This window comes from Polypterus senegalus, chromosome 1 (assembly GCF_016835505.1).
Source record: "Polypterus senegalus isolate Bchr_013 chromosome 1, ASM1683550v1, whole genome shotgun sequence".
Taxonomy (NCBI): domain Eukaryota; kingdom Metazoa; phylum Chordata; class Cladistia; order Polypteriformes; family Polypteridae; genus Polypterus; species Polypterus senegalus.
Window position 1 is genome coordinate 47,004,416 of NC_053154.1, and position 72,089 is coordinate 47,076,504.

Sequence of the window (72,089 nt, forward strand, 5' to 3'; positions counted from 1 at the left end):
GTCATGTTTTAGTGGCCTGGATCAACCTGTGATTCATTTATTTTGAGTCAAAGTGGCTTTGGGAGACACGTGCTTTAAGTGGTTCCTGGCTTGTTGGTAAGGTAACTGGCCAAACCCTCAGTGTTTCATATGGCCTATGCTACCTATTGTAACACCAATCACATCATTATTGCCAGGAAATAGTAGCTACTCACTCAGATTATGATGCCTTACACCTTTTCCAGATCCCCAGAGTTCAGAAAAGAGACACTAAAATGCTGTGTATGATCTTACACTCTCAGTTGTGGAGCACAGCCAGATACTCTTGAATGCAAGTGGCAGGGATTTGACACGTCAGAAGGGATAGGTTGCTCTACCAACCAAAGAAGTTCTGCAGCATGATGATTGCATATGCATGAGGTTGATTAGCATACTCCATATATGGATGTTTCAGAGTGGCATTGTGACTTATAAATGGTGGATTGCATAGAATTGTGAATATTCCAGGTTTTATAAATCTAATTTTTTGCTGTCTTTCTGGAGTGTGCATATTTTCATGTTCAAAGTTTTATAATTCAGGTCACTGGGGAATTCTTCCTCCCATAGAACCTCAACCCCAGTCAAGAATCTGCTGGTGTGGTATCCTAGTTAGATATGGCTTTCCTATCCTTGATATACACAGCCTGTAGTTCTCTTTGTCCACCTGTCCTCTACTACAATATCATTAATGGTAATAGTAACTACACAAAATGGGTTTGCAGATTAAATGACTTTAATTCAAAGAAAAATTCATGACTTCTATCGTTTGCAAACCACCTGGTATCCCTTTGGTTAGTGCTGTTCCCTCCCAACTCAGGGAGTGTGGCTTCAAATCCTACACTGGTCAGCTTGGAGTTTACATGTTTATTATGTCATTTGGCTTTTCTATAACACTACCATTGACTGGTGACTCTAAATTTTCCTAGTATGGGGGAATGAGTCTTGCTATGGAGAGACATTGCTTCTACCTGGAACCCAGTGCTTCCAGAATAGGCTCCATTTCCTTGCAATCCTGGACTAGAGAAAGGAGGTTCAAAAATAAACATCTATCTGTGATGTAAAAGCTTTTCTGTTGTTAACTAGAATTATTACTTTTTAGCATCACTTGATTTAAGGTGGAAATTCTTGAAGTTTTTATTATACATTTATTTATGAGTACATAAGTATCACCAGCTTACTAAATTATTTGAATAAATGTATTCTATATTTTAATCTACTGTAGCATCTGGTTCTGCTCTCTATTTCACATAACAGCTTTCTCTGTTATTGTGAAGTTGACCCATTTTTAATGTAATTGTATTTTGCTCTCCATGAATGCAGCTTTTCTTCCTTGTTTTTATTTTTATTATTATTGCAATTATTTTGTATGCTGCACTTAAGCAGGCATCTTTCAGTACAAGGGTTTGAAGCAAATCTGTTTAATGGCCGTGATATTAAAAAGCACAAGACATTGAGTGGGAGCAAATCCTGGTGGGTGTTGTTGACATTGAAATTTGGCAGGGGCCCAGGGCAGGCGAGGTCAGGCTTTAATGAACCTGAACCTCTAGGTCAGATTCTTGACCCCCACTCTCTTTCATGTTGGCCAGCCCCAAGTCTGGCGAACACAGAGAGTGTTGCTGAAAGCTACCTCCTCTTTAATGGTGGCATGAAGCTTTTCGAGTTCCTGAGAGGTTACAAACCTGTCAGCACTTCACAGTGAGAATGTTACACAGTGGAATCCGAAGAAGAAGAAGAAGAAAAAAAAAAACAGAAGGCAAAGTTGTGAAAAGGGTGAAAGAGAAGGCAGTAACAAATACAAATGAATAACTGCAAATAAACAAAGCACGGTAGACCCAGCAGGTCCCTTCAGTCTGTGCTGGCAAATAAAAGAATTCTGAAAGAAACAGATGCAGTTTTTAATGAACTTTACCAAGGAGCCTGGGAATTAGGAAAGGATGGAAGGCTCCCACTGTTATTAATGACATTGCGGAAGGCTAAATGATATTTTAAGAAGCAAACAAATAAATGATCTTGAAACATGACTTTTGCAGTGCTTTCTTAGCATAAAACTCTCTGGGAAAACTGGAATAAAATTTATGCCTTCAAACTTAGAGATATTCCCGGTATGAGAAACACATTTCAATAGAATCCAGGAAAATCCAAAGTCACTGTGGTAGGATGAGAAAGCAAAAAACAAACTAAACAGTACCTATATTCAAAAAAAGTATACTAATTAACAGCCAACATGGGTTTATGAGAGGAAGATCTTGCAAAACCAATCTTTCAGAATTTTTTGAAAAGCTGAAAAAAGCAAAGTATACAAAACAATGTACTTAGACTTTAAGAAAGCCTTTGATACAGATTAATTCTGAAACTAGAAGATGTAGGCATCAGAGGCAATCGACAAAACTGTATCTCAAGTTGGTTAAGGAGACAAAGAGTACATGTGAGATGAGACTGCTCCACGTGGAGTGAGGTCATCAGTGGGATCCCTTAAAGGTCTGTCCTGGAATTGAATATTGTAAGAACAAGCCAGAAACAGTGTGAAGGGATGGGTCACCGTAGGAAAACTGACATTGAAAAAAGAAAGATAACGCAATTACCAAGCATTCCAGATACAGTGATACCTCAGTATACGTCTGCTTTGGAATAAGTCCACCTTGGTATATGTCCTGTTTGGACTTGAAAAATTTTGCTTTGTTTGGAATACGACTCACATGCTACCCTTGTTTACCTCTCTCGAGAGACAAAGCCATGACTGCCTACGAGAGTCAGTATGACAGTTACGAGCATTCAGTGAACAACCCGCGCTATAACTGTGAATTTTCAGGTGATTTTGTATTTTTCTGCGTAAATTTGAATTGATTGTCAAAAAGTATGAAGGTGGCATGCGTATCCGGGACATGGCTGCTGCATACTGTTTGCCGAGAACGACGGTATCTACAATTGTGAAAAACAAAGACGTTATTAAAAAGTAAATTGAGGTTCAATTATCATTTATTTCATCTAATTGCTTTTGTATTTATGTATTTTAGTATTAAGCAGTGTTTAAATTATTTTATACAACCCCATCAATGTATAATATTCCAATGACAATAGGAGTTTTTTTTATAGGAACAAATTAATCATTTTCCCTTTATTTCTTATGGAAAAAATTTGTTTGGTATACGTCCTGTTTGGTATAAGTCCAAGGATCTGGAACGGATTAAGGATGTATACCGAGGTACCACTGTACGTCTTTTCAGACTGAAGTCTACTTCTCTCTGGCTAAGATGGTGGTTCTTCCGGTTATGACTGTTTCTGACAGGAAGAGGTGGGTCCATGTGGATGGACACCAGAAGTGACATCAGGAGTAAATAAACCTGCCAATTTTACAGTTTGTAGAGGGAAGCCGCAGACACTTTTCAGAGTGCTAACCCCTGGAGCTGCGGAGAATTACCATCACCAAGGTCCATAAAGTGTTCTCTATGCGCATAGGTGTGATAATATTAATGACATTGATTTCAGAATAATTAGTAAACTTGTCAAATTTGCAGATGATACTAAAATTAGAGGAATGCAGGCATTAACATGGCAGAAATAACAATTCAATAAGACAATAAGGGAGGAAAAGAAAAGGCGTCTTTTCAGAGTGCTAACCCCTGGAGCTGCGGAGAATTACCATCACCAAGGTCCATAAAGTGTTCTCTATGCGCATAGGTGTGATAATATTAATGACATTGATTTCAGAATAATTAGTAAACTTGTCAAATTTGCAGATGATACTAAAATTAGAGGAATGCAGGCATTAACATGGCAGAAATAACAATTCAATAAGACTCGGACAAGCATCAGAATTCGGCGAACTCCTTTGAAGTGTAGTTTAACTTAGAATAGTGCACACTGCTACATGTGGGCAAAAGGATAATCAATTATAAATACAAGATAAAAACACAGCCCTACAAGACGCAACCCCTGAAAAGGATTTGGGGTTTATTTTGACACAGCATTGTCATCATCTAAGCAATGTACAGAAGCAATTAAAAAGGCAAATAAAATGTTAGGTTATATTGTAAAAATTGAGGGATGCTTGCTCAGACTGTATAATGTCCTAGCAAGAGCACATCTGGAGCACTGTGTGCAGTTCTGGTCACCACATTATGAGACAGACATAGCTTTTGAGCAGTGCATTTTTTGAGCTAATTTTGAGCAGTGCATGCTACATGTGGACCTAATCCAGGTCTTCAGAATTCTCAAAGCATTCATAAAGTAGATCTAGCAGAATTCTTTCACTTAACATTGAATTACATACTTGAGGACACCAGTGGAAAGTAAGGGGATGTGCATTTAGGACTAAAGCCAGGAAAGAGTTGTGCAAATCTCAAACGAACGATTAAGAAGCTGAGTTGGAGCTGAAACTTTGAAAACCTTTAGGAAGTACCTGGATAAATGATTGGGACAGCTTAGGTAAACGAAAGAGACTTTTGGACATTTCTAAAATTTCTTATGTCAAGAATCTTAAAAGTCAATTATAACAAAAATCAAAAAGGTCTGATTAGATGGCAAAATAATCACAGACCTTAGATTGCATAATCATTTACTGTAAAAATCAAGGATTCTGCAGAAAGAAAGGATAATCTCTATACTGAAGGAAAGTTTGCAAAGAGTTGGCTGCATTCTTCAATCAAGGTAAGTGCAGTTGTGAAGTGTGAAGGAAGAAAACCAGGCAGGACAGCTGCAAGTTGTTATGTTGCCATAAGTTTAATAATAGGTGTGGCTTGTAGGTGCGTCACACACTCAAAGGCGTATTATAGAAGTAAAAACAGAAGTGCATTAAACCATGCAAGGAAGCACACCTTTTCACAGAAAGAGTCATGGAAGTCTTTAGTTGAGGGAAATAGTTTTAAGAATTTCTAGATAAGATATTACGACTACTTAGCTATTAGCTAACCAAACAGGTTTGATGGACTAAATGATCTCCTGTTTTTTGTCAGATGTTTCATGCTCTTATGTTCTGTTTATCTTTAGCACACAGCACTAAGTGATAGGTCAGTGTGGTCATGCTTAAGAAAACTGAACATTGTCTTTTACCATATTAGTTCTGATTTGAAAGATAATGTACAGCAGGCACAAGAACATGGTGCCCACATTCTCGCACCACCATATGCAATAGTGAGCAAAACAGCTGTGAGATATGGCCGGCCATTCATTCCAGCCAACACCCCCAGGCCGCCAGATGGAGCCCTCCTTGCAGCATGGAGATGCCCCGAATGCCAGCAGGGAATTATGGACAGTGGGCTTTTAATGCACAGCCCTGCTGGATACCATGGTGGCTGCCAGGAGTTACTGCAGGGAGGCCCAGGGACTTTTTTACCTACACCCCAGAAGTACGTCCCAGTCACATGGACAGAAGAAATGATGTGCTTCCGGGATGAAGAAAAGGAGTTTTTACCTGACCCGGAAGTGATAGAAAGTCACATGGACTGAGGGACAAACACTTCCGGGTCAAGGACTATAAAGGACTCTGGGAAATCCCAGACGGACAAGCTGAGTTGGGAGGCAGGGTGGCTAAGCGTCTGGGAGAGTGGAGGACTGGTTATTGTTTATTTGATTATTGGTTATTGTTATTGGAGTATTGTGGAGAGGAGGGTGCTTTGTGCACTTTATTATTATAATAAATATTCATCTTTGGACATTTACCTGGTGTCTGATGTGTGGTCTGAGGGTTAAAGGGAGCGAGAGCGTCCCTAATCTGTCACACAGCTTAACAGTACAGAGAAGAGGTTATCTTATAGTGATGAGTGAAACAGGCAAGTATTAATTCACAAACAGTTTAATGAAACTCACACTAAAATTTATTTCACAGGAGATTTTGCAATTGTGAATTAGGCAGAGTGGTGGCTCTGAGGCTAGGGATCTGCACTGGCAATCAGAAGGCTGCTGGTTCAAATCCCGTAAATGCCCAAAGGGACACTGCTCTGTTGGGCCCTTGAGCAAGTCCCATAACCTGCAATTGCTGAGCACTTTGAGTAGTGAGAAAAGTGCTATATAAATGCAAAGAATTATTATTATTATTACAGTACAATCCCTCTTAACTGGCCTTGCATTAACCGGCCTGTTAAAATAAAATAATTTTTTTTTTCTTTAATCCTGAGTTCTTCTTTATATTATATGTAAGGTGAGTGGTATTTTAAAACCAGCAAACAACAAAACAGTGTTCAAATTAAATAAAGGGCAGTGTATCAAAAATCCATTAAAACAAGCGAGTTAGTGGAGGTTAAAATCCATTAGTAAAAAAACAAGTCCTTTAAAAACAACGCAAACAAGGTTAAAACAATGGCTGGAAGCGGTCTCTTAAAATCCAAAGCACAGTGCCTTCTTCTTTCTACCTGCTGGCTCCCCTGCTTCTCCCATTGGGCTTCGCAACAGGGGAGTCACCCTACCTGCAGGTGCAGCTGCCTTCCACACTAGTCCGGTAGCCCTCCAATCCCTGGCTACGTTGGGCTCCATCCAGACTGAGATTTGGGTTCTTTCCCCAGTGGCCAGAGCGTTCATGCTGGGGCTAAACCAGCCCAAAGCCTCCACGACGGCCGCTGCCTTTTGACGGCCAGTTGTCTTCAATACCAGACACTCTTGCTAATTTTGGTTTGTATCAAACAGTCAAGTCCAATTTTTATGATCTGTGTGAAGAAAACACAATATTTAACATCCTTTCATCATTCATCCATCCACCCATCAATAAATGTACTAATCCAGTGCAGGGTCAAGGTGTTATTGTAGTAGCACTGCATGCAACTGTGGACAGAGTCATGAACACCTACAGTATTTTGGCTTATACTAAGCCAAACTAGATTCAATAATTAGCCAAACATGTATGCTTTTTAAATGGTGGAAAACAGCCAGAACGCCTGAAGAACCAGCTATGGAGAACAGGCAACCTGTATGTGACGCTGCAAGTTCTCTTCAGGCTCCTAACGTGCTTATGGGGGCCCTGAAGCCAACACCATCGGTAATGTCAAAGAGATGAGTTGACAAATAAGGACAATTCCCAAATGAAGCCAGGGGATATTTCCAAAAGTGCTTTTATTAAAACAATAATCAAAACAAAAAGTGCAGTGCATCAGTTTCAATAAATATTCCATCAAACCAAGTGTCCAGTGGGGATAAAAATGATCAATGAATAAATCCTTTAAAATCCGAGATTAAAATGTGCAGAAATCAAAATACAGTTTCTCTCTCTCTTTACTCTCTGGTCCACCTCTGTCTCTATTTCTCCCCGGCTCATGTATTTCTCTCTCAGCCGGCGGAGACTCAACAGCAACGAGCACCTTCAGCCACCCTCCGTCTTGGCTTCCCTATGGACATCACTGCCATACCATCGAGGGCGGCTCTCCTCCCTTCATTCTTTGTGCTCCTGTAGTTTCTCTTTGGATCCCTCTAAAGGACACCTGCCTTGCTCACCCCACTCACTCAAACATTCAATGGGGAGAACTAGCCCCCAGAGCGCAACTGACTAAACCAGGGGTGGGCAAAGTCATTCTTGGAGGGCCGCAGTAGCTGGAGGTTTTTGTTCTAACCCAATTGCTTAATAAGAATCACTTATTGCTCTAGAAACACTTCTGCTTCATCTTAGTTATCTCCCTCATTAAGATTTTGAACCCTTATTGCTTATTTAAGTCTTAAACAGCTGCATTCTCGGTTTTTAGTTGCTCCTTATTAGCAATAAGATGCAAATGACAAAACAAACTAGCAGTTATCCATTTTGCTTGTTCCCATTTACACCTGTGTGTATTTATCGTGCACTACTTGGTTTAATTAAATACTTGGAAGGAAAGAGAAGAGAAAAAAGTGAAGAGCTGAGAATTACCCATCCATTTCAAACTTTCAAACAAAGTATTTGGATGATATCCTTAGAATGGAAAAAAATCTAGGATATGAGAATGACTTGACATAGTAGAGTTAAAGCACTAACAAGCTATGAAATGTAATTATTGGCAAGGATTGTTTTCTAATTAAGCAACTGAGTTGGAACAAAAACCCGCAGCCACTGCCACCAGGAATGACTTTGTCCACCCCTGGACTAAATGCTCCTTCATGGGGCCCCAGCTTGTTCTGTCTCCTGCTATAGGTGGCCAGCTCATCCTGCTATGACTGCCCTTTCCTGTCCATTAACCTCCTTTCTCTTCACCGCCATCCTCGATGCATCTATTCATCTCTCTTTTCCTTCCATCTCTATCACCCCTTTTCTCTGGTGTCGACCCGTATATATACACATACCTCCGCATGCCTCCATGGGCGCAGTGCCTTAACCACACACCGCAGGAAGCCAATGAGGCAATCAAGAATGACCGCGCACACACATGCAGGTGTGACTCGCTCTAATTACCTCACTAACTCCCCGTGGTCATGCAATCGTGCCCACAGAGACTGACACGGCTATACAGATTTAAAACCTGGCCCCCTCTTTTTAATTTTTTTTGAAGCCGCAGACACTCTATACCACACTGTACACGGTAAATAACCAGGTAAAGGATTCAAATCCAAGGCAAATTGGAATAATGAAAGGTTTCAGAAATGGAGTTCATGTCTGTACATTTCTGGGTAATGTACTGTACATACATATATCATTTAAAAGCCATTTTACTCCGGAAAAACTAAAGTGCAGCTAATTACCATAATATGGCTGCTAATCTAAAATTCACAAGGAGTTCCCTTTTGTCTAAGAAGGATATTTAGCATTAAAGATTACCCAAAAAGTTTACTTTTTAGTATTACCGTTATGGCACAAAATGTATAGAGATATAAATGCCTAAACTGCCAGGATAAAAGAGTGAAATACCAGATAACACCAACCTCTTAAATGTTTTATATTGTAACACATAAAGTTCTTCTGACATACAGTATATTACCTTCCCAATTTAACCATCTGGGTTTGCTTTCCAAAGAAAAAAAAGACTGTACAGTGGTTGTGGGAATGTGTTAACCTGAGACAAGTAGACATGGATTGGGTCTTATGGTCCATGTAGTGTTTCATTGTTATGATTTGCACACTCAATGAAATACAACATTCGGATGACTCACAAACATCTTGACAGCTTGCAGGAATACTCCAACCAAAACTTATATTTTTTATATGTTACTTAACCCCTGTGTTTTGCCGAGCTGAACAAAAACATTTTGTTATCTCATGTTTTCATAGAAAAAGGAGATAAAAAATATAACACAAGCCAATGGTGGCCAATGTTCAAATGATATTAAAAAAAAATGAACATGTGGAGTATGTGACACGCGTACTGTGATATTTTTAAGGGCCCCAGCCCTTATCCTATCCTTTCCCTTTATCCATGGTCTTCTCTTGACCTTATCAATTTTTCATGTCTTTATTTAACATTAGCCAGGAGAATTAATATTACTGAATGAATGTACACCTGCCATTCCAACATTTATCAGCAAATTGTGTTAAAATAGTTCATGCAATTGTAATCTTTTCGTAAAAATATGCTTTATACAATCAAACAAAAAGCCTTGGCTGGTATTACAATGAAAGGAATAATTCTACAACTGAATATAAGTACTATGAGATTATGAAAGGAATGAGACAGACATGAACTTGTACCTGCTTGATGATCCATGGAGAGGAAATCCTGTACTAAATCCTCCCTGTATGTTTTACTCTATGCACCGATTACCATTAATTACTGCCAAGTAAGTAGAAATCCGGTGGTTCAGTACTCTGAATATTATACTAATTCAGGAGACGTTTGCAGGTTGAGATATTACATCAATTACACTTTTACAAGACAACCACATAGCTCCTCTATTTCTGTAGTATGCAATTTTTAACATATAGAGTACAATAAAAATCTCTCACAAATTAGTGACAGTAGCACAAAACAAATAACGGTCAGTGTGAACAACACACAAGATGAAGGCAAAACCATAAATTAAGTGCAACATCATATGCTATATGCATAAACACAGCAGATATTATCACCAGTCATTCAGTTAAGTTACAACCTAAGAATGAAAACAGTCGCTAATTCTAGTGCTTTCGGTTCTAATGATTCTCTACTTTCCATCAAAATGTAGAAGGGGGAAAAGTGATTGTGAAAGACAGCTGAGGTCTTTAGTAACACTTCTTGCTGTCTAAGGTAAGAGTGTATTATACTTGTACTGAACAGAAGGCAGCTCTGGTAATGCATCGACTTCACTTCCCTCTAATGTGCTTTATGGACATGAGCTGGAAGTTGTCAAACTAGGATGTAATGAGGCCAATGAGGGAAGACTCCATCAAGTGTTTATAGAAGAGGCTGAGCACAGATGGAAATATCTAAGCTTTCTTCAAGTAAGCACTTTCATAAGTCCTTTTGATGTTATCCAAGATGTGCTGTTCCTGCTTCACGCAAGCAACGATGGTGACTACAAGAGGAAAGCGATCCTAGCCAATGTAGGTGGCCATGTGGTCTATCAATTGCTTCAGAAATCCATGAAATCTCTTTAGTTTTGCTGACATTAAGGGACATGTTAGAGTCCTGGTATGCTTTGTCAGAAGACAGGTCTCATTTCTGTAAGTTGCCTTATCAGTGATGGAGAAAAAGCTCTGTTTGGCCTCCCAGCCATAGGCATGAAAAATCAAAAGCACTAAACGAAGCTGCAGATAGATGAAAAAGGTGGAAGAAGGATTGTGAAAGTAAGCCTGAAAATTTTGGAAAGATTCAAGGCCAGCATCTCCAAATAAGGTCACCAATGACACTGATACCACACTATATTCATGCAGATAGAAAACGTGGGTGACCACCTAGTAAAAGCTTATGACTATTAAAGCTGGGCTAGTGTATATACCACTAGGGTATGTTGCCTAACTTGCTTGCAGTTTTACAGCAGATCTGAATAGCATATCCCCTAATTGTAGTCCTAAAATACAATTGGCATACCTATGCACATTTAATTTATAATGAAGAGCAAGTTTTGACTTGATTAGAAACTGACCAAGGAGGATTCCAGGGATTGACACATTCCAAGATGGATGTAACACATGCCCAATGGTACAATTCTAAATCTGGAAGTGTTGCACCTGCATCAGAATGCAACATAGACAGTATGTTGCATTCTGGATCTCCTACCATACCAAATAAAACCGGAGAGCAGAGAATGAACCTTTGACTAAGAAACAAAATGGATGGCATAGAGGAAACATGGAGCTCATAAAGCTAAGTCTGGGAACAACTTCATAGTAGCAAGACAGTACTGAAAAGCTATTGGGATATTTGACCCTAACTAGACCAAGGATTTCATGTCAGCAAAGACATGATGAAATAGAAGACATGATGACACAGCTGAGAATATTACATACCCTTCTTAACTGTATTATAAGAAAGCTTAATTCAGAGCATGGTTGTGGGGTGCCGTAGACGATCTTAGCAAGCAAAAAGCACATGCAACCGAGTGGATGATACGTCAATACCCAAATCCTTGAATGGTCAGTAATGGGAATAGACATAGGAAAATTACCCAAAACTCCACGAAAATGTGTTTTCTGAAACACATCATGTTAGGACAATAGTCCGCACTAATTCTGGCACATGCAAGACTGTTCACTCTGACTGATTGAAGCCCATTCTGGTCGTTTCTAATGGTTATAGGATCTGGAATGGCAATTTTCGCAAGTTTAGGAAATGGGTGATTGATATGTTATACAAAATGTTAGAGAAAGATGAACAATGTTCTCATAATAAGTAAAGAAATAGCCAAGTGAATAAAGCATTTAAAAATTCCCTTAATAGAACACATATGCCTTCATAAGGTTCCAGAGAAATCTAGTCATACGTATTGCTGGAAGTGTTTTATTAGGAAAGCTCATTCTTTCAAAACCACAAGGCTTTAAAAGCAAACCACAAGGAGCAGGATGTGAATTTTCAGTCTTGTGAGAGCATTCACAATGTTAGTGGTCAGCAGGAAAGTGATGCACCATCATTGGGATTTAAGTTATTACATGGTGAAATAATGAACACTAACATAGATGGAGTGACCTTTGCTTTAATCAAGCCACTCCTTTTTCCTTACTTGTATGATGTATTACGTAGCCAGCATTGTGCTAACTTAATTTCTTTTCAAAAAGGTGTCTGAGTCTTGCTGGACTGATCAGGATGGAATATGTAGTGCCACAAGAGTTACAAAAGTATTGCTAACAGTATTTTAGTGTATAGTTCCTTCTGTTCCAATAATTTGGCGTGATTGGATCATTGAAATAAGATGAGCAATAACATACCACTCTCAATCCAGTTCTGTATCTAAAATAAGACTGTGCCATTGGTCAGCCATCAGAAAGGTTTCAATGTTTGCAAGAAAGCAGAACTCTCTTGGTTTTATCTGAACCAATTACAAGCTTGATATTGAATCTTAGACAAACTATACTTGCGTCCTAAGAACTCAGACTATATATTCAAGCATACATGGTATATGACTTAATTTCTTATTAAAACATGTCAGTAATGTCTAGTAGAAGATGTAAGGAACTAGAGGGCCATATCTGACCGCTTCAATGTCTTTATGTTACTGGTCTTTGATCAAAAACTAGCATAATAAATTGGAAGTTGTGTTATCTAAATAGATTGAAACAAGTTAATTTAATATTACCCACAACAAGGAAAGAAATCCACAGATGCATGTCCTGGTGGTGGAAATCACCAAGGTAAGTCTTTATTCACATGTTAGTCTCATTGTTTTGGCCTTGAGAGACGTCTTGTGCAGAACCAGGGTGGGGGTCCAACCCACCAAACATGCTATTGCTGTCTGACAAACCCAAGTTAAGCCTGTGAAGGATGACCTTTCTCAGTTGCCTCCCTACTTAACTCATTTTCCTGTATGTCGTTATTGCACTCCAGCAAATGGTCATTTTCACAATCAAATGCTTTCCAATTCTTCCATGCAGGTTACTCTCCAGTGATCACCTTCTACTGAAAGACCACCATCTCCCATGCTTCTTCCATGAAACCAATCAGCGCCCCCTTATTCTTCACCCTGAAGAACTCACTGAGATGCTTCACTTGCATAACTAGCAGCTGTCCTGCCACATGGTCCTCTGAATTGCCATCCTAGTCATTGCAATATGTTCAAAATCATTAATTACAACGAATCAACAATTGACAATGTTCACTGTTGTACACAGATGTTTTTTTCCTTTGTACTAAGGACCTGAGATCACAGGATTGAACATGGTCCTCAAGTTAGACAGAATATTTGAGAAAAAACACTTATCTCATTTCAGGGGGGAAAGGCCAAGAGTGGTTAAGAATGAGCGCCTTTCAACTAGGAGCGTGAGTGAGTGTGGAGAGCAACAATTTTGACATTTATTGTGGTCCCTGTTTTTTTTTTTTTTTTGAGTCCCCTTGCTTTACGGGTTTACTGATTTTGACATTTTTAGATATGAAGTAAGATTTTGTGTTTTAGAGTCATCACTTCAACTCTGTTATTCAGTTACTATGTAATGCGTTTAATGATTTTTTTAATCAAAGTCATAAAACTTATACAGTGGTCAACTATGGTCATGTGCTTTGTTTTGTGATAGTGCAGAAAATTCCTCTGCTAAAATGGTGGAAATTGAGTAGATACAGAAGAGTGGGCAGAACATCTTCATCACCACCCTGTGGGGATTCCAATAAAACAAGCTCTGATTTCTTTTTAAGCTTTTTCTTAATTACCGGTAGTGATTTTTTAGTTTGCCCTGATTGTAGTTCACTTTGGATTGTTATTACTGTTGTGACAGATAGGGGCCGCTGTCGTCCCCTTGAACCCTCGGATCAGACACCAGATAAAAGTCCAAATCTTAAATTTATTTGAACAATAAAGTGCACAAAGCACCCTCCACTCCACAATACTCATATAACAATACACCAATAATAACTACAATACAAATCCTCCACTCTCCTAGATGCATTGTCACCCTGCCATCCGACTCAGCTCGCCCATCTGGGATCTTATACAGTCTCTTATAGTCCTTGACCTGGAAGTGCTTCTGAACCCTCAGTTCATGTGACTTCCTAGCACTTCCGGGTCAGATCAAACTCTTCTTTTTCATCCCGGAAGTACGTCATTTCCTCTGTCGCTGTACCTAAGATGTACGTCCGGGTTATAGGGAAAATAAACATCACTGAGCCTTCCTGCAGTGTGTCCTGGTGGCCCTGACGTTATCCAGCAGGGTTGTGTATTAAAACTACATAGTCCATGATACCCTGCTGGAATTTGGGGCAACTCCATGTCACAGGGAGGGCTCCCTCTTGTGGCTTGGGGGTATTGGCCGGGATGAATGGCCGGCCATAGTCCACACTGTAAATTTTGTTGTTATAAATTGTTATTATATTCCTGACATATCACAACACTATTTTGCATAGGGTTCTCCCAATAGGTGCTGGCTTTCTGTACATTAGTTTTATGGGCACTACCATTTGGTTTATGGTAACTGGCAATTATGCAGGTCAACGGCAACATTGTTCTGCCAAGAGAAAAAGAAAGGGCTGAAGAAATGGCCATGGAGGTAAACAAAGAACAGAGAAAGATCGTAACTGAAAAGCCTGAGGATTTATCATCAATCCCAAGATTTTAAACAGAAATCCTACCCAAAAGTCCAAATACCAGAAATTCTATGAACACAGTCTTAGATATTGCATTGAATGTGGCATCGGCTTTTGAAGTGTTATGCTATTGATGTCACAGGCACAACTTCTGAAGCTGTGCCTCCAGCCACTGACTGCTACTTCAAAGCAACAAGCCCAGAATAGATAGGAGTGACAACAAAGAAGCAGAACAAAACATATTGATAATAACATCTAACGAAGCTTCAAAACAAAATATACAATCCCAATACCATTTAAATTGTTTAATGTTGAAAACATTAAAACACATGCTCTAAACCATTCATCCATCCATCCATCTTTGAAATCCATGTATTCATAGCAGTGTTATGGGGAAGCTGCAGCCTATCTGCACTAAAGGTTTAGAAAAAAATTATGAAGATCAGAAAACTTAATATGGTAAAACATGGTTGCACAAACAAAATCAAGTCCAAAGTCAGGATTAGCTTTAACAATGAAATTAGTGTTAAATATTTAAAGGAATGAAAAGGTAAAGATTTCATTTGCTAATGGCTCTTATTGGAAAAGACAACAACTTAAGAACATATTTTTGTTTTTGCCATTCTTACGAATCACAGTATGTTATTGGTGTCTATGTACTTTCTTAATTTTTTTACATGTTGCTAGGCCTTTTTATCGCTGTTTATTATTTACTTGGTAATACCTGCATGTAATAAAAGGTTAGCATGTTAAAATGGCTATTCATGTCACTGCAAAATCATGCATTTTTCTTTCAGAAAAAGGTTATTTAAAAACCATGTCAAAGCTAGGCAGCACTTTAAGGCTGTAAAGGAGAAGAAAGAGAAAGTTTGAAGTGTAATCAACAAGTCACATGTGTAAGAAAACAAAGGGAACAAGGTAAAGGTTTGGGGGGATCCGCCCCGTATATTGTCAGGATTGCTGTAAGGCAAAATATCTTTTGGTTAGAAAAGAGAATAATCTCTCTGCACTGAGTCATATAACAGACTCCAGACCAGGAGGATTGTCAGGTTTATATGGTGGAGAGGGAGGAAGAGGCGGGTCGTCAAGGGGAAGTGATGTCATCCCAGGGACGGTCTTATGCTGAAACAGGAAGTGAAGTTCTTATGTGTTCCTGCCAAGAATGAGAGAAAGTATTAGTGTACATAATCAGCCCCATAACTAGATCCTGCTGCTGTCTCCCATGCGCACGTGTGTGACACCTGATAAGGTTGTTAGCACTTTGAGTTTCTGGAAGGATAGCACAACAGAATACCAGTCAAAAAGGCCATGGTCACTCGTGAACCAGTAAGTAAAACGACTCAAGATCATTTTGTCCTTTTTCTTGACTCTATTCTTCTATTTCCAGTCACTACTCAGAGAGTGGATGTCAAGGTTGTCCATTCCTACAAGTACATGGGGGTCTACATCAATTACCGGTTGAACTGGTCTCAGAAAACAGAGAAACTCTATCAGAATATGACAGGGCAAGTTCTTTCTCTTTAGGAGGCTGCATTCCTTTAATGTGGAAAGTGACATCCTTCACATCTTCTACAACTCTGTGATGGTCAGTGACATTTTCTGTGCTATGTTGTGCAGGGCATCACTTCAAGGGAGGTCCAATGAATTGACAAGCTAATTGAAAGGGCAGACACAGTTATGGGACACACTTTGGACCCCCTGGAGGTATTATCAAAGGAGAGAATGAGTAGCACTTTAGTTTGGGCACTGCAAAAGTTCCTTTGTTACTCATTTACTATTATGTAACAGGACCTTAGGAAACATGTCTTTGGGTCTTCATAACACTTAAAATCTTCAGTAAAATATTTATTCATCTCTGCAATGTGATCTACTAACAAAACTTCACTTTGGAGTGGTCTGAGGTGCCTTAACTAAAGGAGACACAGCAAACCTTCTTATGACAGCACGTGTGGATGTACCATACTGGAAGAACTGAACTTCTTGTGCAATTGAATTGGCTGCAAGCTACCAGAAGTGACAAGGACATTAGCAAAAACACAAAACTAGAGAAGACCCAGACAGGAAGGATAAAGAGAGCAATTGTTTGTGGTCACTACCTGCAAAATTCCCTTTTTGTGGCGGCCGTCACTTTCATTTGTGCCAAAGCAGCAGACGTTGATTCACAATTGCTTCTGCTTCCTAACTGGACAGATTGATATCCCTGAAGCTTCATTGACTTGGTGTTAGACTGTGATGGTAAAGTGTTCCCTTAATTGTTTGGCTCAATTAGATAGATAGATAGATAGATAGATAGATAGATAGATAGATAGATAGATAGATAGATAGATAGATAGATAGATAGATATGAGAAGAGTTGCATAACATAACCTCAGAGATACATCATATATATCTATAAAAGTCTCTGTATGTGTGTGTGTATACATGTATGTTCCAGCATCACTTCTGAACGGCTGGAGCGATTTTCATGAAACTTGGTGCACATGTTTCTCATTGGCCGACTAAAAATACTGTAGGGTGAAATCAACCACCCTAACCCACCCCCTTCTGAGTAGGGTGGCGGGTGCACGTATGGTCTTGTATGCATGCTATCATCCAGTTCACACTTGGAACGACCACCAGAGGGCGAACTGGAGGTGACTGCCAGCATTTTTTATGTTTGAGGACCACCACACCCCTGTTGCTTTTGACATTAAATAGAGTTGGCCGGTTCTGAGCATCAACTGGATGATAACATACATACAAGACTGCAAGACAAGCACCTTAGTGCGTCTTCATTGTTTGTTAATTTATTTATTTTGTTAATTTATTTTTAAAGTTGTGTTTTTTTTTTTTAATTATATTGTTCTCAAACAATAAAAAAAAACCTTTATTTTCCTCCCTGGCAACGCTGGGTATTTCGGCTAGTGAATTGTAATATATCAGTATTTCACTTTTCATTGGTGTGCAATGGCTTGGCCAAAGTAAACCTGAGTGATCCACTTACTTTTCAATACTATCTTTGATTTTTTTTAAACATTGGACTGATTTAAAAGACAGTTTACCTTACCAAATATATTTTCTGTGTGCTTAGTATTTCTTTTATTAGATTATATTGTTTTTAAAAGGCTCGTACAATAAGTCGTTCTAAGAGGTAAGGAATTAGAAGTACATTAATATTTAGGCATGGATCCAATTCATATCATCAATTTAAGCGGAAAATCACTAAAAGCAATGCTTTTAAAATCATTTCTGGCAGCTCCCTGACTCAGCTTGCTACTATCCTTTTTGAATGGTGTTCATTTTTCAACAAAGGCACTTTGCATTTTATGATGTATATAGCACCTTACGTCTTGAGTCTGCTGCTCAACATTGAGACCTGTGAGTCATGACACGATGTTGCTATGTTGTAGGAAAATAATTCTTGGGAACTCTGAATGACGATTTTAGATATTAGGCAATAATTCAAAAATAAGCATATTTGTTATCATTCAATAAATTGAATGACCCAAGACACTTCTAAAATAAAAAAAACAGTATTGAAGCCCACTCCATTAAAGCTATATATTTCTAGGTGTAGCCACCACGTCGTAATGTTTTTTTCCACTCTATAACTCATAGACTAATCAGGCCAACTGTCCTTGAATTCAATGGGCTTCCAGTTCACAATTGCAGTTGCTCCATTGGGTGGTGATTTTTTTTTTATGTTCTTCGTTCATATAGGCTGCTTCTCATGTATATCTTTATCATTTCAGACCCCTAATGGGGATTGGATGAGCCCATTGATGTTTTGGGCCTGGAGGCCTACCAGTGGCATTCCTTGTGCTTGAGTTTCCTAGCAACAGCCATCCATGTTATGTGGTCTTTCTTCCTAGGGCTTTGCCACCCCTGAAAGTGACTTACTTCAGGCATCTCTCTCTTTTTTCATTCCCCCATTGCCTGTTTCTGCATGAATAGCTGCTTGTGGCCTTCTGCCAAAGCACCCCGTCCCCTGCTTTAAAGCATAACCCCCCTCCCACAAAGGAAAGGCCCCCCTTTCATGTAGGAGGCCTCCGAGTGGCATGAAGGCTTTTTAGGGCATTCTTGTGAAGATGAGGCCTTACTCTGTAGAGTGGGCTTGGAAGAGGAGGCATAATAGGCAATGATTGAGGCCTCATGCAGTCCCCAAGATGCTGGTATGTATATTAATTTACAAAACCCATGGTCACTGCTCACAGAGATAGGACACATTGAGAGAAAAGGCTTAAGGGGAGGAGGCACAGCTCCTTGCCGAATGCGCGCCGTCTCCCAGGACGGCAACTTTTCCTGAGTGGTAACTTTATTGATGCCAACTCGCACTGTTTAGAAAAGTGAGCCTTTTGTTTTATTTTTCCGTACGCTGTTGCTGTTTTCCTTTCTACTTTCTATTTTCCTATAGATTTCATTGAGGGGGCCTTGGGTCCAACTTCACCACATCATTTGTGCCATAGATCAGACGAGCTTGGCATATTCCTTCCCTTGTAAAGTGCAAAAAAAGAGAATTCTGTTGCCTTTTGTGTCAGAGCCTGCTGAAGTCCGTTTCTGGAAATTACTTTCACAATTGGCATTAATTACTTACCTAATTTGTCTGTTTAAGCCCAGCAAGGTGTAAAAGTAAGACCCCCATGAGTAATTAATGGAGTCTGCCAACTAGCTGAAAAATGGGTGGAAACTTTAAACTAAGTTAAGTAAACTTTCCACAAAAATTTTGAAAAGAAGAGCTAATTAATCAGTTAATTATATGATGTTTTACATGTTACCTATTCTGCCTTCTCTTACTTTTTCGCATTTGAATATTAGTTTAAAAAGCATTGTTTCCCCTGTACATTCACTGGAGTGTGCAACTAAAATGAACTGTGCCATCGTCTGTTCCTCATTCAGGATGATGCAGATAGAGAGATATGAAAGTGCTATATTATAAAAGGCACTGTAGATAGATAGATAGATAGATAGATAGATAGATAGATAGATAGATAGATAGATAGATAGATAGATAGATAGATAGATAGATAGATAGATACTTTATTACCACTGAGAAGCTGCAGCTATTAAATGCATAATAATTATACAGAATATAAGTTAAAACAGCAAACTAAAAAAGGAAAATAAGGTATCAGTAAGCTATTTAAAATGGCAAATTAAAATGGTGGAAAGCATTATGATTAAAATGATTAAAAACAACTAATTGCCATCCATGAAGCACCATAGTAAAATCAGCATTGTTGTAAAGGTGTTCCACTGCTTGACCGAGGTGTCACACATACGATTTCAGATATTGCACATGAATAACTAGCAGCTAAACTGTTGCCTTCCTGGTTAAGTGATAACTACTCTCTCTACCATAATTTGTGCAGAACACAAATGTACACTTGCAACTACAGACTGATAAAAAATGCAGAAAAGTTCTCTTCTTGTCGAAAAATCTGAACCTTCCAAGAAATATAATCAGCTCTGGCCCTTTCTAGATTTGACTTTCTCCGTAATCTAAATCTCTTCCCAGGTACACCCCTGGGCCACATCAACTTCTATTCCCTGAAAAGACATCTCAGTGAGGGAAATCTTGCTTTTCCTGAAGTTCATCCCCAAATGTAAGGTGTTAAAAAGCTAAACAAGAAAATAATGATTTTGTTATATTTTTCCTTAAGTCAGAAAATGCTTTTTTGAAGACAGTAATAAAGTGTTTTTTTGGCATGTATAAATTGTCTACCAGAGGATGAAAAGTAGGAGTCCCAATGAGAAACTTTTCTGCCAGTGCCCAAAAGGAGTTCTAAAAGGACCTGCCATTAATGCTACCTTATCCCTGTATAATCGTATGGTTAGAAAACGGGCTACAGATATTCCAAATAAACTTGTCAAGCCATGGCAACAGACTGAGAGGCTTATTATTATATAAATGTGGAGTTCCATTGGATCAGCACAATAGACTTTTGTGGCAGGTTAAAACTTTCGCAAATTGTGTCCTGCTGTATAATTTTATTATCATGTATCACTGCTGTAAATTTCACCTGAACAGTAAGATATGGCAGATTCTTGATCATTCTTGATAGATAGATAGATAGATAGATAGATAGATAGATAGATAGATAGATAGATAGATAGATAGATAGATAGATAGATAGATAGATAGATAGATAGATACTTTATTAATCCCAAGGGGAAATTCACATACTTCAGCAGCAGCATACTGATAAAAAACAATATTAAATTAAAGAGTGATAACAATGAAGGTATAACAGACAGACAGTAACTTTGTATAATGTTAGCGTTTACCCCCCTGGGTGGAACTGAAGAGTCGCATAGTGTGGGGGAGGAACGATCTCCTCAGTCTGTCAGTGGAGCAGGACAGTGACAGCAGTCTGTCGCTATATAGATATGTTATAAGGATAGATTTTTCATGTCCACAACTTCATCTGTTACTTTTATGTTGAAAACCTTTTGTGTTCTGCTGTGAGGGACACAGGAGTGCTGATGACATTCAAAAGACTCTTATATGTCTCTCATACTCTTCTTTTTATGGTTTTAATTTACTCGGCTTTTTTCTTTGTAATAAGTTGCTCACCCTTTCTCTCTTTTTGACTTCATATTTCCCTGTCCACATGCTACCTGTTAAAATTGTAAGACAGAATCCACCAACATATTATATAGACTGTCAGGTGAAACTGTGAGATGCTTCCTATCCTAGACCTATCATATGTCTTATTGTATAACTAGGACCAGCTTAACTGAACTGAATCCACATTACATTAGTAATAAGTGAAACATCAGAGCTGTATTTCACATACAGTTTTGAGAAATTGCCCCAAAAATTAATTTTGCTTGTGCTATATGAATATCACTAAAATTCATTTTTTTTTTGGCATTGAAGGCAAGGAATTTTGCTTCTCTAAGGATTATTCCAGAACTAAAACTGCTGTCTCATTCCTCAGCTGCCATTCAAAGGTGACCAATTTACACATCTTTTGCCATGCAGCTCCCTGTCCTCTCATTTGCCTCCGGCCCTGCCAGCCTGCACATTCACGTCGCTGGCTCCACCTCACACCATCATTCAAGGTCATTGGTAAGAACATCTGTGATCCTAGGTCACGAAGGCAGTCACATAACCAAGCTAATAGATTTCAGCAACAGAGAAGCATCTCCAAAGTTCTTGCAGGTTAAGTGCTTACTAGTTGTGTCCCTTTTTTTCCATGCACAGCACCAGAATAAATTGTTCCTATCATGATTCTTATTCCTGCGTCATCTTTTCTTTTGTTTGTTATTTTTTATTCATATACCTATTTTGAAATGCTTCTTATCATTTGGTTATTTCTGGTTGCTGCCATTTTGGGTCACAGCTGCCATGTCATATCTTCAATTGCCACAGAGTGTGGTCCTGGAAATTGCATAAATTACATCCATACAAAGATGGCTGTGTATTTTTACAAGTTCGTTAGATCTCTATAAAAAACCTTAGAGCTATTTGTTTTTTATTATCTTCTAAGATCTGTCAGTTATTGCTTTTAGCGTTAGTATTTTGACTGTGGTTCTTTGGGATTTGACATTTTTAATTAGATGTGGCATCGACTCCTCCTGGCTTGTTTTTATGACTCTTCTCCTTTTGTTTGCATTCTTGTACTAATCATAACTGGTGCCATGATTTTGCAAATGGATACAATGCTGGCAGATATATGTGCTAATGGTGCCAGTTTCATTTGTGGTGAAACAAAATTTGCTTCATATTTATTTTTTTAATAGAGAATCTATGTTTCACTGCAAGCTTCGTTTTGATTAAATTGTCTCACTCATTGCTACATACTGTGTCACACACACGTGAATAGGGGGCAGCCAACGGGTCCGATGCAGCATGAATACAACAACCAGGGGGATTTGACGTTTAGTGCTAATCCCTCTCTCTCCTATCCTTCAGGAAAACAGACGATTAGAAGACTTCCCTTCCGAAACTCCGTTCAAAATCCATTTAAGAAACAGTCTTCTTCCAGGTACTGAAGATACAACTCCAACAGAGTTCACTTCCAGATCATCCCAGATGACCTCACTTCCGGCTTCAATTCATCTTATCACTTCCAGCTCACCATTTCAACATCACTGTCATTTCCTGCGCACCGCATTTAAAACTGCCTTGTATCATTCAGTCATTGTTTCATGGACGACTCTTGTTTATTTACAAGACTGTTATCCACAAGACCTTCAGTATAAGGGACTGGGTCTCAAACCTTTATGTGCTACTCTTGGGTTTTCTCTGTCTTCCAAATTCTAGATTCTAAATTGCAATTCTGGAGGAATCTAAAAAAAACAAGAAAAATAGAAAATAATAAACAGAAAGAATCTGATCCCATCCCCTACCAAATTTCCAACCAATTATTTCTATAGCATCAGTTTAAGACTTCAAACATTTTAAAATTCTAATATAAAATTCTAAAACGTTCTACGAAACCATCACAGTGTGTGTGTTAAACATGTTCCATCATTCACTCCCCGTTCCTTCATTATTCAACTACAAGGTTGTGAGCAGCTAAAATCAGAGCCTGTCCTCAAGACAGAGATTAGCCCTGAATTACATAGCAAGCCTTTGCAGGCCCCTCTCTAAATTTTTAATAGCAAATCATTTTTGAAAATTAATTAGATATAAATGGATATTCTCCAGAATATTATTTTATATTGTAAACCTCCCTCTCAGTTGCTAGGCCATTTGCAGCACCGAGTAAGATCATATCAGATGTCACAAAAACTTCAGCGAGAATGTACCATGCTGACATCTTAAATGGTACTTTAATGTACGTGACGTTCTGTTCAAGTGGATTGTTCTCCACTAACAGCTGTGTAGGCTGTGCTCATTTGTGTTAAATGATACAGGTGTTTGTTAAAAAAAATCATGCAGCAAAAGCAGAGCACTGGAAGTGAGTTAACGGACATATGCACTGTTAGCCTCTTTTTGAGAACTGGCACACTAAGTTAAAAACCCTTCACGTAGGCCATCACACTCTATAATTAACCACCAGCCACCATTGTGCAAACCTCACTCATAAGTCAATAAAACGGAACTGAATTGTAATGTTTGACTTTCAAAATGCAGCTTCAAATTCCCTGGCCCTCACTGCCCTGCATGACTTCTTGCTGCAAATCCCTAAATGCCTGTGTAATAAAATGTCCATTGATCCTCTTAGCTTTCCTGCATTCCTTCCCATAGGCTTGAGGCCTCTAACAAAAAACTACTGATAGAACTTGAACTGGTGGTATCGTAATTACTTTTGAGCTGTACTAGAAATTTAAAGGAGCTGTAAAATAAGCATAAAACACCCTGAAATTATCTTTTTTTGCTATATGAAGCGAGGTTGAAACATTTGGTTCACTTTAAATTTATATTGCAGAATATCTGCTTCATTGACAGATACTAAAACAAGAACTGCAAACAACAGTGAAACAATAAAACAAGCACCCTGAGGAACACACTACGGTTTTGGAAGCACAAAGTTCAGTGGACAAGCCATCTATGTTTTCTTTACTTGGAAACTCTTTATTTTGTGCAGACGCCAAGTGAACTAAATTCTTAGTATGAAATCTTCGTATATGTTGAAATTTCTAAATGATTTTCTTGTTTATTATTTTGAGTTGACATTTACTCAAATGTTGTTCCCACCATTAATTATAAAGTATTTTGAAATTAAATAATATCCACAAACTATATTAATGCAAAGTGATGCAGGAACACATCTAGGACAGGGCGCCAGTCCATCATAGAGCCCATTTACAGGTATAATCACTCAGCGAACAGCTTACTAAAAAAGTAACAAAAGTCAGAATTAGTGTTCGTTGTCCTAATTTGAGATGTTTGTAAGAAATGCAATGATTTGCCTCATGAGGGAGAAGTACATAATAAACAATAATAGATGCATCAGATATTTGAAATATTAAAATGTTTAATATCTAAATATTCTTGATTGTAATAGAAATTTGTCATTTATGCCCTCTGGTAGGGCTCCATAGAGCTAGATCCCTGTAAAGGATTAAAAAATCAAAAATAGATTATTTGTAATCACTGACCTTGAAATATTCGCTTCCCGGGTCCTCCCTGCGTGGAGTTTGCATGTTCTCCCCGTGTCTGCGTGGGTTTCCTCGGTTTCCTCCCACAGTCCAAAGACATGCAGGTTAGGTGCATTGGTGATCCTAAATTGTCCCTAGTGTGTGGATGTGTGTGTGGGTGTGTGTGCACCCTGCAGTGGGCTGGCACCCTGCCTGGGGTTTATTTCCTGCCTTGTGCCCTGTGTTGGCTAGGATTGGCTCCGGCAGACCCCCGTGACCCTGTAGTTGGGATGTAGCGGGTTGGATAATGGAAGGATAGATGACCTTGAAATAATCTAAAATGGTACCCCACATGCTTATGTGTGAAATTTGTCATTTGTAACCTTCTGGGATCAGCTCTTAGATGGCTAAGACCACCAGTAAACAATCAAATATCACAAATATTATCATATCCATGATCAGCAAACTCAAAATACCATAAAATATTTATAATATTAATACTTATCCTCAAGTTCTTAAAGAGGTTAGCGAGTGCATATATAAACCTTTGACGCACATTTTATTAAGTCGCTGTACACTGGGGAGATTCTGAAGGACTGGAAATTGGCAAATCTTATCCTGTTATATAAAAAGGTTGATTGGGTAGGTCCAAGCAACTACAGGCCAGAAAGTTTAATGGCCATCACAGGTAAATTAATGGAAGCAATTATTAAGGACTAGACATTAAGCCCGTTACAATAACAGCCGCTAGAACAGTAGTGCATAAACATTAGTAGGAACAGTCTATATTAAATGGCAAGGGACCTTGTATGTGGATGTAATATGTATCACTGTATTGTGTGCCTTTAATTTTGTCTGTCAGTAATACTGGTTTGTATTTCTGTAAAATGCCTGTAATTGTGTGTGACAGTAATACAGTGGAACCTCGGGTCACGACCATAATTCGTTCCAAAACTCTGGTTGTAACCCGATTTGGCCGTGAACCGAAGTAATTTCCCCAATAGGATAGTATGTAAATACAATTAATCCGTTCCAGACCATATGAACTGTATGTAAATATATATTTTTTAAATTTTTAAGCACAAATATAGTTAATTATACCATTGAATGCACAGCGTAATTGTAAACTGAATGTAAAAACTTTAATTAACACTAAGAAAACCTTGAATAACAGAGAAAAATAACACTGCAAGAGTTTGCACTATAGCCTTACGACCCGCTTGCTAAAAACAGTTTTAAGCACAGGGAAAAAAATGAACATTTGAAAAATCCGTAATTTAATAAACAACCAAGAAAAGTAACATTGCAACAATGTGTCTCTATCGCGGGCCTGTGTGTGTGTGTGTCTCTCTTAAGCCCGCGCCTCTGTGTCTGTGTGTCTGTCTCGGCTGTGTGTGTGTGTGTGTCTGTCTCGCCTGTGTGTGTGTGTCTGTCACACGTGCCTGTGTGTGAGTGTATGTTGCGCATCGCCCCTGTGTGTGTGTTTGTGTCTGTCTCGCGCGCCTGTGTGTGTGTGTGTGTCTGTCTCGCGCGCACCTGTGTGTCTGTCTTTGTGTGTGTGTCTGTCTCTCGCGCGCACGCACCTGTGTTTCTCTCTCTCTCTCTCTGCACACACAGGGAATGCACAGCAAGAAACTGAACATATGGCGTTTGGCCTCACGCATGAGCACTTCACCAGAAGACACACACACACACGGACACCTGGATGCACACAGGGGTTTTATGAAAGAGGATACGATTGAGCAGCACATGGCAAGAACAGGAGTTTTACTGAACAGTCAGCATGGGTTCAGAAGATAGAGGTCGTGTTTTACTAACATGCTGGAATTCTATGAGGAAGCAACAAAAGGATAAAATCTAAATAATGTATATGATATTATTTATTTCAGAAAGCATTTAATAAGGTGCCACATGAGAGGTTGGGCATCAAATTAAAAGAAGTGGGAGTTCAGGGTGATGTTTTTAGATGGGTGCAGAATTGGCTCAGACACAGGAAGCAGAGGGTGATGATGCGAGGAACCACATCAGAACTGGCCGATGTTAAGAGTGGTGTTCAACAGGGGTCAGTGCTACTAGAACTCCCACTTCTTTTAGTTTGATGCCTAACCTCTCATGTGGCACCTTATCAAATGCTTTCTATTTTTTTGGGCATCAAAATAAATAGGTAAAATGCATGCGCTGTTTGCTAAAATATTGTTAAATACTTCTGCCTCTTCTCCTCATTCATTGGTCAAGAGTCCTGTCTTCAGTTCAAAAGCTCATTTCCATGTGAATGCTTTTTCCTCTCTTTTTACTACTCTATTTTCCCAGAAGTATGTATTTACCAATATTTTAGTAAAAATGTGCATGTTTTCTGCAGTGAACTGGCTCCCTGCCCGGGGTTTATTCCTTCCTTGTGCCCTGTGCTGGCTGGGATTGGCTCCAGCAGACCCCTGTGACCCTGTGTTAGGATATAGTGGGTTGGAAAATGACTGACAGACTGTGCATGCTTTGCATATTGTAAACATACAACTGAATGATGTGAAATGCAGGTTAAGCAATAATGTTTTCTGTTGTCCAGCATTGCTGATTTTTTTTTAGTTCTTCCTGATGATTTACGCTTTTATTATTCTTATCTACTGTAACTAACAGGTTAGGATTCTTCTAGTGAAGGGGAGTGATATAACATAAGGGTGGAGTTGTGCACATCATCATAGTGGCATAGGCATTGTAGTATTACCCAAAATGAGCTTAGACCTAGCTCAGATGGCACATGTTCTGTCTAAAAGACAGTTAAGGGATTTTCTTTTGTAAAGAATGGGGAGAAATTCATGAGCTAGAGGTGTGCAAGGATCGAACCAGGAAACAAACTGATCTTTCATTGGAATATTGGTGAAACAAGAACCGTAGGTGATAATTCAGTAAAATAAGTCTTAAACTAGAAAGGAGCTAAGTAACAATCACAAGAAATTTTCACAAGTTTTTCCAATCTTGGATACGATGTAAAGGATGCACCGATATTTATATGGATGTAGAATTCTGCGACTCATTGCCCTGGCATCCATGAATATTGTTACCAGAACATGGTGATGTTCACAAGTGACTTTGCAGAATAATGGTAGAAATAAAAACTTCACAAAATAAGTATGGAAAATGAATTTCTTGGGTATTAAAACCCCATAAATTATATATAAATTTACTCAATTATTAACAAGGTGGTGCTGAATGAATTAAAGACAGAAATCAATCATAACACTCAGAGCATAGACTGAAGAGGCCTTAGCTATCCAAGCATTAAATGAGGGGGTATTGGGAGTTCCTGGTAGATCTTTGGTACTTCCTTTTACTGTCATTTAATCTACATCCCATCCTATCTTAGTGACCACAAAAAGGGCTTTGCATGGCTGAAATCAGGTACCTCTGCAAGATTGATAGACTTACTTTCATGAGTAGAGTTGTAATCCTTTTAGTTAGCCAATAAAATGTCATTCTGCTTGGCTTTTCTCTACATGAGTAGAGTTAAAAGTTTAACAATATAGTAGAACTTTAGAGTAGAACTGCTCCTTCACCAGATAGACTAACAAAGAGATGTTTATGTGGTATCCATAATTCATGAGTCGCTTAAAACTGGTAAAGGAAAATGGAGGGAGGAAGGGAGTGAGTGAGTGAGTCTTATAGAGCACAAGGTGTGATAGAGTGCTATTCACTCCAGGGTTTCTTCCTGCCTTTCACCTGATACTGTCTGAGCAGCCACTCACCTACATTGGAATAAACATCTTGGAAAGTAAGTGAGATTGAATTACAGGAGCTATGATTTTACTTCTGCACAACTGAAAGTTTAATCTAGAGTAGATTTACAATTAGATTGTATGTACAAGATGATGTGCAATATAATATCTCAATCAAGTGTCAATTAACACGACATGAATAATATGTTGATTGAAAACGTTCAACTCTATGCCCTCAACCTCCCAAACTTTCACTTTCCTAAAGACAGGAACTTGTAATTTCCCTCCGAGTTTCCCTACCACCAGAAAGGTAATTGAATCAGGCACTTGGTAATGAATGGTATATTTTAAGACTCTTGAAGGGAGCATTACAGCTATCAGTGTTTCCAAACCAACCCTTGACCTCTATGATTACGGCTTGCTGGAATGTACATCCTTCACATAATTTTCCCCAGCTGTCACACATTCTGCTATAAATTGCGGTCTGATCAACTGACCACTTCCCAGGAATCACAAATTGAAAGACTTCATTCTTGGACCTCAACAGCATCAACTTCTCTCCCCCACCCAATCTTTACAAATCAAGCACCCATGCCTCTTTTATCCTCCACACTGATGTTACACTATTATATCTCTTTCTCTTTTTATTTATTTTTTTTTAAACATTTAGTCTGTAATGTTAAAGTGTTTGGTTTTCTTTCTGTCATTTTTTAACTCACCCTCCCCACCACCACTGTTAAAACAGAGGGAACCCTAAGCAGTCCACACTGTGAGCAGCGGATGCCAGACGTTATTCTTGCTTGATTTATAATGAACAGCTGCATGGAAGGAAAGAGCTTTTGATCCAAATGTGAACCCCCAGCAGGGTTTGGTAATGGAGCTAAATAGACTTTATTTATAACTGGCTTGGAGATTCATGGGGATACTTTACAACCATACAGAACACTTTCACCCCAAGACCAGCATGGACATACTTACCTGTCTACTTCTTTGGAATTTAAACTACATAAAAATACAGCCTTGAAGGATATATGCAACATTCTCAGTGGGCTAAGCAGACAGTGAATAAGTTCTGACCCCCCACCCCAACTCCACTTTATGCATTTTGGTTTGTCAGGCTTCTACAATTACTGTCTTCATGCAGTCGACAGGAACCTGCTTGCTAAAGGAAAAGATCTGACTGAAAGAAGGCTCTGCACAGTGGGGGAAACGTTTAGTTTTGAAGTTGTGTTTTTACACCCAATCACCTTTTTAAATAGAATCATCTTCTGCCAAATTCTCTGTCAACATGAGTGCTACTTGTAGACATAACTTTAAAATTTATGTGGAAATGGCCACCATCAGCAAAACTTTGAGAATCTCTAAAAATTTCTTATATTTTGAAAAAAACATACCCATGTATTGGCCCAGACGCATTGGAATGGAGTCCAAGGTGGAGTTAAGCTCAACACCAGGGCTGTAAAGTTGGTCCACAAAACCTTTGACTCCTCAATATGAAACCACCAACTCCAACTCCTGTGTACAAAGACTAATACATTTACTATGTTGATTGAAAGCCCACAACATAGAAGATACAAGGCATTTCATCACTGTCAACGTGAATCATCAGGCTGCTTTTCTGCACCCTGACCTGTTAAAATTTGGGTTTAAAGGCTGTAGTGATGCAATTGTGAAGTTACAAGTATTGAGCAGCATGAAACATCAGACACCACTTACAAGATTAAAAACAATGTTGTATTTTTATTGAAAGGCTGGAAGAAAAAAGTTCAATAACAGATTACGTTACAGTTTACATTTTTACTGACTCCAGTAACTTTACTCACTCCATGACTCCAACTGAACAGCCCTCCTCAATGCCAAAAGCCCCTGAATTGGCTTTTGAAGGCTTAGTAATAGTAGATAGATAGATAGATAGATAGATAGATAGATAGATAGATAGATAGATAGATAGATAGATAGATAGATAGATAGATAGATAGATAGATAGGCTATGGTTTGAAAACACACCAGAATGACTAAAATGCAAGACAATTAAAAAGAAAAAAAATCTGACTTGGCTGTCATAGTTGGTAAAAAGGAGCCCCAGTAGCATTTCGTCACACACACCTACTAAATGCTTTATTCCCTGAAAGTGTGTTAGTGTCTCAGAAAAAAGATGTTCAACATTGTTAATAACTGCACTCCGTTTTGTTTTCATTTTCTCCTTCACTACAACCTCCTTGGGGTCCAGAGTGCATCCCATAACTGAGCTTTCCCTATTAATTAGCTCATTGATTTTGGGGGACCTATCTTGAAGTGAGCCCTGCGGTGGGCTGGCGCCCTGCCCGGGGTTTGTTTCCTGCTTTGTGCCCTGTGTTGGCTGGGATTGGCTCCAGCAGACCCCCATGACCCTGTAGTTGGGATATAGCGGGTTGGATAATGGATGGATCTTAAAGTGATATTACCAACCTAGCACAGTGTAAAAAACTGCACAGACCATCACAAAGATGTAGAAGAAACACAAAGAAACACAATCTCCTAAAGAAGAAGAGCCTGTCCTGCTCCTTTTTTTATAATTCATCTGTGTTCAGAGACCAATCCAATCTATCATTAATGTACTGTAGACCCCAGAGTAACTGTAGGAGTGGACCACCTCTACATGCACTCCTTGAATAGTAACAAGGCATAAAGGCTCTTTGGTTGCGGCAAAAGTCGATAACCAGGTCCTTGGTTTTGTTGATGTTAAGATGTAGAGAATTCCATTTGCACCAAGAAACAAAGTTCTCCACCTGACTTCACTTCTGTACTCATGCCCCTTACTAACATACCAACAATTTCTGCAAGTGACCTGGCCTGGTGTTATATTTGTAGTCTGAGGTGTACGGAGTGAAGAGAACCGGAGACAGGCCTGTTCTTTGTGTCGCTCCACTCTTGCTCACACAGTCCTTGAGTATCATAAACCACAGTCTGCCTGACAGATAGTCCATTATCCAGGACACCACAGGCTTGTCCACCTGCATATCTCTGCATTTACCTCAGGGATGGCTGGATGGTATAAAAGGTGATGGAGAAATAAAAAAGCATAATGCCCCCTGTGCTGCCAGCTTTGTCCAGGTGAGAACAAGCCTCATGGAGCAGACAGATAATTACATTTTCTACTCCAGTCTTTGTCCAATAGGCAAACTGCAGTGGGTCCAGGAAGTCTACCACAACAGGACTCATGTACTTGTAGTCCAGGACCAGCCTCTCAAAGGTCTTCACTATGTGACGTGTGTTATAATGTAATCAAGCATTGTCAGAATTTAAGACATACCATTTTCTTTCATGCTAGTTTTGTTTTTACTTTGTTTTAATTTTTTTCATGGTTGCCCTTAACATGTAGGTTAGTGAGTCACATGGTAGTCCAGGTAGTTGACTATTGAACCATTTGCGCCCAGGTAATGACTGGCATGTCCAAAAGGACAAGTAAAAGTTAAGATATGCTTACCATTTATGTATGTTATGACATGTGTGCTATTTCTGTTATGTTACTGTTATGATATGGTTACTATTTAATTTTATCCTGCTTTCCTATTATGTTTTGGTGAACCTTTTTTGACTCTGATTGAGTTTTGGAGTATGCACATTTTGGTTTTCTCAATGTATTTCTTAGTTAAATTAGCTGAAATATTCTTGCAGCATTTTCATTGGCATTTTGGATATAGAAGGTACCGTCATTCTGTAGAGTGAATGTTTACTGCTTTGCCCGCCGGAAGTGCGTGGCTAGTGACATCATCGTCCTGTAGGTATAAAGGTGACAACGTGCACTTTCTATTTATCCAAGTTTATGCAGAAAATTCTAATATAATTAGTGCATTTTTTTAGTTAGTTGTTCCCAAATGTCTTTTGTGCAATGAATATTGGAGTACGAACTAGGGTTTGATTTAATGACAGTAATTATTTTACTTCCTGGTTGCAAATCCTTGTTTGTCTTTGGGTTCACTTCTCCTGTTTTGGTCTGCTCTACCTTTGGCAGTACAGTACTGGGATGTACTGTAAAGGGTCTTTTAGAGGCTACAGAGGAATAGTCATATTTTGAAGCATTGTTCTGGAGCTACAAAGACAAAAGAAGCAGTGGCGTTTAAACCAATATTCATACATGCATCCATCTTCCAAACCTGCTTTATCCTGAGCAGGATCGAGAAGAAGCAAGAGGCTATCCCAGCAGGGCAGGAATAATTATTTGAAAGGGTGCCAGTCCATCATAGAGAGCCAAACCAATGTGATAAGCAAAATTCAGAGTCGAAAGAACAGATAAAACAAGGTTATATCTGTAACTAGAATTTCTTTATCTAGCAAACAGTTATCAAGAAGAGTTCTACTTAGTTGTGATTTTATCCAAAAGAGACACCAGTAGATGCAGACCACCATCCTCTGTTGGGATGATGTGAAGACATCAAAATGCCACAAACCATGTGACTAGCAATAAGATCATTATAGTAGACTATGAAGGTACGACTGAAAATACAAAACATAGAAAAGCATCAAACATATCAAAATGATATCAAACGGCCAAGTGTTGTGGAGGGTGTTAAAGAATAACATACAGGATTAAACTAAATTAGATTCCTTTACACCTTTTACATAATCTACAAAAACTAGAACACAAATAATCGTAATAATTAATTTTCATTAGTCCTTTGTTTTAGTAGTTACGTGTCAAGCCAGCAGTCTCCAAAAGACATGCTTTGGTTGAAGTAGCAATTTATGTTTTCCTGACCCTGAAAATGCTTTTTAAAATGGAGTTTTTAAAGCCATTATAATAATAAAGATAAAATGATATATATGGCAGCTGTTTTACATAATGATAATAATAATTATAATTATAACACATTTTATTTATATAGCACCCTTCCCATGCTCAAAATACTTCACAGATATTGAAAATGAACAACAGGACATAAACAACATTGGATACAAATGCTATCCATGTTAAACACTAAATAAAGATACATGTTTTGTGAGAAAAGGAACAATGCTTAACTGTTTTAATAAAAAATAACAGCAACTAAGGGAATCTTAGTTTTTAGTGAAACGAAAAATGATCAGGATCTGGAAGTGATGTGCAAAACACATGCAGAATGCAAAAGTATTGCAGCATAGCGTGTATGGAGTAACACAATGCTGAAACTAGTGGAAGATAAAATAAAGAGCCATTCTTTTCCAATGAAACGTATGTGTTTGCCTTTAAGTAAGATTTTTTTGATATAGATTTCAATTATATTGGAATAGTGATATTCGATCTCACAGCCCTACCATACTCTATATATTCTCAGTGGATTTTTTCTCCTATCTAATTTCCTGAGGTCTGTTTACATCTGATGGAAATGTCTGTGTAAAAGCATTCCAAATTTGTTCTAGTTCAGGAGATAGAGCGATTGGATTAACTTAGTAGTAAGCATTTCCTTAAATTATTATCTTATTAAAGTAAAATAAAATCTTCAGATAATAACACTTGCTAACTGAAATCTGATCAGAATTACACCCTATTTGAACCCTGGGATTCAATTTTTCAGTTGTTGCAGTTTTTTGCATTCCCCCCCTTTAAATGTGTCTTTCATTACTACTTTTACATTTGCTACTTGGTCTTAGCCACATTGTTTTGTTAAAGAGATCAGGTGAATCTTCACAAAATCTTTTCTTTTCCACCAAATGGCTTTCCTTATTTTAATTATAAAGTTAAAGATGGTAATAGATACATTTATAAAATATCTATGGTCCAAAACTTTTCAAACAGTATTATAATTTAAGTGTTTTAATTCTATAGTAAATTATATTGCAGAGTTTCACAGGAATTTGGAGTAGTTGGCAGGACCATGTTTTCAGGTTTGAAGATTCATGCTAATTGACTTGTGCCGTGAACTTTTTAAGAAATGCTTTCTATGTTTTGGTCCTCGGATGAAGAATGTATTCTGTCTTCCAAACCAAGATACTGCTAAAGTAGTTAGTGGAATTGTTTTCTTTAAGACACACCCAACGTTGACTTTAAATGATTTAGGTGTCATCACTTTATTGATGAAATATGAGGATACTTCACAGTCTTCTTGAGGTATACTGTTGCTTTACATATTTTTTTTTCAATTCGTTAGGAATATTTTGAAATTTTATGCCTCAAGGAATATGACAGTATGTGTTTGGTATAAATAATTTAGTCTCTTTAAATAGTCTGTTTCTGAGTCAGTACAAACATTACTCCAAAGTTGTTATTTTTAGATATTTGCTTCATGGGAAACAAAGAAAAAGATGAGCGTTAATGCTTTGTCTGTTTCTGTGAGTGTTTGTTTATGGGCACATATATACAAAATGCATGTAACTTAAATACTGCTTGAAAAGAACACTCCAACATTGTGATTTTGGCAGAGCCACTGTACTTCAATATTTTATGTGGTGTAATACTACAGTATAGCAGTGTGCTGTCTCGGGAAAGGTTCTGTAATAATATGAAATGGTAATCTCTGAAAAAGTAAATTTATGTGGAGTTTTCATGAAAAGATTCTGGCAGGCAGCTCTGATGATATAAAAAGTGCAGTGTGAGACGTGTGTTTGCTAGTCAGGATGGGTCTAAACAAACAAGAGGTATTGTATCACCAGGAATGTTGAATGTTAACATTGAACACAACCTTCAGGGATAATTCTGTTTTTATCTTTTTCTTATCAGTGTATTCACTGGATACAGGTTCAAGCTGCTTACACAGGTTTGCAACTCTAAATACTAGCAGTATATTTTAAGCCATACAATAAATAAGCCATACAAATTAAATAAGTTAAATGCATAGTAAAACATAATAAATGTCAATGTTTATATTGCCATGATTTGTTTATTATGAACTCAATTAATACTGCATTTAAATATAGCCATTTGGGGGGAAAAAACAAAACTCCTGTTTCCTGGAGGAAATACACATCTTGAGGTTCTAAGATTGCTTGTCGTGTAAAGTCAAGGTCAGACACAATCAGAGTTTTGGAAGCCTAAACCAGCTGGCGCTCACCCCCAATAAGTCCTGTAAGAAATCGATTGAATTCTTCTATAGTTTAATTGAAATTCTTCCAACAACTCTAGTGTGATCTTCAATCAGTAGTGGCTTGGCAATGTAGCTGTGACATCAACCACAGAGTAGTATACTAAAAAGAAAAACACGATAGAGGAAGGTCACCAACAGTTAATAATGTGTGCCCTGGTTATATTCACATGAAAATGACCAACAAACAGAATAAGAACAGTTAATGAGCTTCCTGTGTACAATTTTGTCAGATCAATTTACGGACAATACAGATTTCTATACTGGATTGGTTGAGGCCCACCTGGGTGAATAACGGGTGGCACCAGTACTGTTAGCCAACAAGGTGCTGGTGGAAATTGGGTTACTGTTGGACGAAGAAGGTGAAGAAGATGGGGGAGATGTGTCCAGAGGAAAGAGGAGAGGAGAAAGGTAAAGAGCGTGGAAGTGACGGTAGAAACTGTGAATGTTGGCAGTATGACTTGTAAGGGAAGAGACTTAGCTGATGTGATGGAGAGAAGGTAGGTTGATATATTTGCTTGCAAGAGACTAAATGGCATTAAAGAGTGGAGGAAGATGCACCCTGGTAGATTATATCCTATGCATCAGGGTCAGTCTAAAGGAGATTGTAGACTGCAAAGTGGAAAGGGAAAGTGTAGTTAGGAAGCATAGGATAGTGATCTGCATGATGACACTGGAGATCAAGAATAAGAAGAGAGTGAGGGCAGAACCAAGGATCAAATGGTTATAGTTGAAAAAGGAAGACTGCAAGGTTGAGTTCAGGGAGGAGGTAAGACAGAAACTGGGTGGCAGTGAAGTTAGCTGGGCAACTACAGCAGGAGTAGTAAGGGTGACAGCAAGAAGGCTGCTTGGTGTGATATCTGGTCAGAAGAAGGAGGAAAAGGAAACCTGGTGGTGGTTGGAGTACAGGAGAGTATACAGAGGAAGAGGTTGGCTACAAAGAAGTGGGATAGTCAGAGAAATGCAGAAAGTAGATAGGAGTACAAGGAGATAAGGCGTAAGGTGAAGAGAGAGGTGGCGAAGGCTAAAGAAAAGGCGTCTGATGAGTTGTATGAGTGGTTGGACACTAAGGAGGGAGAAAAGGACCTGTACCGATTGGCTAAACAGAGGGGAAAGATATGCAGCAGGTTAGGGTGATAAATGATAAAGATGGAATTGTACTCACAAGCGAGGAGTGTGTATTGAGCAGATGGAAAGAGTACTTGGAGAGGATGATGAATGAAGAGAATGAGAGAGAGAGAGAGAAGGTTGGATGATGTGGAGATATTGAATCAGGAAGCTTAACTGATTAGCATGGAGGAAGTAAGGACAGCTATGAAGAGGATGAAGAATAAAAAAGGCTGTTGGTCCAGATGCCATACCTGTAGAAGCATGTAGGTGTTTAGGAGAGATGGCAGTGGAGTTTTAACCAGATTGTTTAATGGAATCTTGGAAAGTGACTGATTTTTAAGAATAAGGGTGATGTGCAGAGCTTTAGTAACTAAGGAGTGATAAAGCCACTGCATGAATTTATGGGAAAATGTAGTGGGAGCTAGGATAAGAAGGGAGGTGATGATTAGTGAGCGTGAATTTCATGCCACGAAAGAGCACCACAGATGTGATGTTTGCTCTAAGGGTGTTTATGGAGAAGTATAGAGAAGGCCAAAGGGAGGTGTATTGCATCTTTGTGGACCTGGAGAAAGCATATGACAGGGTGCCTCAAGAGGAGCTGTGGTATTGTATGAGGAAGTCAGGAGTGGCAGAGAAGTATGTAAGAGTTGTACAGGATGTGTACGGGGGAAGTGTGAAAGTGGTGAAGTCTGTGGTAGGAGTGACGGATGCATTTCAACATGGAGGTGGGATTACATCAGGGTTCGGCTCTGAGCCCTTTCTTATTTGCAATGGTGATGGGCAGGTTGACAGACAAGATTAGACAGGAGTCCCCGTGTTTGCTGATGACATTGTGATCTGTAGCGAGAGTAGGGAGCAGGTTGAGGAGACCCTGGAGAGTTGGAGATATGCTCTAGAGAGGAGGTCAGTAGGAACAAGACAGAATACATGTGTATAAATGAGAGGGAGGTCAGTGGAATGGTGAGGATGCAAGGAGTAGAGTTGGCGAAGGTGGATGAGTTTAAATACTTGGGATCAACAGTACAGTGTAATGGAGATTGTGGAAGAGAAGTGAAAAAGAGAGTGCAGGCAGGGTGGAATGGGTGGAGAAGAGTGTCAGGAGTAATTTGTGATAGACGGGGTTTCAGCAAGAGTGAAAAAGAAGGTCTACAGGACGGTAGTGAGGCCAGCTGTGTTATATGGGTTGGAGACGGTGGCACTGAGCAGAAATCAGGATACATACACACACGGGCATACATTATTAGGATGTTTATATTAAAAAAATAAAATAACTCTGTTTACTGCATGTTATTCTAATCTGTATTTGTGTGTTTGTGTTAATGCATCTACTTTGTGATATTTGCAAATTGTTTTTCAGCTATAAATGTTTTACTTCAAAAACTGAGGTCATTGTTTTTAGCCCTGACTGCAAACGGACCCCACCCCTTGGCCTCGACTCTCTTCCCACTCCAATAACTTCGTCTGTCTCCAATCTTGGAATCAAAATGGATACGGTCTGAAAATGGATGCTCAAGTCAACAGCACAGTAAAATCCTGCTTTTTCCATCTCAGGCGAATCGCCAAACTCAAGCCTATTCTGTCTAACCATCTCCTGGAATCAGTAATCCATGCATTCATTACATCCCGGCTCGACTACTCAAATTCCTGCCTTTATGGTATCAGTAAAGCCACTCTTTCTAGACTCCAACTGGCTCAGAATGCGGCTGCAAGGCTTCTAACTGGAAGTAGCAGAAGCCAGCACATTACACCAATTTTAAAAACCCTACACTGGCTGCCGATTAGATTCAGAATCGATTTTAAGATACTCCTCTTAACTTATAAGGCACTAAACGGTCTAGCCCCTGCCTATTTGAGTGTCTTGCTCCATCGTCATAATCCTCTTCGTGTTCTTAGATCCGCAGATCAGCTGCTCCTAACCGTTCCCAAGGCACATTTTAAAGCTCGTGGTGAAAGGGCTTTTTCCGTCTGTGCACCCAGGCTCTGGAACTCCCAACCCTTAGTGGTTAGGCAAGCCGCCTCAGTCGCCACATTTAAATCATGCCTAAAAACGCACTTCTTCACATTGGCTTTTAATTCTTAACCTGTCTCATTTCCACTTGCTTCTTCCTATTTCTCAATTTTATTGGGTCCTCTGACCTGTTTTTAGTATCTTTGTTTTAACATCCTCTTAATGTTTGTTTTTAATATTTTGTTTTTAGTCCTGCTTCTTATTTAACTGTACAGCGCTTCGGTCAGTTGTAATGCTGTGCTTTTAAGCGCTCAACAAATAAAATGGTATGGTATGGTATGGTACTCAGTGAAGTGCTCAATACACAAAATGAATTGACCTTAATTCTTGAATTCAATGGAATGCCCTCAAATAGTCCATTCCCTCATCTGTACCTGCTTATTCCTGCTTCAAATTCAGGCTGATTACAGAGGCCATTGCTTAATATTTTGTTCTTCTTTTTCCTCCAACTTCAGCTTTATTCATGTTTCTCTGACTTTACTGCCTACACTTAACAATGTTAATGTCTTTTAAAGGATGAATTGACCTTTAAATGCTTTCAGATGACATTCACAGTAAAAGGGGCTTCCAGTGAGTTGTAGGAAAGACCCCTGCATGTCATCAACCCAATAACACCAATTGTTCCTCAAGAATTCTTTAAGGGCACCAATACGCACCACCTAACCACTGTGCCACACATTGCAAGTGCCATAAGATTCCGTAAGGAAAGCTGGATCCTTGCCAGGAAGGGAGGCTGGAGCTGAAGGACAGTGATGGATTGGCAAAACAATCTGATTGAGAATTGATCCCTTGCCAGGAAGAGAGGCCAGAATAATGGAAGGTCTGGAGAGTTAGCCTTTTCAGAGTATATGCTTCCCCGACATGACAGAGGACATTGTGTCACTGTTCTCATTATCCAGACCATGGGGCATATTGGGAATCTAGTCCTGTGAAACAACCCTGCTTCATACCAGGGCGAGCTGCAGGGATGAACTATTTCTACTTTGTAAAATGTCCGCCTAACTTAGAAGTGCTTCCTTTGGAGTTGAATTGATCACCGGAAGTACTTCCAGGAACCGGTTTAAAAGGAGCCTTGTGTCTCACCCCAAGGAGTTGGAGTTGGGAGGCAGTGGACAACAGTTGTGTGGAGGAAGAGTAAGAGTAAAGAGGAAGAGGAGTAAGGAGGAAGGATTCACGGTCCTTGTGTGTATTGTGCTTTATAAAGGTATGTGGAAGAAATAAAATCACTGCATTTGAACAAATGACTGTGCTCATGTCAGATGTGTCCAGGACTTGGGGCTCAGTGACATTCCCTGCTGTCCGCAATATTCTCATGCACATTTATGTGCTCTGTTCATTTACTCTAAATTGGCAGCATAATAGAAGCAATTGTGACAGGAGATGGTCCAGTCCCTGGAATCATGCTATGTTTACTTGAAGAATCAAGAAATCAAAATGCTGTACAAAATACATCTGTAACTATCCATTTCTGAGTTAGGAATAGTCAGTAGAAAATGACCATTCATCTAATTTACAGTTCATGGTTATAGTGGGGTCCACCACCCATCCTCGAAGCACTAGGAGCAAAGGCCCTAGAGCTGGCATCAGGTTATTGTTGGGCACACACACTCACCCAAACCCACTCACACTTGGTCAATTCAGAGTCGCCAACCAAGCCGGTGAAGCTGTGGGATTTGGGAAGAAAGAGGAATACCATATGGAACAACTCAGATGAAGGGAAAATGTGAACATCCATTTTAGGACATCCTCCTCCAATCTTCTCACAAAATTCCAACCTCCCTCCAACCAAAATGGCATTAGTCTTCAACAAAACCTCCCTCCTGCCTGTGGTAAAACTCTATCCATCTTGCTATCTCTACTGAAACAGCGTCGCTTCTCCAACATAATCATCTCCTGTCCTCCTTCTACCTCCAACAGAATGCAATCTGTATTCTGCTGTCTGATCATTCTCCTTCCTGTCCGGTCCTCCACAAAAATATCTCTCCTTCCTCAGTACTGACAATAAAGATTTTTAATGACATTGATCAGGAGATAAAATGTAGTCAGGGGACTAGGCAAAATCTGAAAACTGATCAGATGTCAAGTGTAAATCACTAAAAAAAATTAGGAATCAAAGCTAAGAACACAGTTGTAAAGCAAGGAAGTTCATTTTCACCAAAAGAACTACACAGTAACATGTGGATTCTCCGTAAACTCAGATGAGAACATGGGCGCCAGTGTTGAAACTTACCTCCATATCCATGCCACTGGCAGCCAGGAGCTGCATCTTGGCAATGAGAGCCTGTATACAAAACAATATGTCATTGTGCCATGGCGCTATAAACTCTGTACTTCTTTTTTACGGATCAAAAAACCTTATAGGAGGAGGAGGAGGTTAGGAGCACACGCTGATACCACGCATTGCCGCACCCACCACATGACAAACCATCCCAGATTAGGACCCAAAGTGCAGCCATGTAACGGGTGACACCTCAGCACTAAACTAGTTCAGATGGAATAGACCAGTGTGAGATTTCTTTATGGTGGCTGGAGTGCCAATTCTGCCACCAACCCCCAGGTTTTTCCCTGCAGGTTGAAGGGCCTACATGCAGGGCTGGATGCATAGTAACGTCATACCCAGGACGGAGCAATTGCAGGTCAAGGGTCTTGCTCAAGGGCCCATCGAAGGAACAAATTAATATTATTTTTGCAATCTTGGGGTTCCAAAACCCTCAATCCTTAAATATACATAAAGCATACATAAAATGGTTAACAAAAAATTAATAAAAACAGTTGATCATAACACCCTCATATCTCCAAATGGATGGACGTATCACTTGATTTTTACTTCTTTAATGGTCTGTACAAATTCAAATTTTTATAACACTTTGAGAGGGGTACATTATATGACCACGTTAACTCCATAAGATGCTACATTACCATATCTGCTTACATGTTTTTGCTTAGCTATATTTTAAAACTTGTACAGGAATCACTTTCTTTATTAAAATGCTATAACTTTTTTTACAAGTGATTCAAATAGAAAAATTTGTCACTGTCCTAAAATGTACAATACACTACACCAATTTCAAATGAACATTATTTTAAACTTTAAGGATTTAAACATCATCGTTTAACACTTATTTTTATTTATAAAAATTATTTATAATTTAAAAAATCTAGTTATAAAAATGTAAATCTATACTAATAAAAGGCAAAGCCCTCACTGACTGACTGACTGACTCACTCACTCATCACTAATTCTCCAACTTCCCGTGTAGGTAGAAGGTTGAAATTTGGCAGGCTCATTCCTTACAGCTTACTTACAAGAGTTAAGCAGGTTTCATTTTGAAATTCTACGCATAACGGTCGTAACAGTCAACAACGTTCGCCATGTTGAACTTTCTTATTTATGGCCACGAAATTTCGTAGGCGGCTTCCCTGCGCTAACCGAAACCAATGTACATACTTATTTTGGTGGTATGACGCCACTGTCGGCCGCCATATTGAACTTTCTAATGGTCTTTGTTACTTATGGGCCCATCTTCAAGAAATTTCGTACGCGGGTTCCCAACTCTAACTGAATCCTACTTACGTACATATATACGTCCATAGCCTGCAGCTCGGTCACCGTGTGAGGTGGCGTTGGGTCCCCCATCCCAACGCCTCCCATGTAGTTGGCTGCCTGCCTATAAAAGGCCGTCTGTCGCTCCAGTCTCTACATTCCCTTCCTTGCTTCGGCATGGGATTCACGTCTTCCCTGCTGAGAGCTACAGCCTTTTTATTTAATCCACAGCTTCTCTGCTGTTTTATTGTTTGTTTATTACGATTATAGTTATTGTGCAGGTATTTTAGACTTCCTTAACATTGTTCAGGTACCCATTTCCTTTATCATTCCAACCGTACCCCCATTAACGTGTCTATCGAGGTGATCACCATCGACCAAAGAACTGTCACTTACCGAGTGGTTTCCATGCCCGGAGATGGCACCTGCCTTTTCCATTCTCTGTGTTACATATTGCACGGCCGTATCAGGCTCACTCTTGATATCCGGAGGAACATTGTGTCTTATGTATTGAATGACTGGGACAGGTTCAAGGTGTGGACTAATGACGGTATAGGAGATAATTATACTACACAGGAGCACTATAAGAGTGAAATGCTTAAGCCCTTCATCTATGGTTCTGCATGTGAGTTGATGGCTACCGCAGAATTATTCGATTGTCGCTTTCAAGTGTACCGAAATGGCCAAATATTTTACACCTTTTGACAACCGCCATTGCCTCTTAAACAATTTAGATTAACATATTTCAGTAGTGGACACTTTAATGTTTATGAATGTTCATTCATTCATTTTCTAACCCGCTGAATCCAAATACAGGGTCACGGGGGTCTGCTGGAGCCAATCCCAGCCAACAAGGCAGGAACCAATCCTGGGCAGGGTGCCAACCCACCACAGGACACACACAAACACACCAAGCACACACTAGGGCCAATTTAGAATCACCAATCCACCTAACCTGCATGTCTTTGGATTGTGGGAGGAAACCCACGCAGACACGGGGAGAACATGCAAACTCCACGCAGGGAGGACCCGGGAAGCGAACCCGGGTCTCCTAACTGCAAGGCAGCGGCGCTACCACTGCGCCACCGTGCCGCCCTTTGATGAATGTTTAAACTCTCAAAAGCTGGATGCGAAGTTATCGATGAAACCGTTTGTGTGCTTACAATGCTTGACGGATGCCGAATGTCACTTCAACACAACAAGTCCTGCAAATATTGTCGTAATTGAAACAAACCATGAAACTCAAACCGATTATGACAGCAGCAATCCAAGCTGTGAGATTTGAGACAAGCTTGCTTTTCACATGGCCAACTGTACATTGCATGCTCAAGAGTAAGCTCAGCGCACAGCTTGGTCATATTACAACCGGATGGCCGAACTGACAATGTGGCATACAAATAGATCATTAACAAATAATTATTGGTATATTTTCCCTCAGTTTAAAAAGGTTTAATTTTCTTCTTAATAAAAATTTTAAGGCAGTACTTTGCCGCTGCGAAGTGCGGGTATTTTGCTAGTTACAAATAAAATTATGCCAGCAAAGCATCATTAGGGCACAGGTGGCAGGTTTTCAAAGAAAAGGGTTACACAGGATTGAACGTGATTGACATGCTAAAATGTATTCCCACCAACATAATGCAAAGAAAGAATGCATGGCCTTGAATAAAGATGTGTATCACTGTTCTAATGATGGGTTAGTAATGATAAGTTGGGCAGGTTTACATGCCTATGCTGTAAAAATGATTACTGCCTTGCTGCCTCACCTCCTTCCAAAGTCTCAAGCTTGGGTTTTTCTAACTTTGAGTCTATACTAGGAAGGAGGAGTAGGATTTTGGTGGAGGTTGGAGACAGGAAGGAGAATAACTTAAATCAAAATGAATCCACGGGCACTAGCTATGTTGTGTTTACAAGCACTCCCTTTGAGTCCCTATGCTGTCTCATGATTCCTCGCACATCCCAAATATGTACCATTTAGGTTAATTGGCAACTTGTTCCATGTGAGTGAGTGGGTGTGAATGGGCATGACTGGTTCCCCATTCAGGGTTAGTTCTTGCTTTTAATGAAATGCTGCCAGAGTAGGTTTCAATACTGAAGAGCTAACACTACAATTTAATTCTGCTTGCCAAACTGCTCTGGACTCTGTGGCACCATTAAAAAGCAGACAACTAAAGCCCTGCTCCGAGCCATGGTTAAATGCTAATACCCGTGCCTATTGACGGGAGTGCAGGAGAGCTGATATGAGATAGAAATGTTGCAGGTTTCTTTGGAAATTTTGAGAGAAAATTGGTTGTGGTATCAGAAAGTTTTGAAAGCTGCTAGATCAACATTTTTTGCTGAAGTTATTGGCTCTAAGGCCTTGTTCACACGGGCGTTAAGTTTTTGGATAAACGAACTTGCTCTGAACGTCCTAGACGTTTATGTTGCATTTTGTGGTGGCGATCGATTGACTTCTACACCGGCGTTCGTTTGTCTCTGTCTAACGCCAGCCTGCAGCCCAAATTGTAGTTTGTGTGTTAACCTGTGGAGGCAGTGTCGGGAACTGGATATGAAAGCCCTTGTCGTTTTATTTGAGGTGCCTCCTTTCAATATGGACCATTTTGCTATGTTAGATATTAATCTTCTTGTTTTAAAAATACTCGTAATACGGCGACGTAGGGAGAGAAAAAATCGCCCCGCTACTGGGTTCATCCTCGGACTACACAACGTCGGGTTAAAGGAAGTTTTTTGTGCTGTATGAAGAAATGCAAAATTTCCGCAAGTTTTTAATTACTGTCGGATGTCGGTTTCCACTTTTGATTGTCTGCTGCAGCTGGTGTTAGCTGATCAACCAATAAGAGAGACTACTTGTCACTTTGAGGTAAGGAAACAGTAGTCGAGTGTGCGCTTACACCGGTGTTATACACTGAAATGCACCCCCACATAATCGTTATCAAATATTATATTAGAACATAAATTAATAGGTTCATGGTTTACAAATTACATGAGACAATAAAATAAAATAAGCAATATGAAAATATATATGTTGTATATGAAAACATAAAAATATCCGGTCCTCCGAAGCGTAAAATAAACGCGCAGAAAACGAACTAGAAGCGGTTTCCTTGCGTTCGTTGGGTTTTGAACGCCAAGAAAAAGCTGCATGCAACGTTTTTTATGCCGATAAACGCGCTGCCGGACAAATGCACGCCACCAAAGCCCGTGTGAACACTCTCATTGACTCCTACGTAGAAAACACTCGGCGCTTGATCCGCTCACCGGACGCCTTCTAACGCAAAAACGCTCGATTTTAACGCCCATGTGAACAAGGCCTAACTCTCACAATCCATGTGTACTTTTTAACACATTGAGTTCTGTTCTTAATGTGCATGAGCCCGTCTATCTGGAAGCTTCTAGGGAAACTTGAGGCAAATTTCTTTACTTTTTTTTAAATAAGTTTACAAGCACTAGGACCCTAATTTCACCACCTTCTCATGATCCATCCATTTTAATACCCTGTTTGGCTGTGTTTGACCACTTCGAGCCTGTCACTCTCCCCTTTTTAAAGCAGTTGGTTTCCAGTATGAAGCCATCTGGCTCCCCCCCTTGATGTTGTCCCTCCTCGACTTCTTAAGGAGGTCTTTTCTACCTTGGGTCATTCTATTCTTAGTAGTTTAACCTCTGGTGTAGTACCTAAAAATTTTGAACATGCTGTTGTGCAACCTCTGCTGAAAAAAATGGGTAAAGACCACTCTGTTATGTCTAACTTTAGGCCTATTTCCAAGCTACCTTTTTTTCCCAAACTCTTGGAAAAAGTCATCTACACCCAACTGAAGTCCTTCCTGGATGAACTTACAATTCTGGAAGTGTTTCAGTCTGGGTTTAAAACTCACCACAGCACTGAGTCCTCTCTGTTAAGGGTTTTTAATGATATTCTTTTAACAGTGGACTCTGGTAACTGTGTACTACTTATGCTTCTGGCTTTAACAGCTGCCTTTGACACTATAGACCATGAGATCCTCCTCTCCAGACTAGAGCAGTGGGTGGGCATCACAGGTTCAGCTTTCCAATGGTTTAGGTCCTATCTCTCTGAAGTTTTTGTATCAGCATTGGCGATTTTACTTCCACCTCTGTTGCCCTCCCCTGGGGGGTACCACAGGGCTCCATCCTGGGACCTCTTCTGTTCTCCTTATACTTGCTGCCACTCTGCGCTATTTTCTGGAAACACGGTATTTCCTTTCATCTTTATGCAGACAACTGTCAGGTTTATTTCACTCTGAAGCGCTCTGGTCTATGTTCTGTCCAGCTCCTTCTTGATTGCCTTATTCACATAAGGAGTTGGATGGCATTAAATATTTAAAATTTAATAAGAACAAGACAGAAGTCATGTATTTAGACCCGATGGCACCAGCGGGACCCCCTGCATCAACCTTTCCACTGTGGCTCAATTTGAGAAATCCATGATCACAAATGTAGATGTGAAAATGGATTCCACTTTAAAAATAGATAGCCATGCGAACGCAGTGGTAAAATCTTGCTTTTTCCAGGTGAGGTGGCTGTCAAAAATCAAACCTGTTTTGTCTAAACACAACCTTGAAACAGGGATGCATTCTTTTATAATCATCTTTTTGGAATTAGCCAGGCCCCATTGCTTGCCTACAGCTGGTGTAAAATGCCGCTGCTCAATTTTTAACTGGCACAAGCAAGCATGAGCACATTACCCCAGTGTTGGCTTCCCTTCACTGGCTTCCATTTCATTTTCGAATCCATTTTAAGATCCTTGCTATTAGTTTTTAAATCCTTTAATGGTTGTGCCCCATTTAATTTGTCGGAACTGCTGCACCCTTATGTACCGTCTCGCTCTCTCAGGTCAGCAGACCAGATGCTTTTACGTGTTCCTAATGCACGATGCAAACTCTGAGGTGATCAGGCTTTTTCAGTTGCAGCTCCAAAACTCTAGAACAATTTGCCATTGCACGTTAGACTGTCTCCTTCACTTGCTGTTCTTAAATCTTATTTAAAAATGCACTTTTACTCCCTGGCCCTTTAACCCAATATGATATGTTGACTATCTGTGTACTTTTTATTATGAATCTCTTCAGCTCTTATGTGTTTCTGTTTCTTTTACCCTTTGGTTATTGTTTGTCTGATATATTGGGTTTTTATTGGTCAGCCTTGATGTTGTTTTTAAAGTGGTTTATAAATAAAAATAAATAGGCTCCAACTTTCTTTAAATCTGATACATGGGTAAGGCAATATATATTTTATCACAGATTCTACTATACCAAGAAAGATGCTGAGAACTTCACTGACGTACTAAGAGTTCCTTACTCACAACTTCACGCAGCTGCTACTAAAACAAAGCCAATTTGATAAATTTCATTACAGAACAATACATTTTTTAAAGTATTCCAGATAAGATTGTTTTTCCAACACTCCTGTTTTATTGTAGGTATGTCAGCCATTTGGCCAGGAAGTGAAGCCGCCCCCATCTCTGGTCATTGTTCCAGAACCATTCTGTATGCAGGTACACTCTGTTCTTTCAGAGTCTGATATGTTGGTATTAAAAAAATGAAAAACAGAGTAAAAGACTGCAGCTGTTAAATATATATATATATATATATATATATATATATATATATATATATATATATATATATATATATATATATATATATATATATATATATATATATATATATATATATACATACACAAGTTTGCCTCATTTTACAACAATAAATGAAGAACATGTCAAGCAGGATGCATCGGCTTATTAGGACAACCTTGAAATGCTAAGAAATGCTTTGTGCACTGCTGTTCTGAAAGCCAACTTACAATACAGATTTTATAACTGAGATGGCTGAAGGGTAAGCTTTTAAAAGTTTATCAAGTGGTGAAAAATCACCTTCAGACTAATGTCATCCTGTCCTAGGGCATATAAAGTCAAGCCTCAAATTAGCAAATATCCCCAAAGAATCCCATAAGAAGGCGAAGCATACATCCCAGAGAGAAAGAATCACCCTGTCATTATTTTAATAAAACTGCTTACGTGACAAGCCACTGAGAGTATTTGAACATGAGCTCTTGTGACAATCAGCCCAACATTATTTAGGCATATATAAGTAGTTATTAAATAATGAATAATACTTTTAATACAATTACACAGAAAATCTATAAAACAATAAATGTTTAATATTCTATAAGAGGTTCATCCATTTCTGTATTTATCTCTCTTTTGTTCTTATTGGTCTTTTTTGCCATTGTACACAGCACATTCTTTACCTTATTTGCAAAATCTTTTTGTTCTTACTGTCCTTGTGCATTTTGAGACAAATTACTAGTATATAAAATAAAACTCAGGTCTTAATTTGGGATCCTGAGATGGTTCGTTGTGTGGTGGGTGCAGCAAGGCGCTGTCAACCTTTCCCCATCTCTCTCTCTCTGACTTTGCAGTATGAGATGGTGATGTGTCTGAGGTGACTTGATCACAATGTCTGGTTAATTGCTCATTGTGTTATTGATGTCACAGGAGGCAACAATATAATAAAGGTACTTTTTACATGCTATCTTATCCCTAGGTAGATTTTAAACCCTTTGTTGTTTTTAGAGATAGTTAGCTTTCAAACATGTAGGCCTTAGTGGTAGGAGTTGTGTTCTGGTTGCAACCACTTTTCTACATTTTTGAATCGTTGCTTAGCTAAGTGGTCTCTGAGTATTGTTTGGCTTCCACGCCATCCTGACCCTTGCTTATCCTGACCTCAGCTTATGCTACTTTAATCATCTACTGTTTGGATTTTTCTCACAATATTACTCAGGGATCTTTGCGCGTCCTGAACACAGTCGATGTGATAGCAATGGGTTTCCACTGTTCCTGGAACAACATCAAAACTGCCGTTTTTGGGACAAACCTTCAGCTTCAACCACTCAGCTTTAAACAAAGGGTTAAAAAGCATGGATATCTTAATGATGTGAGATTTTTATATGTAAGTTTGGAAGATTTTTCTACTATATTTGTTATTGAGAAAGAAAGAGTCTCTATTAAAATTCATATGAAGGATTTTGCATTTTTGGCTAAAAGACAATGATTTCCTGGAGCACAAACACTGATGTTTTTCTAAAAACAACAGATACATGATTATACAAGATTGACTGTTAGTCACATATACAATGCTGACATCACCATGGCATTACTTGCAATAAGAACAGCTGACGAAATTAGTAGGATAAGTTAGATTCATTGGTGTCTCCAAACACATTATGTAACCTACATAAAATGAGAATTGCTTCATCGTTATTTGAAGATGTAAAATTGTAATTGAAATATCAATTTGTGTTGGGTTAATTTTGGGTTATATACACCTGTTTTGCTTAATCATATGTCAACATAGGTGATTTTCCAGTGATTTTCACTCGTAGCCTTTATTACATAATCTTGGACATTCAGAGATATTCAGCGGTGCACTCCTGTGAAGCTGGGTCACCTAATGTGACATTCCCAACAACTTACTACAACTAGTCTGCGACTCACTATGATAAAATCAAACAGGTTTGATTTTCTCTGCAGTTGTGTGTGCAGAAGAGATAACAAATATTGAATACGCATTCTGGTGTACAATGTACAGTACAGAATGTAGTGTCAAGGAATAAGGAACACTTGTGTATTAAGCCTCAGAAGATGCAGAAGAGGGGCTCGTCTTTCTAATGTCTTATGTTTTGCATACTAAAATAGAATGGACAAAAGAAAAAAAAAGAACACAGACCAAGGCTGATCTTGTTGTGCCTCTTAACCTTTTGTACAGCACAGGGTCCGTCAGGTAGCAGCACATTATTGGCTGTCACAAAATGGAAAGAGCACAACTGTGCTTGAAGGTCAGTGGGTGGCGATTTTCAGTCATTTAAATTGACATGGTCCAGCTATGAGATTATCAACTGCAAATCTATTGTATCCAATGACTAGAAGTTGTATAATGTGACATCAGCTTTACGTTGCCTATACCAGCAATAATAAATAGACCCAAAAATTGTGACATGAAAGCTCAGTATCCAGTTTAGCAAATGACAACTGCCTTATTTTTGCTCGGATTTGGACTTCCATTCTTTTTGTGAGGTAACCCACCCACTACTTACCAGGTGAGTTTACCAGCTGACGGTGCTCTTTTAAGAGTTCTTATACATAATCAGTTAACACAACTAAGAAGGAAGTAGGACAAACTGCAAAACGGGATGAACAAGCCAAACAGTTTGGCTTGTTTCTTCCTCTGCCCTGCAAACCCCCATGTAGGTGATTATGTTTAAAGTTTGCTTTCGCTGCACAATTAGAAAGGGATGTAGCAGCCTTTTGAGCTTTTGCAAACACAATGCTTAGGCCAGCACCCCTGACATACTGCTGCCCTGCTCAACCCCAGACAAATCTTCCCACAGTCAGGCCCATCCTGTGCCCCCATTTTAAGAAAATATATCATAATCTACAAGTACGTCTGACCTGACCCTTCTCCACTGAGGGTGACCGCAGCTGTCGTATTGATTATCGTCCGATCAGTGAGTGCATGTGTTGTCCTAACACAGTATTGTTTCCCTGAGACCCCATTAGGGTTCCTTGTAAATTCTTCAGTCAGAGAGAATAAAATTGCTTCACATTCAGATAATGGTGCAAGAAAGAAAAAGGAAAAAAAAATTCAGAACATTGAAGACAAGATGAATATTGACACAGCATATTAACTGCTTCATTTTAATGATCAAGAATTTGAAAGCCAAATGTGACCTGCAGTTAAATTTCAGTTTAATGCATCACTGTGGCCTATTAGTGCTTCTGGAACTCCCACTTTAAGACCACCAATTTTAGGTCATCAGTTCTCAGCAAATGAAGGCTCATTTTGCTCTTCAAGTAACTTAACAAATGCAGTGAGCAACTAATTGGCTGTGATCATCAGCACATCATGTTCATATAATTTTACATTAATTTGTATTTCTCAGTCATTTTCACAAAACAAAAAAAGGGAGGATTTTTCTATTTCTGTTTGTTAAATCAGCAAATTTATTAGATTTAAGTCAAGATAGTCATCACCTGGAGATACATAAATACACGCAAAGGCGGAAATCCGTCAACAGCAAGCAAGAGCAGGATGATCAGGTTTCAATATAAAATAAAACGTGCATGTTCTTAAATTTGAACGAACATATGTTGGCAGCTGCAGTTTTTAATTTGAATTTTCTGACATCATTCTAACAGGTTTTTCCTTTGAACACAAAACAAAACAACTAAAAAAAAAACCTTAGGGAGTGTTAAGAAAATAAATATTGTTGTAGGAAGTGAATTTACTGTATAAACTGGAACATTCCTGCTTAATAAGCAGTCTAGTTAGTAAAAGTCCACCACCCACTTACCAAACTTGTTCAATGCAATGTTACACCAACAAAGTGTCTTTCTGTGTAGCATAGGGTACAAGATAAAAACCAGTCAATAGTGAGCATCCGTCCATCCCAGGACACACACACACATACACATCTATGGGATGTGGGAAGAAAACCCACAGAGACACAGAGGGAATGTGCAAACCCCATACAAACAGCGGCCAGGCTGGGATTTGAACTTCGAGCTTTGGCGCTGTGATGCATCTACAGTAGTATAACAGTCCCACCTTTATTGAATCTGCACCAAAGTATAAAGTGCAATGTGGATGGGAGCAATTGATCGAAACGTCAGGGTTAAATTAAACATCAACACCACCACTGTTTTAAACGGCACCCTTTATGGGAAGCATGAGTTCTATATTTCATGCATTTACTAGGCTGTACAAACCACTAAATAAATAACTTGACACTCCTGGCAGGTTGATTTGGTGTCATGCATATCATCATAATAGCATAATAACATAATATAAATATTGAAAGTTGCAAGGAACTCTGAAAAGCTTATTCTAAATGAGTGAAATTAGTACAAGGATTAGCATATATCTAATTATTTTAAATTTTCAGTACTATTAATTGTTAAGTTAGGATTGACTCAAGGATAGCACAAAACACTGAGACTCGATTAAAGCAGGTTAGCAAAAGGATGAAAAGATAGATAGTGTAAGGGATGGCCAGCAGCCTTACCCAGCTGGGACACCTAGGAAATGGAATGACTGGGGAAAAGAATGTGCACACTGTTTTATCTCCCCTGGAGCATTAGATGGAAGCCCCGTCTGTGTTTCCTGCAGTGCCAAAGTTTCCCACAGGCATCATGGGAATTGGAGTTCTGTGATACAGCCCTTTTGGGCGCCACCACAGGGTGCTGCTGGGACTGGCGTGCCATACTTTGTGGGGCTCCAGCCATACCTGGAAGTGCTCTCAGGCCAAACCTTTGGGACGCCGGAAGTACTTCTGGAGATTACTTAAAAGGAACTTCCTGACACTGCTCCGGGAGCCAGAGTCAGAAGGAAGATGAACGAAGCTTGCTTGAGGAAGAGTGGAGGCAGAAAGAGTGAGAAGAAAGCAAAGGAAAGAAGTGCTGTGTGCTATTTTGTTTGTGCTTTGTACTGTTTGCTGTGTACCGTGCTGTTAAAGATGGAAATATTTGGGAAGAGTTTCCCACAGCTAAATAAAAGCCAGTGTTGTGCTGGAACTTATGACTGGTGTCTGTCTGTATTGAATTTTGAGAGCTGAAGCGCCCCCTGGTATCCACAATAGATTCAATTAGATTTGGTTAGATCAGTATTAGGTAAACTTTATTAATCCAAAGGAAAAAAACACAAGCAACAAAAACATAAAAAATAAGAATACACACTCACAGGACAAAAAATACACAAGAACATAGGAAATCTGAGAAATGGAAGGAGACCATTCAGTTTATCAAGCTCATTTGTTTAGCTACAAGGTTAAAAGTTAATAAATAAATAAAAATATATTGTGCAGAAATTTCAGTATGTTGGGTGTAAGCAATTCATTTTCATGATAGTAGCAGGCAGAAAAGATCCCCAGAGGCACTTCTCAGCACACTGCAGTGGAACGAGGCTATGGCTAAAAGTTCTCTAAGACAGCACATCCTGGAGGGATGAAGGGGAATTTTCAATATGGCATTCAATTTTGCCACCATCTTATTTTTCATGAAAGCTCCCAGTGTATCCAGAGTTTGCCCTGTGATGGAGCAGGCTTTCCTGATAAGTCCTTTGGTCTGCTCTCTCTCCAGGGAACCTGGGTTTTACAATGCTCTGACCAGGAGGGGCAAAGTCAGTGGTCCTCACAGGGAGTCTTCTCAGAGCTGTGGAGAGCAATGGAGATGACATAGTTAGTGCCAGCACCCCCTCTTGTCCTGGGGTGGTAGGCTATCCCTCTCATGAGTCTGGAAGGTGCTCCACCAACCCGCATGCATGATAAGTTGTCGATGAGTTCAAATACTGTGGTGTAATCAGGACATGCTTGATGTTATATTTGACTTTACAGTTAAAAGTAAAACATGCCCATAGTCAGAGGCTAAATCTTTAGGCTTGGATTCTCCAGTGTCTCTGTCAGGGGTCTGTCGGTTGGGAAATCCAGAATTATACCAGTCTACATCTGAACATTTCAAGACCAGTTTAGAGTGATAACTGCCTTGAAGTAAAGTTGAAATCAATGAACACAATTTAGCCAATTCTTCATTAGCTGCCTTTAAGTCAGGTTTGGTATAATCATTTAAACGTATCCACTTTATATTCTTGTCCAGATGTTTTGAGTATATTAAAAAGTCAAGTCAAAAGTCAAAGCGAACTTTATTGTCATCTCAACCATATACAAGTATACAGACAGACGAAATTGCGACGCTCAAGGTCCACAATGTAACAACATGAAGTGCAAATAAAAGCTAAAAATTTATTAAAATTAAAACACTAACAAGACAAAACATTTTGCAAAGAAAAGACAAAGAAGTAGCAGTAATATTGACGTGTAATAAGCAATATGACCATTGATGCAATGTATGGAATTGTGCATTCTAGATACATAAATATATTCAATAAATATGTAGTATAATAAATAAATAATATATAATAGATAACACAGCACAATGTGAGGTAGTACAGAAATGGCTGCATGACTCAGTGTATGATAATAGTTGTTTAAGACATGTGTAAACAATGACAGGTCAGAATGTTTCACAGCAGAAGAATGTCAAAGAATGTGCATTGTGCAAGATACTTAATGGTCAGTATGGGATTTTCAGTTTTTCTCTAAATGAAAGCTAGTCTTTGCAGGAAAGTGGCTTGTATGTATAAAAGTTCTGTGTTAGCGGGTTTTTAGAGGCGGTTGAGGCAGTGTGGAAGATCCCGGGGGCAGCATGGTGTGAAGGAGTCTGACAGCTTGGGGGTAACAACTATCTTGCAGCCTGGCAAATCTGGCTCTGATGCTGCAGTAACTTCTGTTAGATGACAAAAGTGTGAAAAGTCCATGTGAGGGGTGTAAGGGGTCCTGCACAATGTTGAGTTTGAGTTAAAATGTGTCCTATAGTGAAGGGAGAGGCACCCCAATAATGTCCTCTGCTGTCTTTACTATCCTTTGCAGGTGCTTGCGGCCGTATATGTTGCAGTTGCCATACCAGACTGTGATACAGCTGGTCAGAACACTCTCAATCGTGCCTCTGTATAACACGGTGAGGATGGAAGGGGGAACACCTGCTTGCTTCAGCCACCTCAGGAAGTGTAGTCTCTGCTGGGCTTTCTTGATTAGTGATGAGGTGTTATTCGTCCACGTAAGTTCCTCAGTTATGTGCAGACCGAGGAACTTGGTACTCCTAACAGTCTCCACATCTGAACTGATACTGAGTGGGATGTGGGCAGGATGTGATTTTCTGAAGCCCACAATTGTCTCTTTTGCCTTGTCGACATTGAGAGATAGATTATTGTCTTCACACCATGCGGACAGCCGTTCCACCTCATCTCTCTATGCTGTTTCATCATCCCTGCTTATCAGTACCAGCACCGTCGTATCATCTGCAAGCTTGATGATGTGGTTGGTGTTGTGCCTGGCTGTGCAGTTGTGAGTCAGCAGGGTGAAGAGCAGAGGACTACCACTGACCCTAAAGAGACATCTCTTTCAATATTATCTAATTCTGTAAAAGTTCCCCTCACCATAACCTTTTGCTTCCTGCTTCTGAGCCAAGTTTATACCCACCTATAAACTGGGCTCTGAATTCTTATATTTCTTTTAGTTTGATCACTAACTTTTCATGTAGCACCTTACCAAAAGCCTTCTGAAAATCAAGATAAATAATATTATGTGATCTTCTCTGATGATATGTGTTTGTTGCTTCCTTTTCCATCTGAACCCATGCTATTAGCTAATACTATACACCTGTTAAGGATCTGTTCTGCTCAGTCTTTTCCTTAATAATTGCTTCCATTAATTTACCTGTGATGTTGTTGCAATGATTAACTTGATTTGATCTTCTCTTAAAACTGCATTACTAGTGTAACATCTCTCGAGCATTCGGACACCCAAAAAGTGAACTCACTCGTCAGCCATTCAATGCTTTGAACAAAAAAATGTATTGAAAATAAAGTCATAATTTTGTTTTTTCCATCCACAGGCATTTTTATGTTTAAGTAAATATCACTTGTTTTAGGTTTATGGCTCTTTTCTCTTATCTGCTGGCTTCATGTGTCTTTTCAGGGTGCAGGACCACTCTGTCTTACTGCTGTAAGTATCTCCTTACTCACTACAACCAATCCTCAGAATTTAATCTTTCTTGCTTCTTTGAAGTGAAGGGAAACTTCTGGTCTCCCTTTTTACCTTCAGTTCTAGCATGATGTGACATTTTTCTACAGGTTTTCACTGTGCTCCTGGCCAGGATGTCACGTAGTTCTGAAGGAGGAGGACAAGGCGGAAGATTGACCCATTACACTAGCCTGTGGGAGATTTTATTGTACACTTGACAGACAATTTGAATTTGTACACTGGAGTGATTCACCATGTAAGAGGTGACCAGGCAGGAAGACTAGTTGGAGAACCAAAGAAAGTCTGGGGTACCACCTTGATAATCCCATGTATTCTTGTTATATAACATGCTACCGTGGCTGTTCATTTGTTTGTCCAGGATTTTATATCACCTGTAGCTCTCAAACCATTTGGTACACATATACTACAAGACCTCTACTGTCCGCTTTTAGGGTGATGATTTTTATCACTCTTTTTATTTTTATTTTATTTTATTGTAGAATCAACTCTTGGCAGCTGGGTGGCTGGGCGCATACGTACTGGAGCCATTCTAATCCCTACCACTTTCGCCATCACATCCGCTATCTCTTCATATCTTAAATCATTCTTTAGACAGATCGAACACTTAAGTGCCAGCTTAAGTGAAAAATTAAGAAAAATGTACTAAGTAATTGCAATACAAAAACTGACTTAATCAGTTTTAATGCGAAAAGATGCCAACGGAAGAAGAGAAGAAGCGGGCCGCTAGGGTGGAGAAAAGAAGCGCATCGACCTCTGAGCAAACGAATGCTAAACGTACAGAGAAAGAGGAGGAAAACTGTGAGTCAAGTGTGTTCACTGCACGTTATTGTGCAGTATGCCGTTAACATAAAAGACAGCCAATGACAGCTCAAAACAAATATAATTTCTTTAGCGGTAAACATTGTCATAACTAGAAGGAGCTCTGTTCTCTGCTATAGTCAGTATAGCATCTGACTCCACCTTCCTAGAGTGTGCTGGCTTTATATGGTAGAGACTGGAAGGGGTGGAGTTTTTTTCAGGTGGTAAGGGTGAGGTCAGACATCTCTGTTGGATGTTTTATCTTGGCTGGAAGGAGGAAGGAGAAGATAATGTTAGTGTAAGAGCCACTGTTAGAAACTCAATGTTTAATGTTAAATTCGTATATGTGTTTGCTTAATTTCTATGATACATCGGTTTCTAATAGCTGCCTTCAATATGGTGTAGCTTTTTAGCCCCTGTAAGTTAAGTTTCTTGGTTATATCTGTAGAAGACAGTGTTAATTATCTCTGTGAGGAAATAGTCCTACTGTTAGCATGGGCTGTTACTGTAGATATTATTGCAAATAGAATAGAAGATGGCATACAGTTTTCTGACCATGTTTAACATGTTTGATGTGTTAAACTTGTCTAATGTGCCTCAAGCACAACTGTATGACCAGACTTAAAGAGTGAAACAGAACTTTTCTTTTCTTTTCTTTAATAACAATTTTTTCTCCATTTTTGTGTGAACTGTTTCTCCTTGAAATTTTACTAAAATGTTTAAAATGAAGATTTTTGTTCTGTGGGATTATTTGAACACCTGTCATGCTGGTGCTTGAATCATCCTATGAAGCAAAGTAAGAGCTGCAGAACTTTGATAAATCTGGAAAAACGCAGATACAATTTTAGTGTCAGCATGTCCTCTCGTCCCAGGGTGGCATTGCTAACCTAATTGGAGTTATTCATATGCACATCATCTAATATCTTTCTTGTTGATTTTTTTTTGGAAAAGTAACTCTTACAAATCTGTATCCTGTAATAAATAATTGAAGGCTCCATGTCTCTAATTCAGCTGTATTTGATCATTGAAGAGTACAAGGAACACCATGAAAAAAATAAAATAACTGAAAGGGAGAGATGGATTAGCTGGTGCCATCTTTAATGACTGTGGGGGAATCTTCACCTGGAAAGAATTCTGGAAAAGAAGATGGTGACGGTGATAAATCCTGCAGATGTTAAATACAAGAATGGTGATCTTCATGAGGCCTCTAGTAGAGAGCAAATTAAAAGAGGCTGCAGTGATAATTATGGGATACAACTTCTCTTATCTTTCTGCCACATGTAGGAGGCCAACTCATTTCACAATTACAAGTTCTTATTAAGCCAAAATGGGGTGTTTACTCTTGGAGAGAAAGTACAAATTACGTGTGATTTATTTTAAAACTCTACATTTTAATATTACAAGCTGGCAGTTTTTTTTCTCAGTATTGCAAGTTGTTGTCTCTTTGTGTGGTGTTGGTGGCCAGTGTGCCTCTACTTATCAACTTCCCAAAAAAGAAGAGAGGACAGCTTTTCTGGAGTCAATTAAATGAACACAATGCATCCTGGCTCCACAAGACCATCTTACAATCAAAATTGTCAATTTAACTACTGTAAGAGAATACTCTACTCTTTAGATATACTGGGAATGCAAACATTATTTTTTTTATAAAATTTGAAAACACTGAACAAGTATATGGTTTAATATCTCTAATCAGTTCATATCAAGGCATTTATTTTACTATTTAGTTAACACATTGTTAGCAAGTGTGGCGGATGGCTGGGACCCTTGCCCAGCCAGGACGCCTCCATGCTGGAAGGACCAGCCTATCCAGAGCATAAACTCCCCTGGAGCGTTAGATGGCAGACCCCCTGGGTTGCAGCAGTGCCTCTGACCCCGGCAGGGCTTCATGGGAGTTGGAGTTTGGTGTAGCCCTCTTGGTATCCGTGGGCGCCGCCAGGGGGTACTGCAGCTGCAGCTGCTGCTGAGCCCTGGAGAGCAGCTCTTCCACCACACCCGGGAAGTGCTTTTGGAAATAGATCATCAAGCAGCTGGAGCACTTCCGGGTGAGTTATAAAAAGAACCAGCAGCCACCACTCTGGAAGTCAGAGTCGGGAGGAGGGAGACGAAGCTTGACTAGAGGAGTAAAGGAGAGAAAAGAGAGAGAAAGAAAGAAAGAAAGAAAGAAAGAAAGAAAGAAAGAAGAAGAAATTAAGAGTATTGTACTGTATGTGCTTTTACAACCGTGTTATACTTGTGGGGAACGGGGAAGGCGTTGCCCACAAGGGAAAAGAAAATAAAAAAGTCCAGTGCATTTTGGAGTTGTGCCTCTGCGTCTCTCTGTGCCGGGATTGTGGCAGCGGTGCCCACCTGTAGAGGTCCACACTATTTATTTTTAAAACAGACACATGAAAATACATGAAAGAATAAAATAAGAAAAGCACACACCCACACGTGTCCATTCTAAGTATATGTACAGTATATATTGGATGCTTTTAATGTTAAGGAACCTGAGCAGTCAGGTTGTTAACATTTTGATAAAAATGGCAATAATTTCTTATCTCTGTTTGTTAAAACAGCACATATAGAGTGGAACAACAATGAATTCTGACAAGGCGTTCCAAGTAAATATGAAGATCATATAATATGACATTGCAATATCAATGCACCTGGATTGATGGGTGCAATCTATTACTGTCAATATTAGAAGTACTGTATTTCTAGTTACTCAGAGTAATCTAACAAATTTCTTCCACCATATTTAACATTTTGTCTTTCCCAAGGATAGCAGCTATAAATTCTCCCAGATTCACCTTAGTTTAATCTGTTAATTGTTATATTTATGAACCTGCTATCACCCTAAATAATTTAGACTTCCCTTTTTCAGAACATAGAAGATGAGATCCAGAAATTTCCAAGAATATTAAAAAAACTTTAATACACAACTTACAGCAATTGCCTTTAAGTCACCCTCAAAATGTTCTCTTTGAAAAGCAATATACAGGTACTTATTCCAGCCCTTCTCCCTTTCCTGGAAACATTTCTTGTAGTCATATTTTAATACCATATCTACAGCCTTCTGCATTTTCTCTAGGATTTCTTCGATGGTAACAAATTTTCTTTACTTCAGACTCAATTTTAATACTGGGGACACAAAATGTCGAGAGGGATCTCCTGAATATGGTGGCTGCAAAGCAAAAACCACATAGCTTTTTATCCAAAACTCTTACTGATAACACGAAGAAGCAGGTATGAAGTAGAGCTTTCCATGTGCTGCTTTTCTGGATGCTTATTTCCTGTAGACACCTCATCACTTTAATTCAATGTCACTGGTTAATAGTCTGTCCAAAGGGAACAAATTCTTTATGAACAAGTACATCAACATTAAAAGATGCAATCTGCCATGGTGACTTGGGGAAAACATTTGCTGACGTCACCAGCATGATTGTAGAATAAATGCTAGAAACATGAACTGGATCAACTCAGCATGATGCTACTCAGTGGACTGATTAACCAGAATACAGGCACACAACAACAACAACATTTATTTATATAGCACATTTTCATACAAATGATGTAGCTCAAAGTGCTTTACATGATAAAGAAAGAGAAAAAAGACAAAATAAATAAGAAAATAAAATTAGGGAACACAATACCTAGTAGCTTATTCAATATATACACCCTAATTCTGTGCTACTGACCGATTTTGAGAATTGTTGGGCCCCCCTAATGCATATATAAATGTGCACAAAGGATATCAAAAGTCTGCATACCCTTATTGAAATCTGGCTTTTATTGATGTAAAGTATGAAATCAATGAAAAATAATATCAGATCTCTGTAAGTCATCTTTTCACCATCTCAGGAACATTGCTAAACTCCGTCCAACACTTACCCTGGCAGATGCAGAGAGGCTTGTCCATGCCTTTGTCTCGTCCAGGCTGGATTACTGTAATGCGCTCCTCATTGGGATTCCTGGCAAGAGTATCCAGAGACTCCAGTACATTCAGAACAGCACTGTCAGGATCCTGATGAGGGTGCGAAAGCATAGCCACATCACTCCTATCTTGAAAACCCTTGACTGGCTCCCTGTACCACTTAGAATTGAGTACAAGGTTTCCCTCGTTACCCATCAGTGCATTTATGGATCTGCTCCCCTGTTTTTACAGGAACTCCTTATCCCTCATACTTCCTCACGCACCCTCTGCTCTGTGCATACCAACACTCTTCAAGTTCCTAGAACTAAGCTCAGCAGTATGGGTGATAGGGCCTTTTCTTCGGGGGCGCCAAGGCTGTGGAATTCCCTCCCTGACTACTTGAGAGCCCCACAGTCGGCCGATGCCTTCAAACGAAACCTAAAAACTTATCTTTTTAGAAAGGCATTTTGTTAAATTATTTCTATAGATTTCTTGTTTGTTAATTTTTTCTTATTTGTAGCACTTTGAGATTGTTAAATATAAAGCGCGATATAAATAAAAGTTATTATTATTATTATTATTATTATTAGATCATTCTAATCTACTACATAATAAAACACTAAGGTCAGTGTGTGTATGTGTCCAGTCACTCACTGCAACAGGATTGGTTAGTTTGGCTTGGATGCGATTGGCTTGTTTGGCTTTGGTGATCGAGTGTGAGTGGGAGAGACAAGAGGAAGAGATAGAGGCATAACAGGCATGCTGAGAAAGTTCACTTCAAAGACAGGAAGTGTAAAACCAGACCGATGGCGAGAAAGGCACCTTGAAAATAATAACAGTTTGAGAAGCTGGCTAAATATTTTAAGGAAAGGCAACAAGAAAAAACATTAAGTTGCATAAATTCAATTTAATTCAGTTTAGTTCTGTATAGCACTCTTCACTGAGTGCAGACTGAGAGCACTATAACAAGTTCACTGGCAAAATACGCTTACAAACTTTACAAATTGTTAATTACATACTTAATACACATAAAGGTACAGATTAATTTAAAATACACTATAAACAAAGCAGTTTCATATTGATTAATATGATTGAACAAATCTGTCCAATAATATTACTGTTGATCTATGGCTATTTGATAATGAGAGAAGAGGAACAAAAAACTACAGTCAGTAGGAACTGTGGAAAAAACAAATCTTTATGGTGTCCACGGTCAGCTGTAACAGACAAAGTCAAAGACAGAAATCTAGAGACCTCGGCTGATCACCCCCTCCTGGGTATTCTACAATACCATTTTGTGCTGGATAATCTAATGTGACGACACTGTTTGGATTCCAAGGCTCCCAGTATTTCCAGTGTGTGTCATACCCATTGGCATAGCTTTGAAGTTAGAGCAGTAGCCCAATTGCCACAGCAGGATACCGAGAAGAGAAACAGAAGAGAGGAATGTTTATTTTGGTCCCTAATTACTGTAACATTTGCATTTTTTTTGTATAAATGACCAACAAACAGAGATGCAGTATGCATAGCTAATCAGCAGCTCTAATCAGGGTATGCTTGACTAAAGCAGTGCGACCAAAGGGAAATCTCTTATACAAGCAGGCAGATCATTCCACAGCCCTGGGGCCCTGTAGCTAAATGCTTGAACTCCACCTGTTATTTAGTTAATCCTTGGAATCTTTAGAAGGCCAGCATCTTGAGATCTTAATGCTCACTATGGTTTGTAAACAATGATAAGTTCAGACACAGAACAGGACCTTCACCATTTTAGGCTTTATATGTAAGAAGAAAGATTTTGAAATTGGTCCTAATCTTAACTGGAAGCTGATGTAAAGAATTAAGAACAGAAGTTACATTGTGGTACTTTCTAGTTCATGTAAAGAGAGTGTATACCTGTGATTAGATTTTCCAATCATATTCCACATGATTTAATACAATAACTTCACCTGACATCAGCTGACATGATTCTCCTTAGCCCTGTTTAAAAATTGTTTCTGTAGCATTTTATGAATGGTTCATGGTACCATACTTTACAAGGAAATAAAGGAGAAATCAAAATTTCACTGACTAAACCCATTGTGGGAAACAACTTTGCATATCTATTCCAATTTCAAAAAAAATTTCTTATGGGCACTTCCCTAAAAATGTGCAGGTGCAGTCAAATTTCAGAATGAAACATGGCCTGTACAAAATTGGGGAGACACAGGTTAATTGGAGTGAATTTGCATACTGCACAAATAAGCACACAAAAACATATTCAGTTTTACATGTTAGATACACAAGATGTGGCTGAACATATCGGTACACCCTTGAATTTTAGTCAAATAATTCAGATTAAACAATCTTTTGTCATTCACACATACAATTCCACTGCCTGCACAGAATTATTAGAGCTCTTTAGAAGTTATAAGGAATTATTGTCTTGTACTGCTCTTTCAAGCAAGCCTAAATTTTAATGATGATTTCAGGTGTCTCTAATCTTATAATCAGTCATTCATCCATCTTAAAAGGAGAAAAGAACTCAACTCTGTTGTCTCACACTAAACATGGGAATGAGAAGGAAAAGCGGAGAGTTGTCTGAGGAGGCAAGACAGACAGTAATAACCAAATAAGGCTAACATAAAGGTGACTGAAGTGCTGTACTTATTAATAGCACCTGACGACCCCGACTCTCTTGATTCACTGACACAATGTCTTACTTGTGTTGCTGAGTAGTAATTTTCTCAAACTAAATTAAGGGAAAACAGAAAAACAAACAAAATTTTAGTGATTGGCAATAATGGATATAATGAGGTTATTAAAAATAAACTTGATGGATTAGGATTAAAAGTCAAGAAGGAGGTAAACAATTTAGGGGTAACTTGTGACTCTGACCTGAATTTTAAATCACTTATTAATCAGATTACTAGGACAGCATTTTTCCACTTAAGAAATATCGCAAAAGTTAGACCTCTTGAAACACTGCAAGATGCTGAGAAATTAATTCACGGTTTTGTTTTCAGTCATGCACTCCTCTCAGGACTACCCAAAAAAGACATAAATCAACTGCAACTCGTGCAGAATGCAGCTGCCAGAATCTTAACTAGGAAAAGAAAATCCGAGCACATTTCTCCAGTTTTGATGTCACTACACTGGTTACCTGTGTCATTCAGAATTGACTTTAAAATACTGCTTATGGTTTACAAAGCCTTAAATAATCTCGCTTCATCTTATATTTCAGAATGTCTGACACCTTACATTCCAAATCGTAACCTTAGATCTTCAAATGAGTGTCTGCTTAGAATTCCAAGAGCTAAACTTGTGGGTGTGGTGGTTGTGTGTGAAGAAGTTCTCGGGGCGATTCACGATGTGGGCGTTTCTCACCTAAGTTCACAGGTGAGAAACCACCCGCATACGTGATTGTTCCTGGGGCTGCTGATTTGCCACAGCTGCCATGTCCTCGTGATATATAGAAGTGCGAGTCGGCTAAGGAGAAAAAAGAAAGAGCGGACGGGAGGTTGCAGGAGGAACACAGGAAGCAGTGGGGAGAGAGAGAAAGTCGGTGCGGGAGAACGAGTGAGCGAGTGTAGGCTCACGGCAGCTGATCAGGGAGCTTGGGTGTTAGGCCGACATCCGAGGAGTAGCAGTATTGGTCGCTCCCACAGAGTTTATTTTGAAGGGTGGGAGTGACCAGAAGGTGGATGAATCTCCGCGTAAGGCCGCGGAAGGCAGCGGAAGTTGGGACTTGGGACGTAGTGTCCCCAGCGTGAGAGCACTGGTCGTTGGGGAATCCCAAGTCGCTGTTTGGTGGTGCCTACCGGAGCCAGGAATCGGAAAGGCAACCACTGAGTTTGCGAGTAGAGAGAAGGCAAGCTGCAAATAGAGCGACTCCCCTATTGAGAAACCCAGATGGAGGAAGCCGGGGAGCCGCAGGTAAAAAGGCACCGGGCTTCTTGTTGTTTTAACAAGAATGCTTCCTGCTATATGTTAACCTCGTTGTTTTTAAGAAGACTTTTTTCAATTGTTTGTAACCTCCACAATTTCACTTCTAGTTTTATTGGATTATTTATTTAAAGACTGTTTGGAAGGCACTGCACTTTCATTTGGGCACTTTGTTTTTGATTTTGTTGATTTTTAATAAAAGCACTTGGCATTTTTGTACACCATCCCCTTGCTTTGTTGCTATGTTGCTGCTTAGCTCATCGGTAACATTACCGACGGTGACAGGTTCAAGGGCTCCCAGACAGAAGATGGGAGCATGCAACGAACCCGCATCGTCACAGGTGGCCTTCTGCTGTTATGCACCTAAAATCTGGACTAGCCTGCCAATAGGAATTCGCCAGGCTGATACGGTGGAGCACTTTAATAAACTGCTGAAAACACTTTACTTTAACATGGCTTTCTCATAGCTTCATCTTAGTTTTATCCTGATGCTCTGTAAATTTAATTAATTATCATTATTATTCATGGTACAGTAATCCCTCCTCGATCGCGGGGGTTGCGTTCCAGACCCCCCCGCGATAGGTGAAAACCCGTGAAGTAGAAACCATATGTTTGTATGGTTATTTTTATATATTTTAAGCCCTTATAAACTCTCCCACACTGTTTATAAATATTCCCCGCAGAGTTATACAGCATAATCCCTTTGTATTCTCTTAGATATTAGGTAAGATTCATTGAAATTATGTATAAAAACACACTATTTATATACAGTGAAACCTAAATATTATTTTAAAGATATTGAGTGTCTCCGATATCACATATGTTACAGCCATTACGATAGACAGGCCACCAGCAATAAATACGTACAATGCAAGAAAAATAGTATACAGTAAATGTGTGTACAGTGACACTAAACGCACGTACATGTACTAAGTACTGTAAGTAGAAAATTAATTATGGTTACTCATCAACAACGACACGATGACTTGTCTGATAACAATGAGTTTAATTTTACTGCACAACAAAGGAGAGCGTTACAGCTCTTCCAAAGGAGCCACTTCAGGCGATTGTTGTTCTTTTTCTGTCAGTCTTCAATCCAAATCCCTAAAGCAGATTCCATCCAGACTACTGCCTTATTACATCCACTTACAACTTGTTTTGCACCCTGGTTAAAAGGACACTGCGGCCGTAGATCTTATATTCCTTTCCTACTTTTTAAATAAAAGAATCGTAGCCTTCAACAAATCCAAAACGTTTACCTTTTCGGCAATCATTAACATCTTCCGTTTGCCTGGGCACGGCCCCTGAAGCAGTAGCAGATCGTTTTGGAGCCATAATGAAGGGCTTGACTATGCACAACTCTTTACACAGCGAAACACGTTGATGCTGAATGAGCGAGACGAGACTTCCTGGTTAACAATGCATTCAGCACGCAGGAACTTAACTGCGTGCTCTGATTGGTTAGCTTCTCAGTCAGGAGAACTTAACTGCGTGCTCTGATTGGTTAGCTTCCCAGTCATCCGCCAATAGCGTCCCTTGTATGAAATCAACTGGGCAAACCAACTGAGGAAGCATGTACAGGAAGTAAAAAGACGCATTGTCCGCAGAACCCGCGAAGCAGCGAAAAATCTGCGTTATATATTTAGTTATGCTTTAATATAAAATCCGTGATAGAGTGAAGCCACGAAAGTCGAAGCGCGATATAGCGAGGGATTACTGTATTCATATTCAAAATCCATACTAACCCCTACTTTCTCTTCTGTTCTTTTCCAGTTCTCCTAATCAAAGCACCGTGATGTCCCTACATTAATGGATTAAAGGCCAGAAGTCCACATGACCATCATCATCAAGTTCTTCCATGAGAACCCTGAATACCATGAGGACTGATTTAGGTCATTTATGTTAGGTAGAATGCCTAGGGGGGGGCTGGGTGGTCTCATGGCCCCCTACAGATTTTATTTTTTCTCCAGCCGTCTGGAGTTTTTTTTTTGTTTTTTTCTGTCCTCCCTGGCTATTGGACCTTACTCTTATTCGATGTTAATTAGTGTTCCCTTATTTTAATTCTTATTTATTTTGTCTTTTTTCTCTTTCTTCATCATGTAAAGCACTTTGAACTGCATTATTTGTATGAAAATGTCCTATAAATAAATGTTGTTGTTGTTGTTGATATTCCTATAACTATTGTTGAAAATATTATGAAGATGTTTAAAGCCTGTAAGACAGCAGCCAACATTCTTTGATAGGCCACAAAATGAAAATAGACCCAAGATTGAAGAGAAAGATTGTTTGAATGGTGGAGAAAGAAACAAGGAAAACCTTCAAGCTTAAGGTGCAACAGATTCAAGTCACATCATCTGCTGCTGTTTGAACGAAAATGGGGAAGAAGACCCTGAATGGCCTTTCTTCTAAAAGAAAATCCCAACAAACCTGGACTGGAGTTTGTCAAATGGAATATTTACAAGTTTTCTGTGAGAATGCTGGACAAAATAAAATTAATGCTTTCTGGAGAATCACACCAATTCTGTGTTCACAGAAAACAAAATGAAGCTTTCTAGAAATGAATACCATCCCTATGAAGCATGCAATAGTCTCAGGAATATTTTACAGATTATTTGCTGCTTCTGGAACTGGCTGCCTTGAATATTTGCAGTGCATGATGAAATCAGTAAATTTTCAGAAGATTTTGAAGTGAAACGTACAGCCCAGTGTCAGAAAGCTGTGTTCCATTTGGAGTTCATGGATTGTCCATCAGCATTATGTCCAGAAACATACCTCAAAAAGCACCCAAGAATGAATGAGAGGGAAATACTGGACCATCCTGAGTCGTGATCTGAACCCCATTAAACAACGATGGAATTAGTTCAGAGAAAATTGTGATTTTCTTTTTAAAGTATAACAATATTTCCGGTCACATATTTCGGCTATATCTGTGAGCATCCTACGGACTTACAATAATATTTCTTCCTGTGGTTTTCAGTGTGTCCTCATCCGCTTTTCGTTGCCATGACTAATGCAGAAATCATCACCTACTGGAGCAGTACAAAGGAAGTGTCAGCCAAAATCTGCTAATGAGTTTTTTTCCAAAGAGTTTGCAACCTCTAAAACCAAACAGAACAAAATGAGATGGTGCAATTCATGGGTTAGTAACACACCAAACAGAAGAGCTAGCACTGGGCTGCTGAGACCAAAAGGGGTAGTTTTGGATTTCAAATGATATTAGTAATATTTCTTTGAATTGTATTGACTGGGTGGGCTTCTCTGGAGTAGTGTTACTGAGTTTCAAGTTTGTTACAGGTGAAATGTTGTCCTTAACATGCTTTTCTCGGTCAGTGTGCCTAAAGATAGCAGGGATGTTCAGTAGCTACATGATCCAGATGCCCTAAGATGGAACTGCTGGGGGGTGAATTTGTATTATCATCTCTTCTACAAGTTAGCACTCATTCAAATAAGATACACAGAGTTAAAAATGGGTCCTTAGATGTTTGACATCCATTGTGGAGAACCAAAGGCTGAGCAGCAACTCGATGCCCCCTATAATTGGAACAACTACCATCTGCTTTGTTCATCAAGGTGTCAATCAACCGGCAAATGACTGAATTGTGATTTTTGGCCTTGATAAAAGGCAAATATTCCCACCAGAGACAGCCATTACAAACCTCAGAACAGACTTGGTCTTGTTGTCTGGAAGTCTGAATGCTGTATTAATCACAGAGCTCACAGAGCCCTGGGAAGATGCAGTCTAGAAGACCACGAGTGGAAATATCTAAGATACGCTGAGTAGGCCATTGATGCCAGGCAGCATGGATGCAAAGTACTGATTCTTCCAGTTCAGGTAGGCTGTAGAGGATCTGTGGCTACTTCCATGGGTAGACTGCTAAAAGAGTTGGGAGTCTGAAGTCAGAAACAGCATCCGGCCTTAAAACATCTTTTAGAGACAATTGAGCATAGCAGCCACTGGTTATGTATGAAGTGGAGTGGTGGCAGCTGGACCTTAAATAATCTATTGATATCTATGAGTGATCAGATGTGGATGTGGGGGTGGGGTGGTGCCACAGTGCAACTTTAAGCACTTTTCACATGTAGTGGGATTAAATCAACAACTAAGAAGAGCCCATCTGATGACCCCTGGGAAGCGACTGCCACCCAATAAAACACTTCTCAAGATTCCCATGGTATGACCCATGTTAGGATCTGCTTATTTAAGGGATTAAAACATCTATGTTCTTTGGTTGTTTTATTTTTAAGATTAATGATAAAAATAGTTTTAGTAATAAACATGACAAAACCCCCAGTTAGACAAGAACACATGTATTAATTGGAATAAATACTCGCCATTTAATATCTGTTCATTTTCTGAACTAGGTTAATTGTTCTGCCTACGTTTATAAGAACATAACTAAAGTTTTGATCAGAACAGTTTGTACAGCCTACCTTAACAATCTTTATTCACTTAACTATCTTAATTATGTCAAGTTAAGACTTGTAGGTGTCCATGATACCGTATAGACCGTTGTAACAAAGCAACACTCCCAAAGGCTGGTGATAATTATGGCTGATTGTTCTTCCATAACAGTGGACAGTTGTTTGCCCCATTGTCTGAGTAACAAAGCAAACCTCCAGAACAGCCAGAAAGGGTTCTGCCTCCCTGTGGACATACCCTGCTTCGTGCACCTACTGGTTTTCTCCAGAAACTATAATTGGTTAACACAATTACATCCTAATGGCTGTCTGCTATTGTTGTGAATCTTTCTTTTGATCCTTCTGATTTAGACTGTCCGGTTATTGTATACATTTAAACAATTTTTATAATACCTTAATATTTTCTATCATTATTATATGACTTTTCCTCACTGCCATTTGTTTTATGATTTGGATAGCAAACACCTCTACATTCAGTAGTTTTGCATGTTGTTTATGGTCTCTATATCTCTTCCCTGTCATTGGGTGTCACATGAAATATTAACCCACTGTCCCCCACATATTTAACATAGCGGGGCACTTCCTAAGCAATTTCCATTTTTTTTTTTTGGATATGATATTTTTTTATTCTGAATTTTTGCATGCTCTTTATGGTCACTATATCTTTTGCCAATCATGTGACTCTGGTGTCACATTATACATTAACTCATTGCTCCCCGCCTATTGAAGATGCTGGGGCATTTCTCTCAGAGGTGAAGCTTCTAGATTCCTAAATAAATCTTTGCAGTTTGTGTAATTACTATGAATTGTTTAACTTCCTGAGTTATTCTGTTTTTGTTTTGTTTTGTTTTTTTGCAAATTCTGTAAAGCATTTAGAAGTTTACATTCCCAACATCAAAGTAATCTGCATCAGTTAAAAGGTAAATATGTATAATTTGTTAAAACTGTTGAATGTAAAACAAGACAGGGTGTGTAATGCACTAGTTAGACTGCATCTTGAGTGTTTTGTGCACTTGCCATCATAAAATGCATCCTGCAGCAGCATGAGAAGAAAAGAGTGGCCAAGAGCATTTTTGCATTTGGACAGTGAAGAGTCCAATACAAACTCTCATAAGGTGCTATGACAAGCTAGGAGAATTGAAAAGAGAAGGCTACTGTATGCGAAACCATCAGATTCTCAAAGTATCGATTAAGTTAATCGAGTCAAGTTGTTTCATTTAAACAGTGCATAAAATTTTCTGGTACTAGTTAGTGAAAGTTAATTCAAGATTGACAATATTTCATGCAAAGGCTTCTAGGAATCTGGAACAAAGCCTTATCAGGTATGAAACAGTATCTACAATGTATATAAAGTTTTGATACAACTTACAAAAGATATTAGATAACTAAATGAGGTTGGTTGTGTCATACATGTGCGCATGGGATGCAGTTAAAGGGCTCGAATAAGGGAAATCCCATACCGGACCAGATAGGGGGGGGGAATGGCGTAGTGCATTAACCCTTTCTCTTCTTCTCTTGCAGGCCATTCTCGAAAAATCTGCCTAAACCCAGAAGACATCACTTCCTATTCTGGCTCAGATGATGTAATTTCCGCAATATGTGGGGCAGCTACCCCAAACCATTATGTGACGCCTTTGTGTTCTTGTTGTGACAATTGGCAGAATGGTCATCTCTCGTTTCTCAAAATTCTCATGTTCTTATGAGTATAAACTGTTTTCTGACGTTTTCCTCTTTGCAATCTAATTTCATACGTGAGTGTCATTACTTTCTTTAGGAAGGAAATGGTGACCCAGTTGTTAGTCCTGCCTAGAACATGGACTCAGATCTCCTCACTGGTCAGTGACAGTAGTGTTTATATGTCATCCACCCCTCTGGGCACTCAGGTTTTCCTTCCATACCCCTAGGATGTGACTGTTGGGTTGATTTGTCACAACATATATATATATAAATAAAATGATAACCCATTTTTATTTGGATGTCTGTTTGTCTTTTAGTCACATACAAACGAATCAATTTTCACCAAAGTTTACACATGCCATGCCAATGATCTAACTTAAAATATATACTATATGTTGTATCGGGGGGAAAACGTGCGATAATGGGAGAGAGCAAATCATTAAATAGCACTGACACAGGGACAACAAATCCCATCAGTCAGCACAAATACACTGGGGAGAGGATAGCATCATCAGTATGCGCAAAATTTTATAGCGGCCAAACAAAAATGTCATCTGAGACCACTGGTACCTAAAGAGTTTTTTTCATAATTAATTTGGCATTATCTCATCAGATTACAGCCTTTGCCTAATTTAGCTACAGTATGTTAAATTTCCCCCACCCCGTATATGTATACTCAGACAATGCTGGGTACTTTGGCTGGTTCATGACTGACACAACATGAGTGAGAATGCCTTGCCATAGTCTGAGTAACAAAGCAAACCTCCAAAACAATCAGGAAGTGTTCTGCCTCTCTGTGGACATACCCTGCCCAGTTCACCTACCATATTTCTCTTGAAATTGTAATAGGTTAAAACAATTACATCCTAATGGCTGTCTGCTATTATTGTGAATCTTTGTTCTGATCCTTCTGATTTAGACTTTGTGAATATTTTGTATTTTTAAACAATATTTGTAATAACTTAATATTTTTATCATAATTATATGACTGTGCCTCACATGATTTGGATAGCAAGTGCCTCCGCTTTCAGTATTTTTGTATGCTGTTTATGGTCTTTTGCCAGTCATGTGACGCATGAAATATTAACCCATTGCCCCCCACGTATTTAAAATGGTGGGGCACTTCTTTCAGTGGTGAAGCTTCTGGATTACTAAATAAATCTTGGCAGTGTATGTAATTTCCGTTTTTTTGGATATAGCATTTTTTTATTCTCTCCTGACACCATTTAATTTACTGTTGCCATGGCAACTACAGGTCAGGTGATGAACATGTGTTGAATGTGAGGTCTGTTATGATTTGGTTCCTTTTTTATATCTTTTTAAATATTATTTTGTGTTCCATGAGTTATGACTTTTGTGGAGTCCAATTCTGCACTATAAGAATTTGTTTGAAACATATTTAAACACATTTTATTTATTTATTTTTTTTCAATGCTGTCTTTGTTTTGCAAATTTGTGACGTCTAGTTGCTACAGCTAGCGACCAGGTGTGCACTCCAGAAACATCCGAGATGTGTGCTTTGCTTTTGAATCTTTTATCTTTCAGTCTAATGACTTCTTATTTTTCTCATAACAGCTTTGTTTTTTTTTCATTAGGCATTGGCAAAAGATTGGATTGAGTTTTTGCTACAAAACTGAATTCAGTTTTTGTCTTTCATTTCATCTGCCAATCTTTTTTTTTATTTATTTTATTTGATAAAGTAACATTGCAAACAATCAAGTCAAACTTATTCAATAAATTACTTCATCACC